Source organism: Tachypleus tridentatus, chromosome 1 (assembly GCF_004210375.1).
Source record: "Tachypleus tridentatus isolate NWPU-2018 chromosome 1, ASM421037v1, whole genome shotgun sequence".
Lineage (NCBI taxonomy): Eukaryota > Metazoa > Arthropoda > Merostomata > Xiphosura > Limulidae > Tachypleus > Tachypleus tridentatus.
In genome coordinates, this window is record NC_134825.1 from 13,199,297 (window position 1) to 13,271,385 (window position 72,089).

General features: G+C 30.9%; 2 protein-coding genes and 1 pseudogene across 2 annotated transcripts in view; 1 reads left to right on the top strand and 2 right to left on the bottom strand.

The window, feature by feature from the left end:
- Positions 1–6,441, bottom strand: part of LOC143241663 (techylectin-5A-like) — an 11,796-nt gene extending 5,355 nt beyond the window's left edge. Inside the window, exons 1-5 of the mRNA XM_076484919.1 lie at positions 6,296–6,441; positions 5,581–5,764; positions 5,068–5,231; positions 1,369–1,474; positions 908–1,072 (exon numbers count right to left, since the gene is read on the bottom strand). Of these exons, the coding sequence (XP_076341034.1) occupies positions 908–1,072; positions 1,369–1,474; positions 5,068–5,231; positions 5,581–5,764 (619 nt within the window). The 5' untranslated portion in view covers positions 6,296–6,441. The remainder of the gene's footprint in view (positions 1–907; positions 1,073–1,368; positions 1,475–5,067; positions 5,232–5,580; positions 5,765–6,295) is intronic.
- A 28,436-nt stretch (positions 6,442–34,877) lies between these two features.
- On the top strand, positions 34,878–36,395 carry LOC143241760 (crustacean hyperglycemic hormone 6-like). Its single transcript, XM_076485016.1, has 3 exons — positions 34,878–34,920; positions 35,192–35,403; positions 36,189–36,395. The coding sequence occupies exons 1-3, from the start codon at positions 34,918–34,920 to the stop codon at positions 36,301–36,303; spliced, it is 330 nt and encodes a 109-aa protein (XP_076341131.1). The 5' UTR covers positions 34,878–34,917; the 3' UTR covers positions 36,304–36,395.
- Positions 36,396–49,906: 13,511 nt separating this feature from the next.
- Positions 49,907–50,566, bottom strand: LOC143225181 (C-reactive protein 1.1 pseudogene; annotated as a pseudogene).
- Positions 50,567–72,089: the final 21,523 nt, after the last annotated feature.

The window sequence follows — 72,089 nt, forward strand, 5'->3', positions numbered from 1 at the left end:
TAACCTTCCACGAAAAGGGACGAAGAGGAACCACTTACGATTACTCTCTCTCTAAACTAAACCCACGTTAATTTGCGTTTGCCACGACTTCTATATTGGAGAAACAAGTAGAAAATGGAAACCAGATTCAAAGAACACAAAAAGTCACCTTCACACGTTTTCAAACACTGCGAATCAAATAAACACAACATAACTATAGAAAACACACAAATACTAAAGAAACAAACAAAAACAAACGCAAAATTAAATAAGTCTTACTTATACAACAACTCAAGCACAAAATAAACCAACACAAAGGAACACCTCGAAACCTGTATTAATAAATATAATCCAACATCTAAGCACGCCCTCTATATTCTTACACTCAGTTACACAACTCCCTTCAAACATGTGGTCAGCTATCGGTCAGTTACCTCTTTCTTTGTGAACCTGACGATGACCGAAGAAGGTCAAATCGTTGTTCTACGTAAAATAATTTCTCAACTTAAACCAGCTGTTTTTACATATATATATTATTTACTACCTTTATCGATTTCTACTATTAAGTAATAACTACTGTTACCATTTACTATATTTGTGGTAGAGTTAAAATTGTTCTAAAGTAAAGTTCATACTTAGTAATAATGAACAGGATTAATATTTTTTTATGGTTTATGATGATGTTACTTATGACAGTTTAACTAGATTAACTATCAGAAAAAATACGATATTCTATATGTGTGATATGTCTGTACATAGATGTTAAGGCAAAAAGTTATTCAGCTTTACCGGTCTAAATAAACACTAAAATATGTTATGAGTAGGTGTACATTGTTAAATAATACAAACAATATATCCAATTCTAATAATGTACTACTAATCATTTATATAAACAATATCATTGATCAATATTGTTATTACACATTACCTGCATCTCCTGTGAAACCTTTAACATGCAGACGATAATACAAATCTTCATTATCTATCCTAAACTCCCGATAGAGGGCGAACCGCTTTTCACCTTCTTTGTCTGTCAGATCAAACCTGATTGAATAAGTTCCTTGGTTCGTTAAAGTAAAAATCCAGTAATTTCCTGAGAAAACAGATACTTTGATTAATTTTTTTATGCAATAATTACTGCAATAAATAAGTCTTTCAATTAATTAACACGAACAATAATAACTGTCATAACGAGATGTAAAAGTAAAATCTGATGATTAGATTTCATAATATTTATGAATAATGTCCATTTCTTTAAAGCAAATTGTAAAAAATAACGTTTTAATATTTATTACATGTAGTATTCTCTATACGGTTTACATAATATATTTCTATTGTAGTTACATACAATTGATATTAAAAACTATTCCTACTACTGTATTATCATACCCAGCCAGAAATCTTTATCGATGTCTCCAAACCCCATTTTGTATTCTTGCCATGATTTGTAGAAGTAATCTGTTGGGTTTCCATAATCTCCCCGTCTTTGAATCACCTACAGAGAACTTTATATAAATCTAACTGATATTATTTTAAAATAAGAACAATTATAAACATGAAATTGAACTATGTTGTACTTGTGTTATTTATATTTTAATTTAGAATGGAAAATTTAATAAAATCAATATTTACATTCTAAGTTTTATCTAGCAACATCAGTCAGTAAACAACAGTTCTAATATTCTCATTATTTTTTCTTGATCATAATTGAAAAATAATATTTAAATTCCAAATCTAGTTTTCTTTATTTTATGGATCAATAAAAAGGGAAGTAATAGTTTACAAACATTTCTCTTATTAAAACTTAATATCTCGTGAAAATAAACTTTTACCTCAAGTTTCTAAAAATTGTGTATAACTATGACAATAGAACTTTGGTGTGGTACTTGAGGTATTTTAACTTTAATTTTACGCTGGTGTTACATTTTACAAAAATGTTAATATTGGTTTCATTATTTCAACAAAAGTAAACCTAGCTTTAAAAATTACATTGTTCTGATATCGCTGCACGATGAGAAGAAATATAATTTTAAATGCATTTCTTTAAAACATTTGTGTTTACCAGGTTAGAAAATTCAAAAATCAGTAATTCCGTAAAAATACTGTTGTTTTCCTACTTATCAGTTATTCAAGATTAAAGGTTTATTAAACAACTAACCAGAACTTCGGTATTGCAAAAAAATTAAATGACATACTGAAATGCGTTTATTTGGCCTAATTATGAACTGTGACATCAATATATGACGGACAATGCAAAATACCAGCATCAGTTATTAACTTACTTTACAAATTTTTTGTTAGTTTTGCATATTATTTTCTGGTTCAATTGGATAAACACATGAGCTTAAACTGATTTTTATCATTGGCCAAATGCACCAAGAGAAACGTTCTTTACTGCAAGACCACAGAATAGAATAAGGTGGTCAAAATTCAGTGGCAAATATCAAACCGCAAGAAAGTTACGTTATGTGCAATAAACAGTGTGAAGCACAAAGAACAGAAATTATTGTCGTCCGAAGGAAGGGTTCATACGGGTGGAAGATTCTGTATCTAATTAGGTTATTAGTTAAACGTAACTCAAGTTCTATAGTATAACCCGCGACACTCAGATTACGAGTCGCACGCCTTAACCCACCTGGCCATGACGGGCCATGGTTAAACGTGACTCAAATTCTATAGTATACTTGTAGAAAATTGTTAAATCCACGACGAGTAAAATAACTATGATATCTGTTGGATATACAAGACAGTTAGGTGTAGGTTTTATTATATAATTTATTTTATAAATTAATATTTAATAATTGCTTAGTTCTTGTAACAACAGAGTTAATTAAAAGTTAATAATTTTAAAACCGATAAATACGATCAGCTAGGTGGTTAGGACGACTTTAAACCTGAGAAACACATATTCTGATCACCCTTCCACTTGACATGTCATCAATTTTAGGAGTGTAAAAAAATGGCCCAAGAATTTGCTGTCGTTGTTGTGCCTTCCCTCTAAACGAGGAACGACTGGAGCAGATAGACGTCGTGTAGCATTTCGCGAATTCAAAATAAAGAAACCACTTACGATAAGTTTAATTACGAAACTCAGTAATAATCGTACATTGTGTTTGCAAATACAATGTTGTCTAGACTTTACTAATGTTGTTGACGTCATATAAGTGAAACCTTCGGTGTATTTCTAATCAGTTTAAATGAGTGTTATTTAATAGGAGCCACTTGCATAGTTTAGAGAACATTCGAAGCCTCAGTTGTTAAGGTATTTATATAAGAATCTCGCGAGTAAATTTTAAGACGAAGTACAAAGTGAAATGGATTCACATGCAGTCTAGATAGAAAAAAACGTGAACTCAGCCGACGTAAGAGTGATTAGCTTTAACGGTCGATATTTAAATTGTGTTTCACAACTTAATAGAAATAAGGAGAATGATTTACCCTGTCAAACGGTGTTCAAAAGTAATTAAAACCGTCTGTGTGGACTTTGAAAAGGAAGACAATTATTTCAAGCTCATGATACAATTATGGGACATAACGGAGTAACTTAGGAGAATTATTCACTGATACTGTTCTGTTGAGAGTAGAGAAAAATTGTTAGTCTTGTAATTTGCATTATAGAGTAATTGAATCAGCTCAAGTGGTTTTTAACTGTAAAACAGAATTATGTATGATCTTAAATAAGTTTATGGTTACCTATAGTGTTTTGAATACATGTATCATTTCAAAAAAAGCAGATTATGTGCTGTACGTTCATTATTTGAATTTATTGCCAACAAGTCACAGACACCTTCCGTTTAATAATCCAAGTATACATTGTTTGTTTTTGAATTTCGCGCAAAGCTACTCGAGGGCTATCTGCGCTAGCCGTCCCTAATTTAGCAGTGTAAGACTAGAGGGAAGGCAGCTAGCCATCACCACCCACCGCCAACTCTTGGGCTACTCTTTCACCAACAAAGAATCGAACGCCTTAACACATGCCGGGCCATGCCGGGGCTCCCATGTATACATAAAACCATGACTTAATCAGCCAAGGGAATATGAGACTCATTGTTGGAATCATGTATCGAATGACAGTTTAGCAAATAATTGAGGACATAAGGAACAAACAAATCCTCGTTGATGAGCATGGTTTACGTAAGCCCGTGGAAATATTTGTTAATTTGAACCTTTGATGAAAGTACTGTTGGTTTGATAAAAAGGAGACTGAATTCCGACACAATATATCCTTTGAAATACCCTGGATTCTCGGCCAATCTCATAATGAAGACTGAAAAATGCAAGTGATATGTAAGAATATGGTCAAACATGTTCAGCAGGATTGTAATCAAACAATGTAAGTGCTGTTTTGTGTCCAAAAGGCTGAATCTTGTGCTTAACATTGTAGCCAGCTGTTATTTATATGTTATCTTTTTTAAGCATCAAAAGTTACATGATCAGCAAAAGTAATCAACTAAAAATGAATGAACCAAAGACAGGAGTAAAATATAGTTACTAGATGATGTTATTCAGTCGCTAGAGGGTAAACGATATGTTGATAAAATCTGTTTTATATGATAAATGTCTTATTTCGCTACAGCTAAATCCTTTTAAAATTTCACCATGACTGTAATGACAACATATAGAAAGGGAATCTGCCAATATTATAGTTTTAATGCAATGGACGTGACAAAAGAGTTGCAGGAATTTCGAGAGTAATTCAAATGTTACCAAAACTTGAGGTATAGACAGTGTTAAGGTACTTAAAGTAGACATTGAAGATGAGTTACAAAACTATAAACAGTCAGCACATCAGGAGAGGCAATAATACAAGGATAACTCATGAAACCACTGTGTCTAGTCTCTCAGACCAACAGTTACCCAAACTTGTTCTTACTCTGCAACATCCTTATATACTGTTGTGTATAGTCACTTAGCTCTACAGTTATCCAAAGGTGTTCTTACTCTACGACATCCTTACATACTGTTTTGTCTAGCCATTTAGCTGTTCAGTTGTCCAAACCTGCTTTTTTACCACAACGTTCGTACATACTCATAAGAAAATGAAGTTAAATTATACATGAAGTTGACCTTATTTCTTTGTACACTTACCGTCCAGCCTCCTCCATCAGTATCCATATCACAGTAAACATCAAAACTTCCTGTAAACATCCATGATTTTGGCCAGATACGGTACACTCCACTAGTATGGTTTCCATTAAGGAAAACATCTGTACAGTCTCTTGGTCCAGAAGAGGCTTGAAGGCATTCCATTTCTTGTGGACACAAAGCATATAAAATTGAATTTACGTAAAATATCAAAGCAATAATAAAATGTTTTCAAACTTTTATTCGTTTAGCACATAGCTGCAAAATGGGCTATCTGTGCTCTATCCACTACGGGTATCGAAACCCGAATTTTAGAGTTGAAATTCTACAAACATACATTCGGTTTTGTATCGAAATAATTCTATATATTTAAACATAAGACAAAATGATGTCTAAAGTGATGAATATTTCTAATAGCAAAGTTCTGATAGAAATTTTGAATTACAAAACATTGTAATACAAACTGTATTCACCGGTTTAGATGTTAACAGATAAGTAATGTGAACGTTAATTTACCATCGCTGTGTATTTTATCTTTAGCTTGTGTAACCAGTACAATGATTGAATCCAGTAGAGTTGATACTGATGTCATTTGACATCGCTTGAGGTTTGTCTCTATCTGACAGCTCTGATGAACCAGAAGAAGAATCATGACAGGTTGGATACTGATCATAATTTGGTTAATTTTAAGTCTCATCATCTGGAAAAAAATGTTATTCACACAATAAGATATGTTGAAATTTGTCATTTATGAATGTATATTGTATTACAAACATATGTATTTATTTATCTATATATTGATTCTAGCTGCTAATAAACTTCACATTTATCCAGAAACTACTAACTTTGGTTTTCACTGTATCGAAGTTTTATCCTAACACAACTAAAAATGATTATCATATTATATCAAAGTTTTAAAAACTCTTATAGTTTCAGTTAACTGTATAATAAAATATTTAGATAAAATCTTATTTGTAACAAGTCGCCTCTTTCAAGAACTATATTTTTGTTTCTTTCTTTTAGTTAACTCAGAAATTTATAACAATATAGAAACAAAATTCATAATAAACAATAATAATCATCTCTACTGTCAAAATAACTCATACTTGATATGTCATAAAACAAAAATTATTAGTACATTTTCTTCCATTTTCGCTTAATTTCTTAAGTTTGCCTTTAAATTTCATTTTCAAACTATTGCGTTCAATATTTTAACATTACTTACACTTACCTTTATTAAACTGTACTGAATAATAGAGGAAGAACCGATACAATGTTGATGTTATTTCACTGTAGTTCAATCTTTATATTTGACACTGGCCAACAGGGAATTTTGTTTACTCTGTGTTTGATCAGATTCTCAGAAGTCTGATTCTACTGAAAGGAACATTATATTTAGCGTTAGTTTTTATCTTTTCTCTCATGTTACACGACTTCGTCAGACACCAGAACGAGGCTACTACTCAAGAGTTTACCAAATATTACCAAGAAGTCAGTTAGTACTGGTTCTGTTTAGTGAACATCAACAAAGTTCTATTAGAGGTTTCTATCTCAGTAAATAACTTAGAAATTGATTGTAACCTTGTACAACCAGGATTAAACTTCTTTAAGTCTGTGTTAGTTACTTCTAACCTTTTCTAATGTAGTTGGACAAATAAAGAAATACTTAAGTAACTCAATAACAGAATTAAGTATACACAAATACTTTGAAATTCAAAAAATATACAAAATGGGACAGAATTGCAATGTTTTAAAATAACATTCCGTCACTGTTAATATGGCCTGATGAAGTTGGTATCACAGGTTGCTTTAACAGCAGTAAAAGACATATTGATTAAAGTGAAAAATGAACACATAACGATATATCTAATAATGCCACGATAACAATGGCGAAAAACTGTTTTTTAAATGTACTTTTATCCCATTTTATCTGTTTTTGAATTTTAATATTTGTAAACTGTGGGATACCTCTAACATTAAATAGAAAGACGTTATATAAGTGCTCTTTTAAGTACATATTATTAGAAATTAAGTGACAGCCCTATGATTTACTACTGGTCTAAAGGAAAATGGTAATTAAAATAGACATCATATCTACATCAGTATCTGATAAGTGCTTAAATCATTTTACGTTATAAACATCAAGCCTTAGATTAAAGTGATATATATTGTTATTAAACTAAAGTATACTCTTATTTTAGACTTCTAGAGAAGGATGAGGTACCAAGGGTTACACTCGTTAGGCTCTGTTATACCTTATTAAAATATTTATTTTATGCGGTGTTATGATAAGCGAAAGAAAACGAACAAAAATAGTTTTAATATAGTTTAAACTGTTTTTTGTTGTGCTAGTTTCTTTATGTTGACTTTAACCAAAATTATAATTTGATTTTATACAGCTAATTATAAATAAGTGGTTAACATTTATTTACTCTAGTTTCAAAAATTTCACATTATCCTGAAGACATATTTGTAAATTTGCTTAATTATCTGTTTAATTTGTTCAGAATATTTGACGAAATAATTCTGTTAACTCATTGCAATAATCAAAACAATTTATTTAAAGCAATATTTATAATATATTTTGAAATTTAGATTGTTCTCTTTAGCCATTCTATTTATTATTCTTCGTTACATTGATAAACTGCCACGCCATTACTCTATTATAATATTGTTATATTAAGATACTTTTACAATCTTAAGGCTCTTGGTTTCACAACATAACCCACAAGTCACCAAGTGTCACCAGTGTTTAACATAAGTTAAGCAGGACTACATGTTACTGTCGTACACGACTTATTCTAACCGATCTCTGACCTCGTCTGTATTTTAAAAATCTCAAATACCGAATTAACAGTCAATGTATGAGGCCTTCGAGGTTAATTTTAGATCACATTTACTGAAGTGGGTCAAAAGAGTGACCTTCAGGTTGCTTCTCAACTGTCTCAACCGCTTATTCTTATTTAAATTAGTTGTTATATATAAGGTTTCACTAAATCCAAATTTTTATTTTGAAAACATTTTCCAGCTTTGTTTTCAAATAATGTAGAATGTATTCACTAAAGTAATAATAACTAAATAAAGTAAAAGTGAAGCTATAATAAAATACCATTAAGCGATATTTAGAATTGTTTCCATTATAAGATGTATTTAGAAATAAATCGTCAATATCTTGTACTGAGAATTGTCCCGTACTATTGTGCATTTAGAATTAATCATCCTTATGTTGTAATTATAATTAATCCACTCTGTTATGAATTTAGAATTAATCTACATTATTATATTTTTAGAACTAATCTACACAATTGTGTATTTAAAACTAACATTATGTATGTTGTGTTCAGAATTAATCCACCCTATTTTGTATTTATAATTAATCCACTATGTTGGGCTCTGAGAACAAATCGGCATTATTCTGTATGTCAAACAATTCTAAAATATTGTTTATTTAAAATTAATCCATCTTATTTTGTATTTACGATTAATCCACTGTATGTTGTATCTGTGGTAAATCCACTCTATGTTGCATTTAGAACTAACCTACCCTATGTTGTATTTAAATTGAATCTATTTTCTTGTTTATTTCTCCAATCTTTAAGATAATCCAAACAACTTTTGTTGAATGGTGATCCTGTTTCTAATTGCTCTATCAGTCTCTTGAGCTTTGAATCAAGACAGAATAAATTTTTAATAGTTTATTTGTGATTAGTATTGGTAATTTAAACAACAAATCTTAATTTTGCATATAATTATATTACAGTTATTTTTCTTGGTGTTAATTAATTGACAAATTTATCTCACAATAATGATTTGACAAACAAAAGTAATTATTATGTTTTATTTTCTTATGAACTTACTTGATTTTTAGTTTAACAAATCAAGAAACTTATTCCATCATGTTCGTTCTAAGATAAAAAGAAGACGAAAAACTGTTCGCTCTCTGTTGGGTGTTTAGGATAGACAATGAAGATCTTTACTGTCGTCTCAATGTTAAAGGTTACTCAGGAAGATCCAGGTAAAATTTTTAACTATATTAATGAATGATATCGTTTAAAAAGATGTTTGCTGGTACATTCTTAGAGTTAGAAATATTGTTTGTATTATTTAACAATATACACCTACTCATACGATATTATAGTGTTAATATAAACCTGTTAACGATGAATACAATATTGTCTTACAAACTACATGCAGACATATCACAGATACAGAATATTACATTTCTATTGATAGTAAGCTCAGTTAAACTACCAGTTAACTCAACTAGCATTGAAGAAAATTTCCGAACATGAATTGTGCTGCCATCTTTTGTCTGTATTGAAAAAGAATTCCTATAAATCAATTTCTACAACTCCTGGTCATGAATCTCTATTTCAACTAAAATTTCAAATCCTAAACGTTTATCACGATTGTATTAAATTTAGTTCAGATCTTATATTGATATATTTAATTAATTTGATATTATTCCAATTAAAATTATGATAACAATGATTGTTAGCTAAATGACCTGCTTATGTTGATAATAGGGTATCAATAATCCCAGGGCTAAGAAACTACACAGAATTACTTTATGTTAATAAATCTTCCATTTTGTATGATAAAAGTAATAATTCAACGTTTTTAATATTATTTTAAGAATCAGTATGTGTGAAAGTCAATTTAATACTTAAGGTAATTCTATATACAAAATTAATAAAAATTATGTTACTGGTAGGTGATCACGTGACAATATAGTGTTACTGTGAGATTAATCTAAAAACAACGAACTAAAAGTTTTAAATAATAATTTATAAATCCAATAATTTATTTGCATATCACGATAATGGTAAGAATAGTTTTGTAGATCACCGTCGTATTTCCCATTGTAAAATAGCATCGAGATTTGTATACTAATTACGTTACTGAAATAATTCTTGAAGAATGGGTACAGTTTTTCCACAAAGAACAACAGTAATGACATTTATGAAACAAGCTGTGTCCATACCTTAAAAGGATCTTGGTAGTACAAGAAATTTCATCGTTCCAACCTTAATGCACTCTATATGAACGGTAAAAACGACAGTTATGCTTATGTGTATATGTAGTAACAATGTGAGTCACATGATGTTGTCTTCAGTAGATGGTTATAGTGAAAGAATAATACCTGATAGCGTGAGTTTGCGAGATGTGTCAAAATATACAAACTATTGTGTTGTCGTTAATAAAACGCACTACATGATACAGGACTAGAGAGACATGATATCATATACAAAATATATATAAACTGTATTGAGCATGTTTCTCCAAGATGTAGGAGAACTGGATATTCAATCATTCTTTTTACGACTTGGTTGTTTTTCTTTGTTAGAAGAAGTTCTGTAGACTTCCATGGATTCTGCCTTGAGTCAAATGGGCGGACAAAGATCAATTGAAGTAATTTCTCGTAACCGTAGGCTGAAAATACCCATTCTGCATTTTGGAGCTAAATAACCTTGACCCGAGCAAGCACCAGAATCCCAAAACGAAGGCTATTACTTGAAGTATCAATTGTGACAGGAAGAGGAAATGCTCACTTGTCAACTCGTTTATCCGCAGAGTGTGAAAGATTCTATAGATGGTATAAAGAGATTCTCACAAAAGCACAGAAAGATCTGTCTGTAGAAGTGATATATGAGATGTATCGGAGATGCAGCAGAGAAAAATAAATTTCCAGCTCCGTTGTACGAAATGGTACTTACAGTTTACAATCACTGTACCTTCTTCTCTAAAGCAAGATGAATGAAAATCATTACAGTTAATGTAGTGAGGGTCCATAGTAGCACTCAAAGATATCATGGTCTTCACAACCACAACGAGTACAGTTCACAGAACTACAACAATATACCTTTTTATGATCAAACTGCTGACACTGATGACATCATAGAATGATAGAAATAGATAGCCATAATTAACAAAGAAGTTATCCTGGAGATGAAAACATCAAAATGAGAACATTGGTAGTTGTAAGGCAGCATAATTCCATCTTTACGAGTTGATATACATCACATTGCAAAAACTACTTGGCAGGAGACACCAGCAAAGCTATCTGAATTATGGTGTTTTTCAAATCCCCTAAACAATAACTTCTCATAAAGAATTCACAGCTGCATGAAAGGTAACTTCAATTGGTATATCCCTCATATATATCCTAGGAATTTGGGATAATTTCAGTGTGTTTTCTTGTAGATGTTTCCACACAAATGCCCATAGAATGTAGCTTTTTAATTGACTTTAAATAGCCATCAAACCATTTCATCTCTTATGAATAAAAAAGGAAGACATATGTCCTAACTTGTTTTCTGACAAAAAATGGAAAATAAGAATATGAAATGCAGAAGCAAGATTTGTTTAATATTGATGCTCAGAGTCTTCAAGACGTTGTTATTTACCAATAAGATAAAATGTACATTATTTTATTTTTGTATACTTGGGTATCCATAATAAAAGGAGAATGATTCGGTGCTCTCTGATTACACCCATCATGAAGTCCTTCGAGGGGACACATATACTATACTCAAACATCAACATCAGACACAATGTCCACAGCACACTTTGAGAAAACCAAACACTGGTACTCAATTGACCCTAGCCCAAAAGAAAAAAGCCGAATGGTTCTAAGGATGACCAACATAACGCCATTCGTTTACATAATTATAGGGCAAAGATGTCTATTATAGTGCCCGTGACACCATCCAACAATAGGATCATTTTACTCCCATTCACAGGTCGTCACGAGTGATAAACACATGGATAGATGTTCAGATCCAAGAGGAGGTAAAGTGAAAGTACAGAACTTTCTCTGGGAGGTCTCCTCACCACATACATGAATTTACCTAGCGGAGTTCATTGATGTCAAAAACAATCAAAACAATAACTGGTTGATATGAAGATACTTAAAAGAACTTGTTTGAACTGTTGACATTTAATACGTGGTTCAAACATTATCCTGGGTATTTATAAACTTGTAGATTGCTACAGTATAATGATATAATTATGAGATTTTAGATGGTTAAATGGAATTTCAGAAATAAACTGAAAAAGTTGAATAAAGAAGAGCCTAACAGAGCAAAATGAGACTTCCAACAATTTACAAAAATTAGCATGGTCAAAGACTCTGTGGTATAGACTAGATGAAGTATACATAGGATTAAATAGGAAAAACCATATATTTATATAGACATACACAGAATGACTATCTGAACAAGAAACTGAACTGTGTGTAACAGTACATAAAACCTCTGTATTGAACAGAAGAACATAAGAATCGAATAGGAAGACTTGAAAAAGAAATCTATCTTAGAAGCTATATTCTGTTTCACAAACTACAACTACTAATAAAACATTTTCGTTTCAATTTGTTGGGATAGAAAAATATCAGAAGCTAGAGAACATTTGGTTGGAGGAAAATCAGCACAATTCATTAGACTGTTTCAGTCGGCTATACGGATCACAGTGACAACCAAAATGGGGAAACTAACTTCTAGTACCGAACCCGCGACCCTCGGATTATGAATCGCACGCCTTACGCGCTTGACCATGCCGGGCCCCTGGGCCCCCGATAGAGAGCAAACAGATTTCATGATCTAAGATCAATCCTAATGTAATGAGTTAATTGATTCATTAAATTAAAATGCAGTAAATTTTAATAAAACCAAAATATTGTAATTAACTTTGGTTTTAAAATTAATGCTAGAAGAAATAAATTTGTCAATTAATTAAAACCAACCAAAAGAACTGATATAATTCTTTACATACTAGAAATTTGGTTAATAGAAATCAAAATATTTATAAATTATTTCTATTTCTCTAAGTGGACAAAGAAAAAATTATTTTAATATTTGTTGCATGGGATATTTTATCTGTATTTTACACATTTTACTTCTATTACATTTACATGATAATAGCAGCTTTCTCTCTACAACTATATCATTATACCTCGCCAGAAATGTTTCTTTATGTCTCCCAAGCCCTTTTTATATTCTTGGCATAACTTGTAGAAGTAATATGTGAAGTTTCAATAATCTTCCATTACTGGATCACCGAAAGAGTCAAGAGATATTGTATATTTTGATTTCAATAAAGTGAATTAAAAATAAGAAAGATGTAAAATTAAATTTGAATTTCCTTGTACTTGTATTTTTACAGCTTTAATGGATAATGGAATACTCAATAGAATCAACAATGTATATTTTAAGTTGTACAGAGAAACCTGTGGTATATAGAGCACAGATAGCTAATTATACACCTTTGTACATAACTTCAAAAAAGGAAAATGTAGAAATCAAGTATAACTTTTATAATATAACTTCTTAATCTTCCTTAGGTTCTTTTGAATTTTTATTTTCCATAGAAAAAAGCTGGTATCATAACTTGACAAAAAGATAACACATTACTTTAACCGTTTCAACAAAAGTAAACCTGGTGTGAAAAACTGATTTGTTCTGACATCACCACAGGATGAGAAGAAACGTAATTTTAAATACACCTGTTTAAATAATGTATTACTTTAAACTACGTTGTATAATTAATTCCATTCATGGCAGGAATTTCTCTACTAGATATATGGGTTAAGTAATGATACCCAGAGGCATTCACATAGGAGGGACTGCAATTATCTTGCTCCAGCTTCAAACCGAGTAAGGAGCGAATAGTTCCCTTGAATAAAGAAAAATATATGTTTACCAGATTAGGAAATTCATTAAATTATAATTCAGAAGAAATACGGTTCTTTTCTTAGTTATCACTTGGAAATATAAATGATTATCTTCTGATGGATGGATGTAAATATACAAAAGTTTCTGATCGTATTAATCTTGTTAGCCAAACGTAACCCAAGTTCAACAACATATTGAAGAAAATTTATAAATCCAGGACAAATGAGAAAACCAAGCTATTTATTAGATATACAAGATTGTTTGGTATTGGTGTTATTACATAATTTATTTTGTGAGTTAATATTTAATAATTGTTCAGATACCATAAAAAGAGAGTTTATACATATTAATTGAAAAGGCGACAGATACGATGAGCTTGGTAATGTAAAACAATAATAATCATACGTTTTGTTTGCGAGTACATTGTTGTCTGGACGTTACTAATATATTTGATGTTACATTACACGAACTATCAGTATTTTTCTCTTCACTTTAACAGAGTATTGTTGAATCTGCGACACTCACGTGGTTTATATAAAATTCGAGGCCTCTGTAGATAAAGTATTTAAATAATAGGTTCGCGAGCGAAATTTAGACAAAGTACAAAATGAAGTGAAGCCACGTGCAGTATAAACAGGAAAAAATGAATTTAGCTTGCATGTGAGTTATTGGCCTTAATTAGTTATTAGCGTTATAATTGTAAACCATTGCAATAATTAAGTTAATAATACATATTTGTTACTTATTCTAAAGATGACACAGTATATACCACGCGGCTGGTACAGCAGGTTTTACCAGAAAATATTACATAGAACAATAAACCCAATTTAATTATTGTTAAAATGTTATGTTAAAATAACTATCATCACTCTTTTCTTACCTGTAAATTATTAGATACACAGACTGTATATTTTATTTATATCATTATTATAATATTTTTATCACAAGAACATTTTTACAATATTTTAGTTTAGTTTTAGCTCATCTATACGAATTAAAATTTAACATTAATTTAATAAACTTACAAAACTAACGCTTAATTTTCAACTATCAATGATAGAATAAAAACGAGAAAAGAAAGAAAACCACCTAATTAATCTTATGTTTATCAAAGAACTTTAAATAATGATTTGTAAAAACGTTCATGGACAGAAATTCCATATTTTAAATAGTACCATCATGGAACAATTATCTCAATTTGTACAACTGTACATCCTTCATACAAACCAAAACCATCATTCAACAAGATACAATAATAACATTGTATTGCTTTCTATTAATCCTATTTTATTATCTTACTGAAAATTATACTGACGGGAAACTTCTGGACAAGATGATTATTGTGACAGATTTGTCATACAGAAGAAAATGTAGAAGGTTCTTTAATTTAATTAGTTGTAACAACACTGTTATAGTTTATCAGTTTCTAAGTCCACCCAAGTGATGTTCTGTTCCTAGTGGTAGGGCAAATACGATTTTAGATTGTATATACAGAAATACAAGTCCAAAGAGATTATAATTTATTTGTAGATGTCACTGGTAAGGCTATTTTTGGAATACTGTGTTCAGTCTTTATCCACTTAACATCATTTTGGTAGAAATGGTCCAGAGAAGGGTTACTAGAATGGTGCTAGGAATGTAGGGGTTGTCATGTGAGGAAAGGATGAAATATCTTAAATTGTTTTATCTTGAAAAAAGAAGAGTTAGGGAGAATTTAACTGAAGTGTTTAAAATTGTACAGGGAGTTAATAGTGTTGATGCATCATCGTTTTTAATACTTGATTTTGGTAAGGTAAGAGTTATTTTGTGATCAGACATTTTATTTTTATAACTAGGTAGTTGGTCTTTGGAATAGATTGACTTTGGATGTTGTAGAGGTATTAGTTTTTAATGGATTTCAGAAAACGCTTGCTGTGTACATCAATGATTAGGGCAAACTTTAGGGATGTTATTACAATTAATTTATCAATACATGTTATTCAGTTTAGAGGCTGGAACAGCCGAGATGGACCATTAAGTTACATCTTGTCCCAAGGCGTTATAATATGTTAACAGTCAGTAATGAAAAGTATTGGCACTTCTAAATAAACTTCATATGAACTTTTACCTTTGGTTTTCAGGCTTTTCTCAGCCAGAGAAACGAAGACCTCAATGGACGCAACTATTTCGATTACACTGCACAATAATTTTTTTTGAAAAGTTTTGCTTCCTGAAAAGTTTTTGCTAATTGTGACAGGTACCTGGTGAGTATGCACAAATATAGTTTTGGTTTTGCTTCATCACGTAGGAACTCTGAGAAATAGACAGTTACTGTTTACCGGAAATAACGTATTTAATTGCGTTTATGTTTCTAATATGCTATTAAGTTCAACATAATTAAAAGTGTTTTATTCCTGATTTTCGTTTGTATTCAATGTCCGGTGCATCACGTTGCAGTGTCCAACAGTATTCAGCAAGCATTGACGAATTCCAGTTGCCCTGATATCGTTTTTCCTTTGTCGCAATATCCTGGTAAAACTGAAGATTTTGATAAAACGTTACGTGATAGGCAAATTTGAAAGTGATTTTCGTAATCAGCAGCCAAAAATCTATAAGGAACACCCAACACTGTTCAAGAAGCAAAAAATTTGTTGTGCAGTGTTATTGACGTCTCTTCATAATGTTTCTGGATGGTATCTGATCCAAAACTTGGACCAACCTAGAAAACAATCCAAATAAAGACGAATGTTATCATTTTAAAGACTTATTTTTCTTGTTGCTGTCAAATAAAGAACATTATATAAATAGTTCTAACAATCAAAATACAGAAAAGTTTACGAAATGTATAAAGTTAATAAACTGGTGATATTATTAGAAAACATAACATTTGTGCTAAGTAACATAAAACAACTACAAAATATGAAGGTCTTACCGATCGTAGCTCTGATATATAGTTGATACAATTAACATTTAATATGGATTTTTAATTTTGTTTTAGATACCTGGAGTTTGTAAGGAGGGTTTTATAAAACGATAACACTGTATATCATTAATGACCTAATTAGGGTTAGATTAATTTAATGTGTAAAAACAAAGGTAAGTCATTTAAATATACAGAAATAACACAACGTGTCTGATCTATGTAGGAAGAAGCAATAACAAGATTAACATTGATATATAGTTATGTGAAAAAGTTACGCAATAACAATGCCCTACCTCGATACATAGTGGTCCGCATAGGAACATTCAATCTTATTGGAAGAAAAAGTAGGTATATCATAAACAGATTGAAACATTAGTTTTTTGTCTTTGCGATATAACATCTTATGCGTATGAGAAAGACATTGGGACAATGATGACAATGATGCCTAAAGTAAATGCAAAAGACTTATTTTCTCTTCAAACATTGTTTTTGTGACTTGGGTAATAAAATTTTCAAATTTACCCATTTTCCAGAACATTCCAGGTAGATTCACTGCTCAGTAGCTGATAGAGAATTTTGTCGAACTGTATGGAATGTTGTAGAACTTACAAGAATTTTCAAGAACCTTTTACAATTTTCTCAAACTTTCTACAGTAATATACACAGGAGCTCACCTCTCACCATTTTAGTTTAGTTCTAGCTGCCTAAGTGAACACATAGACCTATCTGATTTTATCAGAGATGGCATCAAACAGATGAAAGCATTCTCCAGACACATTCTGCTAAGTATGTGACCAAGTTATCAAGACAGGAGCGAAAAAGTACTCTGTGACAGCATTTGCCATGAAGTATGATGAGTATGGCTGGGAGGTTCTCGGAGACTTCAAAATGGTGGCATTCCTGATCGGTCTCCAAGGAGGCTTTACCAAGTTTCCCTGTTATATTTGCATTTGGGATAGTAGGGACACTGCACCGTAGTACAATAGAAAGCATTGGCCCCACGGACCGAGTTCTCTGCGGAGAGGCACAATATCAAGTGTGAGCCACGAGTGGACCTTCAGAAGGTGTTGTTCCCATCATTGCACGTAAAATTGGGTGTTTTAAAAGTCATCTGATACAAAGGGAAACGAGTATGACCTTACTCAGATATATTTAGTAAATATTTTAAAAGTATGGTACAGGCTCTCTATATCTACCTGAACGACTCATCTGATCTAAATATATCTAGTCATAAATGCGCTGATTTCTCTTCTCTCTTTCTACAACATAGGCTTACAACTACTAAAGATGTTTCTTTCCCTGCACGAGAACAGCGAACACAGGTGTGTGTACTTCTACATGAGATCATGTATATGTCTAAATTGACAAATACTTTGTTATAACACCTAAACATTCCTACGATACGGAACTTACAAAATCAGTAATATTATAACCAGATAATGATTGGAGGATAGATATAATTACAGTTTTATTACACCTATGGATCCCCTTGAGAAATATTCCTTCTCACACATTAGGAAGTCCGACAACGGTTTATGTCACGTTTCAGGTAGACGACTGCTTAAAATAACTGGAATCTTAAACTGAGTAAGTTTCAGTTGATCACACACAACAACTACGGGAAGTGAGAAAGATATAATTTTATTGTGATGAATGATCGACTCATTTGAAGACAGAATTATCTGAGCTGAAAAGTGTGACTACAAAATATTTGTAACGTAAAGAGGTTATCTGCACCATCTGCGTGGTAAAGTAGCCTCTGTGATGGTATCATCATATTATGTATGACTTATTATAAGAGAATAAAATGAACTTATTAACCCTCTTTGTGAGCCTTTTTTAAGGTTATAACAACTTTCCCTTTGATTATAAGTGATATTTTAAACTTAATTTCCAGTGACTTCAACGTCATGACAAACCCAAGTGGAACTAAGTACGATTTTCTTGTATCTATTTATTACAAAAAATTCTCTTTCTCTATTGCTGCTTTGAAATGTTTGTTTTTAAAATATATTTTTGATGTTAATAACATGTAATTGAACAATTATCTAATAATTGAAATTGTTTCATATTTTATTTAAAAAATACTGCTATTGTGTAGAAACCAAATATGGAAATATCCTTAAATTAAAATCAATAAAAGTAACAATTTTTGTATTAATATTTAATGGTATAAATCTTGTTTCTCATAAATTGAAAAAAAAAGCATATATTTGCAAATGGTTTGTTCGCAATTATACAATAAAGTATAACATAATTACGTACATATTTTGAATTTTTCTGTTTGTTCATTTCAGTATGTATAAACATGGTAGAGGTATTAAACTTGACGGGATGTAAATTTTTTGTTTGTTTTGAATTTCGCGCAAAAGCTAAAGAGAAAGTTATGTTATTTAATGTAAATAATATATTTTTGTTCTTTCGTAAAGGGACTCATATATGTGAAAGGAAAGATAGAATTGATTTTAAAATATTGTTATAACAAGTTAGAGGAAAAATAACATTAAAAAAAAAACATATTTGTGTGAGCTTCAGTTATAATAATTTATCCGTCTAGTAATATATATATATATATATAATTCGTGTGAATAGCTTACACCAGACACATATCTGTGTTTATTTTATGTACTATCGTAACATACCACTGAACTATTAATAGTAAACACTGTTGTTACATAGAGTATAAAATTACGAAATTAAACAAATCATATTCAGAAAGATCTAAAAAGGGTTGAACACTTGCTACTAAAATTCGCAATCAGAAGAATTAAGTTTTTATAGTAAATGTCTCTGCAAACAGATCCACTCACTTTCATTCTTTAGAATCATATATACATGATACATATAAAACTTTAGGGTTACATTATTCTGTATAGCGCAATTAGAATTCAGACATTTCTTATAAATTGTTAAGTTAGTACAAAGTAAACATCAAATTAAATCCTTCTGAACGTTTGGGTGAAATAAAACCTCGTTTAACAAAGGATAGAAAACTGTGTTTCCATTTATTGTTTTTTTTATTTAACAAACATTAAAATGCAAGTAAATTACATAAAGAGATGTACGGTTTTCAATATGAATTTAGATGAGGATCCAAACTCATGTAGTTTCTTCCAAGTTATAGAAATTGTTCGTAAAATTCTCTCCTACATAATAGAATTCAGTATGTTAACTGAGGCAGAGTATAATTGATCTCTGACAGTTGAAAAAGTAAATTTTTATTTAGTAGAAGAATAATTCTATTTGCTGTTACGTATTTGCAATACATTACATACAATGTGCAGGTTATTCTTTGTTGTTTGTGAGGAAAAAGATAAAACAAGGACTATTACTACAACTGTTAATATGATAGCTCGTGTATCTTATATGATAGTTATTTGTGAGTAAACAAGGTTATTCTAAACACGTTTTTTAAATTTATTAATTTTCATGTTATCCACTTGTGTGTGAGTAAAAACACATAGATATGAAAAAAATATTAATATAACAATATCTGTGAACATAAGAATATATGATAGTTATTTGTGTTTATAAAATAATTGTAAGTGCCAGTTATATATTATTTATTGTCTTTAATAAAACGAACATCATTGCCATTCAAGGGTGACTTGGGTTGTGAGACATTAACATTTTTGATTCTTGAAGTTATATCTTTTTGATATACGATTCCATGAAATATACAAATGGTGTCAATAGTTCTGTTTTTGCTGTAGTGTTTTCAATCGTTTTATAGAATGGGTGACAATAACTATAGAATACAGATATTTTGTTAGCTGCACTCACTTCATTCTAATACAACCTGAATATCTGTTAAATTCGTGCCGACTTGTTGTTTTACTATAATAACATTTTCTGTAAGTTACGATTTTAGTTTTTATGTGTATAAATGTGTATTATCTTAGCAAAGCAAAAAGTGAATATTGTCTTCACATGGTTTTACAATAGTTTTATATGGCATACAGATACATCTATATATCATATAGTAACTGTAATCCTCTTGTATTTCATTTGACTCTGTACTTTAGAAGAAACCTCTAATTTATACTATTTTGAGTAACAATGTTTTAAAATTAACACCTTTATCAAGATTTTATTTTGTCATCAGACCTGATACCTGTATTGAGAGTTGTGTTTAATTTTCTTAAATTCTTCTGTTTTATATGCATCGTATAATTATTAACAATCAGTAATTACTTTTTCCGAAGTTATACATTCAGAACTATTCATTATTTTGTGTTTTATTTAATATAAAAATATAACGAGAAAATGGTTTTGTTTTTTGAGAAAGATTCAACATGTGATGTGCTACATCTTTTTTCGGGTTGTTTTTATTTCCAACTTGATTTTTGTCTTATTTTCCAACATACTATGACTGTTTCATGCAGATTAAACTTCTCTTTTTTTCCTATTTCTTGTCAGCAAGTTCATCATGTTTTAATTGTTCAATTATATATTCCAACTTCTAATTAAGCAGTTGTTAAATACCTGAATTTTTTATTAAATATTTATAAATATATTTCATTTAGAAGTGCTTTGTACATTTTTTACGGTGTACTATTCTGGATTATATCGTGCTTTACAGATAAATTTACAATATTCAATAAATTACCCAATTTTACTTTTTAGATCTTGTTTGGTGGTTGTGATGAATACATTATAAAGCCAAAACATGTGGCTGAAGTCAAGAATAAGCTGAAAGAGACCAAGTAAATGTATAAAATATACGTAATTAATAAAAAAACCCTTCTGAACACAGAGATAACAAGAATAATCGCTATACATCCTTTAAACTCAACATACTTAAAAACCTAATTATGAAAATAAACGTCCTTTTTGGGACAAATTGACTGATATATAGCAACACTGGTTTTACATGTAACCGTATCATTGTTTTTATTCACAAATTGTATTTACTGTGTCTGAGAAACATGAGGTAACTAAACTGAACTTTTTGACTGATTGTTCACTATTTCAAATTTTACATAGTGCCTTGGAATGAAGATAATTTGAATGAAAGCTCATCCAACACTTAAATCCAACACTTAATACACCATCTGTATGTGTGTAACTACGTGATGACGTTTGTGTTTCTTAACATTCAAAGTTTATCGAGCATGATATCATTACTCACACTGTTTGTATCTGTGAAATATTTCCTAGTTGCCAGTAATCTTGATAACAAACGGTCTCAAGGTCTTTTGAAAAATAAATATTAATCTTCAAATGATGTTCTATTAAAAACTTATAAATATAAATTGAATTGTTCATGCATTATATCTTCATGTGCCAAAATTAATTACTACTAAAGTTAAAGTATGAATGACATAAAAACTAAATAACTCGTAAGTTAAAAGAGCATCCTTTCCAGTAACACACCTTGCATCTAACGCCAGCATTTTCTGAAACTATTAATAATTACACCTTCACATGAGATAAACCTTGTAAGTTTCTATATTAAATTTCCAAGTGTGAAGAAGTGTGAAAATGAATTGTTGAAACGATTTTACGTTAACAGTTTTGTTCTAAGTCTGTATACATATCTTCTGAAATTTAGACATATATTCCTTTGCGCATATGATTAAGAACCAATAAGAAAGGTCAACAGAAACACACACACATATATATTGTGATTATCGTATACTTTTAAGATATACTGCTAAAATTCTACACTTCGAAATGTAATCTGAAGTTAAGAAGTAATCTGATGAGTATTTATTACTTTGTACCTGAATAGTTAATATCAAACCATATCTGTTTTTATATTAGAACTGTTAAGAAGAAAAAAAACAACAACTAAATATCAGCCCCTTAACTGAGTGCAGCCAGTCGTAACCTAATGATATGATTAGTGGTTACACATATAAATCTTCCTCGTATGAAGGTGCAAAGTGAGCTCAACATAATCTCGCTATTCAAATCTATTATTTTTTTCTACAGCATCTCAACATGCTATCACTATACCCCTGATATCGCAATCTAAAAAGATTGAGAGAGAAAATGTTTCATTTAATTACATTATCATTTAAGTGTTTCATCTCACAAACTATTCTTAATATTTCTTTCTGTCACTAATGCAACAGACAAATTTCGCTACACAATAAGACAAGAGCAGTCCAAGATTTCAGGATGTTTGTGATAGATTTACTATTAAATATCTATTTTACTGTTTGATGCTTGTTTCATTTAAGTTTGTATTTTGAAATGTACATTACTTATGCTGTTAACTCTGTATTGTGAAATTCCTGTCTATTCATTAAAGCTATAGAAGATGCTCTAGTGTAAAATTCAAGAATATATATATGTACGTAAACACTAGTGTATTGTCAGTGTTGCAGTATGAAGTTTCTAAAACTACCGTCACTTATATAAATGTAACCAACACAACACACCAAGAGACAATATATATTACTGGTTTCCTGTAAGTAGTGTTGAATAAACCTTAGAAACTATAACTCTGATCAACGCTTACTAGTCGGGAACTTAAAATATTTGACCAGAAACGTGTATACATTTCAATCATTACAGACCATTTAACTTTGGTACTTTCACATCGGACATTAACATATTTGTAAAAACATTACATAATTACATTGGTGACATACTCGATAAAGAACGCAGAACTAGTTAGATACCCTTTATGTGATTTGTACCTGTATCAACATGAAATTATTTCACTCATCGTGAACCCTCATTAAGATATCAAGAAGATCCAGACTAGAAAAACGACTGATATTGTTTGTAAGTTTGTCAAACTTTTTACATAGATTATTATTTGTTATAAACCGTTCTTGTAAATTGTGTTATGTTTTATATATTAAAGTAATATTTGTTTCAGAAAAGAAAACTGTGTTTATCAATCATGATAACAAACATCATAAAATGTACACATATCGTCACTTATTTAACTTTTAACTATGAATTATCTTTTATCTGTGTATTAGGAAACTTGACATTATACTTCTTAAGATAATAAACTGGAAGCTTGTCCGGGATAAATTTTAATACGTGGAAACTGTTAACAGTATTGTACTTGGATTATTTAAAAGATTTGTTACATTTTAAACAGTTATTCACCTTTTATTCAATAAATAAAATATTGTTTCTCTCAAATCTACAGATTAAATATTAGTTTTATGGGAATCACATACCGAACGTAATATTTCTCTGTAAATCAGTTCATAACATTTTGTTTTATTCTAAACTACAGTGTAATATATTTCTGTTTCTGTCAACCATAGTTTTATCTGTTATTTTCGTTTCTCATAAACCTAAAATGTTATATATTACTTGTTTTTAAACCACAGCTCATTTAATTTTAGCTACAGAGTATCATATGACTATAATTATGTTTTACGTTTTTGCGTTTTCTTTCGTCTGAAAGGGTCAATATCTCCAGATTGTGTTTTTACATGTTATAAAATACTTATTATGAATCTTTTTATAAGCATTTTGAAAGATCTCTGTTTCATCTCGCCATAATCTGTTTCTGTCTTTCAAATATATAAAAGATATATGTACATTTAATCATCCTAGTATAACTGTATTATATATCAAACTAAATATATTTCTAATATCTAGTTGTTAGAGTTTTAATTTGTTGGTAATATGAAAAACGAATTTGATTTTACACAAATCTTCAGAAAATATCTTTAAATGTTTAATACAGGTTCTCTCTGTCTATCTGAACTACTCAAGCAGTCTAAAGGTATGTAGCTGTGAAGGTGCTGGTCTCTCTCTGTACTTTCTATAACATATGCTGACAGCTACTACGTATGTGCTTTCATCTGTACGAGGCTAGTTACAACAAATGTTTATACTTCTGTGTCAGGCCATGGATAGCGGATAAGTCATAACACCTGTTATACAAATATACCATCTGAATAGTCTAACATTACTTTGAGAGATAGGAAGGACTGTATAAGGCTCCAAGATCGATGATATTCAGTGAAACGCAGTTCCATCTCAATTTCCAAATTTATAAAACTGAAAGACACGAAATACCTGAACATTCCTACCACACGGAACCAACAAAAGGAAGAATCTCATAACCACATAATGATTGGAGGGTCGGTTAAGAGATTATTTTTTACACCTATGAATACCTTTAAAAGAGACTAAAAATATCTCGCCTTTCATATTTTGGGGTTTAGAAAAGAAATTCGAGAAGAGTTTCAGTAGGTTCCACTTTGGAACAGCTGGACTTCTGGCGAGACATTTCAACAACTAGATTCACTTGATCACAAATAACGACTAAGGAAAAATGAAAAAGATATAGTTTAGTTGTAAAGAATAGAATAACAAACTGAGCCGATTTCGAACTCTGAATGCCAGACTCACAAATTGATTGGTAACTTACGAAAAAACAAAACATGGTAGGATTGGAAGGAGTGTAAAGAATTGAAAGGAAGTTATATAAGCTGATCAAGAAATATCAGTCAATAATTAGACAGATGGGAAGTAAATATGGCGACAACGTGTGTTGAAACGAATAAGAAAGAATAAGTTCATAACTTTTGGCGTTGAAGTTAAAGATTTATTTTGATAATTTTCTTATTCAAACCACTAAATAAGATAAACCACTAAGTTATTTGTTGCAGTGATTTTTCTATTATTGTGTCCTGTAAAAAATATACACATGGTACTTCTGAATAGATCTTCCTCATTTTTTAAAATATCTGTGACAAAAAATTGAATTTCATTTTTATTCCTTGTTGATGATAATATAAAGTTGATTTTTTTATAATTTGTGTTTCTGTGTTCTGAAATTTGTTAATATTTTTCAATACATTATATTAGAAAAACTTGAAATTTTTTGTGCTTTTGCATTACAATATATGTAGTAATCTTACAACATTAAGACAAATTGATATAATTTAGTTATATAACACGTAGCCAACAATCCTTAGATATATATCTTTAAATATATTTCCTTTATTTCATGAATTGAACAGAAAATTGGATCAAGTTATAATTTTAACATATTCCATTTTAGCATTAGATTTTACTTCCTTTTTCCAAATAATTCTCCCACCATGCTATTTATTTGTTGTTCGTCAGACTCGAGAAGTAGAACCTTGATACAGTCGGTGAACATGTCGTTCTTGAAGCAGTTCGATCTGAAAAAGAAAGAGTTAATATATTTAACACTTCTATTCTTTTCTCTTCTGTAGAACGTAAATAAATAACAAAAATTGTTTATTGTAGTAGAGAGTATTTTTCTAACATATCTTCTTTAGTATAATTATATATGAAGCATTTTCTTAGTTTTGTTTTAATCTTTGAGAAAACAAGTACAGAAACATTAAATATATGGGAGAAATATATCATTTCAGAAAACAGTGGAAAATGAAAATTGTAAAATGTTAAAGAATAGATTTACAGCAACATAACTTAACCTCCCTTTTCAAATGGAGTTAAGATTGTGGTTCTATTAGAAATTGGGGTATACTGTCTTTACTTACTTTAATGATATCTGTTGATATATTTTTGTTATATGTTCCAATATAATATTATAGGAATAAGAACAACAGATAAATATATAGTTTAATAGTGAATATTGATCAATCATCACATTATTTTTATCGTTACAGGTCACATAAATATACATGGATTTTGTCCATTTTCAACCATTTTTTATCGATTAATACTAACTAATTTGGGGTTGGCAAATACTTTTGTAAGGATAGATATTTTATATCTCATTGGTTAGCCCAGTGGAAAACCATATTGGACGAGCATGGTTGGAACGGGCAATTTCAAATCACAACCTACAGAGTGTATGTCGAAGGCTGTATCCACTAGATCTTTCGAGACTCTGTCAACTTATTAATGTTCTATAATAACCAACTCTTAATAATCACCTGCAGGATTTGTGAATGAGTGGAATCTGGTAAACATTATAACATTCTTCACAGATTCGATTAAGCCGAGCAAGCTTGGTACTGTCGTAAGTTCCCATACATCCTTGGTCAGTAAAACCACGTTTTTCACTTAACTGGGAAGAACATGAGGTAGCTAGAAGCAATGTTACGAATACGGCGGATAGAAGTGATACACACATGGTCATTGTCATCTGCAAACAAGTGAAACATGTTCTGTAAAGTTGCAAAGTTTATAACCTAAGCGTGAGTTATATTATTGTTATTTTAGCTGTTACTTGTAATTATACCAAAATATTAAGCATCGAGTTTGCTATAACGAGAATATAGAATATCAGTAGATATGTCATCAAAGAAGACTCTGGTTTGAAATAAATTCTAAATAATCATAATGTTGTAAAATAACACGGTTAAGAAACTATCGTAACAGCCAAAGAGAGTGACAAACAGACTTACCATACAGATTTCCACTTAAAGAACACTGTAACGTTGGTGAGTGGAAGATGTAGAATGATAAGACAGTTAGATATCCTAAGCTTTTATACCTATCTGCCATCAGATTAACCTGTTATTGCTCAATTCATAAAACCCAAGAGAATCATAGAAATATGGAGAAAAATATTCCGCTGGGGAAAAAATTCTCATAACTGGACATTAAATATGATTATTAATACATTCACGTCTTACTTGAATATCATACTTTCAACTAATTCCCATATGTAATTTAACACCGTAATTATATATCTTCTATCGTTGTGTGAAGAATAAAAGTACTTCTTTTTTCAAACTGCTGTAACAGTGGCCATGTTGCAATATAGAAAAATAACCTTAATCTGTTGAATTGTTTTGCAGGAAGTTTTTATTTGAGAGTTTCGTATTTATGTTTGTCACGATTGGAGTCTCAATCCCTGTTTTTTCAAGGTATTTTTGGAAACAAATAGCATCTAACAAGAACTAGTTCTGGAAGTCTCTGTATATTATTTATGAACTTGTAATTATTAAGAAGGTTGATATGACGTAATTATTGCCGAATCATGAAACTTAACGAACAGGAACGTGTAATTCTCCTGTTTTTATGACTGATTACAGCTCATTTCGAATATCATAAGATAATAATTATATAAAGATCTACAGTGATTTCACGTTTTCTAGAAAATTAAACTAAATTTATCTACAAGGTGATGATATCAAGAATAATGTTTAATTTCTCGTTTCTCCTCTTATAGTTACTAGTATTACAGTAAATGTTAGAATTAAAAGAAATATATCATCCAATTTTAAATTAAAATCACCCATTTCCTAAAAAAGAAAGATAGTTGTATTAAACTTGTGTGAAACAATGTATTTGAAATTTATAATTTTATTTTATAAGTTACTCCTAACAATGACAAGGAAATAATAACACGGTACTTATTATATAATTAGCAATTTGATCCCTTTTGTGTTTATACAGCAAGTCTACATCAGATGATCTGCTGTATGCACCGTCAGGAATCAAAACCCTATTTTAGCATTGTAAATCGATAGAATTACCGTTCTCCCAGCAAGGACAATATTTTAAACTTCCTGACAAACATTATTCTTATGTTAAATATCGAGCATGACGAATGAAATAATTTGAATACTCGGTGAAAAATATGATGCAAATATACTTATTGTAATTATTTAAGTTTTGTTTGTTATTAATAAAATAGGGCCTGGCATGGCCTAGCGCGTTAAGGCGTGCGCTTCGTAATCTGAGAGTCGCGGGTTCACGCCCGAGTCGGGCCAAACACGCTCGCCTTCCCAGCCGTGGGGGCGTTATAATATGACGGTCAATCCCACTATTCGTTGGTAAAAGAGTAGCCCAAGAGTTGGCGGTGGGTAGTGATGACTACCTGCTTTCCCTCTAGTCTTACACTGCTAAATTAGGGACGGCTAGCACAGATAGCTCTCGAGTAGCTTTGTGCGAAATTCTAAAGCAAGCAAACTCATAAAATGGTAATCGATAGTAACCCACTCTACCTTTAAACACTCAGCTCTTTTATTTGCAACAAACCTTTTGCAGAACGAACCCAAAATGTAGTGGTAGTTTTCCTGTACAGTAACATGGAATTTAGATCAATAGTTTATTGGCATAGCCCATTCCAATAACTAAAGCTTCATCTAGCATCATTATCTATGGTTATTGTTTAAACTAATATCACTTGACGTTCTTCAATTAAGGTAATTTCATAAAACATCTAAAAAAATTGTGCTAATCTATAATTGGTGTTAATTAATAATCATTAATAACCGTCCACACGTTTGATTCTTTAGAAAACATTAGCTAGAAACGGATAATTTACATTGATTGGCCTAAACAATATTTGTGTATGAGCAAGTTATTTCACCTTATAAATTTGATGCACTAAATAAGCTATCTATAATTCAAATGAAAAAAACAACAACTATAAATGTCCATGTTTAGTGTTAGATAAAGCTGTAGTGCAAATGTTAGACCGATAGCTCACATGACTTTCTTCATATTTAAGCTTTTGTTATTGAATAACTTTGCACATGTGAATTTTATTTGCACGAAATGGTGTCTTGATTTATCAGAACTTTCAATATATTTTACATATGTTTAAATAGTGTTTCGACAAGGAAAAGGAGAATTACAAATAAAATAAATATTTTAGCTTACATATATGATATATATATGTGTGTGTGTGAAAATACACTGATGATACAATAACATAATGAATGACTTGTTTATCACGCAGGTCTATACGACAAAGAACAAATCGAAAAAAAATATAGATTTTTTTACAGGATATAGTTTAAATATTCGTTATGTATTTCATTGCAATATATCAGGAAATTATAAATAGAAGGTTGTTTGTTTTTAACTTTGTTCAAAGGTACACGCGAGCTATCGGCTCCAGCCATCCGTAAATTAGCAGTGAAAGTGAAAGGTAGCATGTCATCACTGTTCATCGACAGCTCTAGGGTTACTCTTGTACAAAGGAATACTGAGATAGATTGGAACATATAACGTCCTATCGGCTGAAATAAGGAGCAGATCTGGGGGGAAGAAAGATTCGAAGCCGCCATGTTTAGATTAAGAGTAGAGTACCTTACCCACCTGCCATGCTAGGTCCAAAACGGTAGGAAACATAACATACATTTGGCCGATTAGATGAAAGTAACAGAAAAATATTAAATTTATTGAAACTAAAGTAGTGAAGGCAAATAATATTAACATTAAAACAGAGGCAAATGAGTTTGAAATGTGGCTCACAAAATAAAACCCATGTAAACTAAAGGAAGAGATGAAAACTGAGCTGATATTCAATTACCATCGTGCCTGCAGCACAGCGTTATGTTTGAGAAATTATTCTGTTAGAAACCTGGCTTCAATACCTTTATGTAGCTTGGTGTTTAATAATAAACACATAAAATATCAACATCAAACTTGAGACAACATAAAATCCATTTTAATAATTCTTTTACATATTAATACATATTTTATAATTGAAAATACATACGTGTGTACGTATAAAGAGTTGTTGTTGTTTTGAATTAAGCACAAACATATACAATGGGCTATCTCTGCTCTGCCCAACCACGGTTATCGAAACCCGGTTTTTTAGCGTTGTAAGTCAGCAGACATACCGTTGAGACACTAGAGGAGCGCGTATAAACAGAAACAACGGAATAATCAATATATCCCTTTGGAATACTTAATTATGTTCAGTATTATGCAGTTACGATTCACTTTCCATCTCTCTTTTCCTGACTTTGTTTTTTGAAAATGAACGAGTACATTAACGGTTTCTATATGCACATATTCTGAGCTAGCCAGTATATATCAAAGCTGATGATAGTTACTGCCTTTCCAAGATTAGTCGACAATAAGAAATAAGAAATATTTTACCTTTCATTATGTTAAAAATCATCGGTTTTAACCTTACAAATTACTTCTTTGCTTCCGCTCAAAGAACGATTCAAGTCTCAGCTTTTAGAAAATCTATTATTTCAAATACAGTTTCTTATAATAGTATGTTGTTCCCAATTTATGACTTTTTCCCACCAGTCCTAGGTTTTTTAGTCCACAGGTATTTTTAAGTGGCCGTGGAGGGTGATGCACCATTAAATTTTGAAAAAACAAAAACATTTAAATCAAAACGTAAATATGAGTTTCACAAGTCTAATTCCTAATGCAGGTTACTGTATAATACATAAAATATTTTAGTGTGTTATTCCTATATATACTGTTTGTTTTACTATAACAAAAAGATGAAGTAGAACAGTAATTATAACCACATTTCAGTGGTATCTTTTGAAATCTAAAACAAACACGAAACTTCTGTGATGTAAGTATTAAAAGAATGTTTAGGGATTTTAAATAATCCATAACAGTAGAATTTTAGCAATAAAAGACGACTAGAACAGGACTATTTATAAGCATAATAATGACAGTTTTATTCGATCTTTCTAATTTGTTTGTAGTTACTACAGTATCTAAAGGAACGTCCAAGTAAAATCATAGAAACAAATGCTAATATATTACGTCTAAGTGAAAGGATATTGTTTGAATAGTTATATTCACTTTAACTTATAAGTATTTGAAAGTTTTACGTGAACAACATCGTATGTACAATTTCACAATAAAATCTGTTTTGAACGTGTAAATATGATAATAAATATTCAAATAAGTCACAATAAATATCTTAAACATCTTTAAACTTCTACTTATTAAAGGATTAAAGTCTTAAAACATCATATAGTAACTACTTGTTTTAGTTTCTTATGATACATGGAATAAAATTGATAGAATTCAATTATCAGTTTGAAATAAACTGTTTGATTTTACTGTTAACATTTATTTATTTCTCTTTGGAAATGGTTGTTTTTTAACATTAAATTGGTATAATATTTTAATAAAATAAGCTCAACAAAGAGTCACGAATAAATAAATTGTTTTCTGGTTGACATCACTTCTTCAAATGTTTGTGAAATATGCAAAAGGAATAAAAATAATTGGTTTGATATTCTATAAGTTTGAAAACCAGTATAGATTTTTAGGTAATCCAAGTTTATTTAAAATCAAATTTATTCATAATAAACTATAAAGAGATTAGAGATACATATGTTACTGTTGAAAACAATTTGAGCTACATAACATCAAACTATCAATACTTATTAGTTCATTGATTTCTCACAGATGATACACCTTCCCTAAGACTGTTGATGTGGGGATCTAGTCGTTTCTAAAATACATATAGAGAAAAAATATTTATACTTGACCACTAAATACAAATAACTGTCAGTAATAAAATTCGTCAAGGAAAAAACACTTCAATAGATTGGCGTTGGTTTCTTAATACTAAGATAATCTAAAAACAATTCTGAAAAAAAAAATGAGTTGCTATAGAATGACACGTCATCACATAATGATATAAAATACTAATTATTATTTCCATAAACACTTGGGAGTACATCTGAATTACTATTGTGAATTACGACTTGAATATACTAGTAATCATAACATTTACTGTCTCGAGAGGCGGAAATATACATACTAAGGTTGATTTTTCCAGTTTATTTTGTGAGATCGTTTCAATGGAATGATAGGTGGTTAATTTCATGACTTCCACACACAAAAGTTGATATTCCCCAATTGGAAATCACTATGCTAAATCATGTATATAAAATATAGGATTACTTTTAAGCATGCTGTTACGTATTTTACATTTAGTACGTATCGACATTCAATTACCTTCTAAATTCAACTTTCAGGCTGTTTCAAATGGTAATACGTAACATATTAAATCACAGACTCGTCCAAAGTCAATTATAAAAAGTAATTAGAGCTATAAATAAATAAATAAACAGATTTGTAAATTTATAACAATGAAATACCTGAACAAATTTTAGAAGTAATTCAACAAACTTAAGTTTTATTTTCTTAAACATTTTCTTTGTTACATGTCTCCTGTCGTACTGGGTTTAAAGAACTCTTTATCGTAAAAAGAAATACTGTAAATCGTATACTTTTAGTGACGTCAGTAAAAATTATATCAAATCTGTCTGATGTATATGATACAATCTAATTTAGATTAATTAGAAACTGATTTTCTCAAGTATTTATATTGGAACTATGTTCAATAAAGATGAGATTTTCTCTTCCCCCGAAGGAACAGTGGTACATCTGAGGACTTATACTTCTAAAAACCGGATCTCCATACCCGAGGTTGGCAGAACACAGATAGTTCTTTGTGTAGTTTGTGCATAACAAAAAACACACAAAACGTTCTTTCATTCTCAAATACAACTGACAAAATATTGTTTTATTAAAATCAAACAGAACTTAAATAATTACGATAAGTATCTTTACGTTGTATTCAAATTATTTCATTCATTCGATTTTGATATTTAATAACAATCATGTTTATTAGGTCGTTTAAAATATTAACACTACTGGGACAGCGGTTAGTCTACGAAATTACACCGCCAAAATCAGGTTTTTATTCTCATCAGACAGCAGATTAACCGATGTAGATTTGCTGCAAAAGCATAAATATTTAAATTATTTAGTTTCAGTTTACATCGTATCAGTTTTTCAGTTCACATATTTAATATATTTTATTAATTTCCGTGTATATATATGTCTGAATATTCCATATTGACAGTTTTTATACATATAAAACGTTTTGACCAAATATATATCTTTTCTTAGACTAGCTCAGATATCTGTGGTGTAGCTTTACACTAAATTTAAACAAACAAACAAACCCTTAATTCTGATATTCATTCACCAAATTGTAAGCTATAAACTAATCATTTTTTTATTAGCAGTTAAAAGTAATTAACCTAAAAATTATTTAAAATACACAAAGTTAAACGAAATTATTAAAATGCATCCCCATAAGTGTGGTGTGCTATTTCAGATTACTGTCGACAAACGTAAATATTATTTTTAGTGTGGTCCTTCTAATAATTTTATGTTTTAACTGGAACAAATGGAGAAGAAGAACAAAATTTGTAACAATTCTTCCAGAAATTATTTCTATTAATTTAAAACAATCATAAAGCTACTATTGTATGTTCGTTCTAACAATGTTGGCCCGGCATGGCCAGGCGTCTTAAGGCGGGCAACTCGTAAACTGAGGGTCGCGGGTTCGACTCCCCGGTGGCTCCAAATATCCCCGCCCTTTTAGCCGTAGGGGCATTATAATGTTACGGTCAATCTCACTATTCGTTAGTAAAAGAGTAGCCCAAGAGTTGGCGGTGGGTGGTGATGACTGGTTGCCTTCCCTCTAGTCTTACACTGATAAATTAGAAACGGATAGCACAGATAGCCCTCGAGTAGCTTTGTGCGAAAAACAATCTAACAATGTTTGGGTTGTTTTTTTTAATTAATATTAACGCCATTTCAGAATTTAAAACGGATGAAATGCTGATTACATAAAAAGTGATGCTCTTAAGTGGATATCATACAATAAATAAAACATAAATAACATACTTTATAAAATAAACTTTTAAATATATTATTGGATTCAAGTTTAATACGACTAAATGGCTGCTTTTTAGCTTAAAATGGGAAATATTGTTTTTAATTCTAATGTCTACTGTAGTACTAGTAACTGTAACAGAAATAACGAAAATCTAAACATTATTCTTGATATCATCACCTTATAGATAAATTCGGCGACTAAACAAAAGTAATGAGAAAAATCAATTTAATATTCTGTAAGTCATAAAAGAACTGTACATCTTCATGTAATTAGAATCTAATGGTATTTAGCTATAATCAATTGTAAAAATAGAAGAAATACACATGTTACTATTGAATAAGCTTCGTGATTCTCCGGTAATAATATAATATCAAACTCTTTATAATAAGAGGTAAATAAATAATACACAGAGACTCCCAGAGGTAGTTCTTGTTCGATGCTATTCGTTTCTAAAAATGGGATAGAAGAAAATAGAGATTTACACTCAAATCGTGACAAACAACTATAAGAAACTCTCAAATAAAAATTTTCTGGTAAAACAGTTCTACATATTAAGGTTGTCTTTCTTTATTGCTACTTAGCCACTCTTACAGCAGTTTCCAAGTAAGAAGTACTTCAATTCTTCACACAACGATACGAGAAATGTAATTATGGTATTTCAAACATATGGGAATTAGTGGGAAGTATGGTATTGAACTAGGACGTGAATGAATTAATAATGACATTTAGAGACCAGAGAAGAGAAACTTTCTTCTCGGGTGACATTTTCTTCCATTTCTTTATAATTCTCTTGGGTCTTTTGAATTGAGCAATAACAGGTTAATCCGATGACAGATACGTATAAAAGCTTAGGATATCTGTCTTCTCATTCAGAATCTTCCACTCACCAACATCACAGTGTTCTTTAACTAGAAATCTGTATGGTAAGCCTATTTCTCACTCTCGTGGGTTGATATGATGGTATTATAAGCGTGTTATTTTACATTATAATTATTCAGAATTTATTAGAAACCAATTTGATATAAACTCTTTGGTGACATATCTACTGATATTCTATATTCTCGTTACAGTAACCTTAACGCTTATTTTTTTTTTTTGCAGAATCACTAATAACAGTTTAATAAACAATAACATAACTCACGCTTAGGTTTTAGGCTTTCAAACTCAACAAAACATTATTTCGTTTCTTTGCAGATGCCAATGACCATGTTTTTATCACTTCCATCTGCTATCTTATTAACGTTCCTTCTAACAACTTCATGTTCTTCCCAGTTAAGTGAAAAACGTGGTTTTACTGACCAAGGATGTATGGGAACTTACGACAGTACCAAGCTTGCTCGGTTGAATCGAATCTGTGAAGAATGTTATAATGTTTACCAGGTTCCACTCATTCACAAATCCTGCAGGTAATTTTTAAGAACTGGTTATTATAGAACTTTAATAGCTAGACAGAGTCTCAAAAAGGCAGTGGATACAGCCCTCGACTTTCACTCTGTGGGTTGTGATTTGGAATTGCCCTTACCTAACATATTCGTCCTATATTGTTTTCCAATGGGCTAGCCACCGAGGTATAAAATATCTATCCTTACAAATATATTGGTCAACACCAAATTATTTAGGACTAAAGTATAAAGAGATAAAAACTGGGTGGAAATAGATGAAATCCGTGTACGTGTGTGAGTTGTAATGATAAAAATAATGTGAAAATTGATCAGTATTTGCTCTTAAATTTTATACTAATCTTGTGTTCTTGATTTTCTAATATTACATAGACACATATAATAAAACTATATCAAAATATATCATTAAGTAAGTAAAGATAGTTTTATCAAGATGATGTCAGGTTCCAGAAACCTCTACACCTCCAATTTCAAATAGAACCATAGCCTTAGGCTCCACCGGTAAAGGGCGGTAAAGTTACGTTGATATAAATCTATTGTTTCACATTTTACAATTTTCTGTGGTTCTCATAAATAACACATTTCTGTTATTTCCTTGAAGATTCTGTACTTGATTCTTGAAAGATTAAAATAAAATAAAAAAAATGTTTCGTATATAATTATACTAAAGAAGATATGTTAGAAATATACCCTATTCTGTTACTATAATTAATTTTGTTATTAATTTATGTTTCTCAGAAGAGAAAAGAGTAAAGATATAAGTGTTAAATATCTTAAATCTATTTGTTCAGATCGAACTGCTTCAAGAACGAAATGTTCACCGACTGTATCAAGGTTCTACTTCTTGAGTCTGACGAACAACAATTAAATAGTATGGTGGGAGAATTATTTGGAAAAAGGAAGTAATATCTTCTGCTGAAATGGAATATGTTAGCTTGATAACTTGATCCAATCTTCTGTTCAATTCATGAAATAAAGGCAGCATATTTAAAGATATATTTCTAAGGATTGTTGGCTATGTTTTATAAAAGTAAATTACAGTCAATTTCTCTTTATATTGTGAGATTACCACCTATCATGCGATGAAAGCAAAGTACCAAAAAATTGAAATTTTTTGCAATGTAATATATTGAAAAATATTAATAAATTCACAGAACATAGAAACACAGATTTTAAAAAAATAAACAACTTTAGATTATCATCAACAAGGAATAAAAAGATAAAGTTCAAATTTATGAGCACAGATATTTTAGAAGTTAAAAAACATTCAGAAGTACTTTGTATATATATTTTTACAGGTTACACAATATCAAATAAATTATTTATTTTTTCTTTTGATGTCGTATTTTGTGGATACTATGAGTGAATTATATACATATATCTCTAACTTTAACTCTAACACAAAAATTTATGAACTTATCGTTTCATATGCGTTTCAACATACGTCGTCACCATATTTCCTCTCCATCTGTCTGAATATTGACTGATATTTCTTGATCAGCTTATATAACTTCATTTCAATGCTTTACACTCCTTCCAATCCTACCGAGATTCGTTTGTTAAGTTACATTTTGTTGTGTTTCTTTCCTGTTACAAAAACAGTATATAAAAAAACAATATACACGTAACAAACGTTAATCTGTCATTATTAACTAGCTACTATCTAGCCACGTGGAAAAAAGCAATAATCACTGTAATATCTATAAAACAAATAAACAGATTAAATCCAGGAAATTTTAGCTCCATTAGTTTGTTACGTTATCTTTGTAATCTTATGGAAAAAATAACATCAATCAATGTTACACTGTATTAACTATGTAAATAATTTAATAATAATCAAGCCACATTAGATGTATTTTTAGATGTTAAAAAGGATTTGATAGGGACTGATATAATGCCATAAAATATAAATTAAAATAGGAAAATATTAATGAAACTATAAACACATGGATATAGAACTTTTTTAACCGATAAAACTGACAATATTAAATGTTTTTATAACGATACCCTATCAAAAACATTTAATATTAGTGTAGAAGTTAAATAACTTTAACACGTCAGAATATAACCTTATAACACCACAAATACAACGAAACAGAGAAATACGTTTAGCCCCGAGGCTTCAAAAATTTACTCCTGTAAATTGCATACATAAATTTAGCAACCTATTCCTTTGAAATGAATTACCTTTCAAATATGAAAATATCAAAAATGGTGATAAATACACTGTCATTATCATATGCAAATAAACGAAATAACATTTATATAAAGTTTAGAGCTCTAGAATGAGAGCATAATATACTTTGGGTTTCTTTAAACCTGTAACGTGCAATTCTGCCAAAATATTAAAAATTGACTCACTAAAATTTGATTATAGAATATTGCTGGATTGTGAACCAGAATATTAAAATAGTTAGATATCGTTGGGGTTTTATACTTTTCTGTCATCAAATCATTCATCTATTACTTAACTCACAGGGCCTGATAGAAATGTAAAAATATGGAAAAAAATTACTCCTGTTTGATGTTTTACCGACTTGAAGCTGTGATTTTGTGGTTATTATTATATTCACATCCTACTTTAATACGTACTTGAGACAACTTCTGTCATAAATGTTGTTTATTTCTTATTTTTATGTATAAAACAGAATTATTTCTTCAAGCAGGTCAGCTTTAAAAGTGGATCAGCAGCAATAAAGAACAATTTTATTTTTGAATGCTTGTTGTACTTGTTTTTCACACCGTGAATTTATATCTTTATTTTTCTGTACAAGTTTTGGAACTATTAGAATCGAATAAAATATCTTTAGATAATTTTTTCTTCTGTAAGTTATTTATGAACATAGGATGTTTATCTTCCTTATTAGTTATATTTAGATGAAAACCTGTCTACAAAGTAAGAATGTCGACAATAATATTATATTTTTTGTCATCTTTCATCCTATTCCTTGTACAAAAGTAAAGGGTAAATTTTAAGAAAACTAGATGTAACAAGTTAAGAACCAGGAGTCACCTGAGAAAAACTAATTCATTTCTAAAGATGAATCAAACAGTGAATTTGAAACTGATAAATATTTTTATTTATTATATTACCAACCTGGTATTAAATGTATCATAACAATTTAATAAAATCTATTTGTAAACGTGGCATTATATGTTTAATCCTTAAGAAGTGGAGTGCAGATGAAATTTAATAGATTCATGGAAACGTATTTGAACATTTCCTATCATGCGTAAAATTTAGAAACAACTTTTAATCTCTAAATTAAATATCATTTGTTATGCACTTTAAACTTTCACATATTTGTTAGTTGAATGAATAGAACAACATAAACAAAACCCACCGTTAATATACTAGTGTTGTTTGTTATATATTAACCTGATGTTTATTACAGGTAATGTAGTTGCTATGTGCAAGATAAATAGAAAGAATAACACTGTTGTTACTAAATAATGACCGTCTGAACACTTTAAATTTCTAAAATGTCCTTATTATTATTCTTTCAACAGAGCTAAACATTCTTGGAAAGAATATATGACAACAGCGTCATTTAAATTAGCACAATGGAGAAAATAGATCTAAAACGTTTAGATAAAGAAGGAACTAAAAATATGATAATCAGCAACTTTAGTATTTTTTATTTTCTAAAAATCTGTTCTCATAAACTTGAACTTATTTCACTTTATCTTTTATTCCTCGTTGATGACAATCTAAAGTTGTTTAAATGTTCTTTTATATCTGTGTTTCTATGTTCTGTGAAATTGTTAACGTTTTTATAAGACAGTATAATACAAAAATATTTGTTTTTGATACTTTATTTTCATAATAATATAAGTTGTAACTTTATAACATAAAAATCATATGATTTTATTATATAAAACACGGCCAACATTTGTTGGAAGTGTATCTTCATTTATATTTCATTTATTTTATGAATTCAACAGAAGCTTGGATCAAGTTACAAGTTATCTTATAATGTATTCCATTTCAGGAGAAGATACTAGTTCCTTTTTCCAAATAATTCTCTCACCAAGCTATTTAGTTGTTGTTCCTCAGACTCCAGAAGTGGAACCTTGATGCAGTCGGTGAACATGTCGTTCTTAAAGCAGTTCGATCTGAATAAAAATATCAAGAATATCTAGCTATTATATCCTATTCTTTTCGCTTCTGTAAAACGTAAATAAATAACAAAAAATATTTTTTGTAAGAGAATAAGAATAGTGTACATTTTTCAAATATATTTTTAAGAGTAATTATATGTGAACATTTTCACGATATTATTGTGGAATCCTCAAATAAATAATAACATATATCATTAAAGAGAACAGCGGAAAATGAAAATTGTAAATTGTGAAAGAATAGATTTATAGCAAAATAACCGTCCTTTCCAGATGGAGTTAGCGCTGTACTTGTCAGACTCAAGAAGTAGAACCTTGATGCAGTCGGTGAACATTGTCGTTCTTGAAGCAGTTCGATCTGAATAAAAAGATTGAATATAATCAACACTTATATTCTATTCTTTTCTCTTCTGTAGAACATCAATAAATAATAAAAATATTTATTATAACAGTATAAGAATGGGGTACATTTCTCAAATATTTTCTTTATTATTATTATATATGAAACATTTTCTCAATTTTATTTTAATATTTCACGAAAGAAGTATAGAATCTCCGAAAAAATAATAGAAATGTATTATTTATGAGAAGAATGGAAAATTGTCTTACATTATCTCCACAAAACTAACTTTACTGGTATCTGTTGATATAGTTCTGTTTCATGCTCCAATACAATATTATAACAATAAGCACAAATGATTAGTGTAGAATTTAATAGTATTGTTCGTCAATCTTCACATTATTTTTACCTTTACGGGTTACACAAACACACATTGATTTCATCCATTTTCAACCCATTTTTATCTATTACGATTTTAGTCCTAACTAATTAGGGGTTGGCCAATAATTTTGTAAGGATAGATATTTTATCATCGGTGGCTAGCCCTTTGGAAAATGATGTAGGACGAGGATGTTAGTTTAGGGCAATTTCAAATCACAACCAACAGACTGCAAGTTGAGGTCTGTATCCACTATAAATTTATATGCAAAAACGGCTCGTTTGGGTTGAGAAAATATTTTACAGAGAAGAGCGAAGAACGTTTCGACCTTCTTCGGTCATCGTGAGGTTCTTTGTGAACTGGTTTCTAATAAATTCTGAATAATTATAATTTTGTAAAATAACACGCTTACTAAATTATCATAACAACCAACGAGAGTGAGAAATAAGCTTACCATACAGGTTTCTACTTAACAAACTCTGTACCTTGGTGAGTGGAAGATGCTGAATGAGAAGACAGTTAGATATCCTACGGTTTTATACCTATCTCATCAAATTAACTTCTTATTGGCCAATTCAGAAGGCCCAAGAGAATGATAAAAAATGACTGTTTTACATTAATAGATAAAAGTAGTGAAAGAAGTGTTAAAATTTTGTTCTTCTGCATCTTCTTCTAGTAAAAACATAGAATACTAAGAAGAACCCCACTAAAAATAATATTTATGTTGGTAGACAGTAATCTGAAACAACACACCACACTTATGGGATATATTTTAATGGTTTGGTTTAAATGTTCTTCACTGCTACTAAGAAAAATAATTTAGTTAATTTAGAACTTACAATTAGGTAAATGAACATCAAAATGAAAGGCTTTCCTTCTTTTGATTTCGCGTAAAGAAACAGGAGGGCTATTTGCGCTAGCCGTTTCCAATTTAGCAGAGTAAGACTAGTCGTCACTAACAACCACTAACTCTTCGGCTACTCTTTTACAAACGAATAGTGGAATTGATTGTACAGTATAACGCCTACATGGCTGAAATTGTGAGCATGTCGGGGATTCGAACTCGCAACTGTTATATTATGATTCAAGTGCCTAAACCATCAGATCGTGGCAGGCCTCAGAATCAAGGGAGTGGCATACAGATATAAAACACCGTACCTGTCTTCGTACATTTCTGTGATAGCTTTTACCTAAATCCCTATTTGGGTGGATCTAAAGTAGAAAATGTGGAAAGAAGAATGAGATTTTCGTATTTTGTGTCATAATGTGTCATTAAAGTTGATATTTACCTCTAGTGGCTATGGATGAAACACTAGATTCAACGAAATATTATTATTAATAAACATTAAAATAATAATCAATAACAAAAGATATATATATATATATAATCAAAGAGTTTTATATGTGTAAAAACTGTGAAGATTAACTATTCAGCCATATAGACAAGTCAATGAAGAAATTATATTAAATATATGATTTGAAAAACTGTGAAGATGTAACATTATCATGGGTGGTCATCAAATCTCTTTCCTTTCAACTTAATTTTTATTTCTAGAAAAAAAAAAATCGCACTTGGCAAGATCTGGAGAATACGAAAGGTATCATAGAAAGTTTTTTTTCTGCCAAAAATCCTTGAACAGTCACAGCAGTTTTTGAAGAACAGTTATCATGATTAAAAAACAAGTGACCATACTCCCACAGCTCGTGATGGTTTCCTCTGACTTTCTCCCTGAAGCGAATAAAAGACCACTTCATAAAATACCTAGTTAACTGCCTAGCCATGTGGTACGAACTCTTAAAGAACATAAAAGAAAACACGTGAACATTGTCTTCAAAATTCATGGAGACTGTCGTGCCTTTTTCGGATGTCATGATGATGAAGACATCCACTGAAATAACTGAATTTTCGTTTCAGGGTCATAACTGTGTATCCTTAACTAAGGACTAGTAATAATGATGTTGATAAAGTTAGGATCAATTTATAACCTTATTTTTAGATCCTTGCACACTTGTCGACGGTGAAACATTTGGTCATTCGTCAAAAGCTTTGAAACAAATTTTGCAGACACTCGACGCATGCAGAGTTTTTCAGTTAAAATCACTGGAAACGAACCAAATGAAATGTTCAGTTCATTATAAATTCGTCGATCACTTCAGATTGTTACTTTCACCTTTGTGACAGATTCATCAGTCGACGATATCGACGGTTGCCCAGAACGTGGGTCATCTTTGGCTGATTACCGACCGTCTTGGAAGCATTTTATCTACTGATAAACGTAAGCCTTACTTAAGCAGTCATCACCAAAGACATTTCTTAACATTTTGAGAGTATCTGTTCCTTTTTTACCATTTTTCACACAAAACGTGATGTAAACACGTTGCTCTTCTTTTCTGTCCATTTTGTTACAACATGGGCAAGATATAAGTCGGTTTATGAACATGTTTCTTGTAACACGGGTATAAGACCCAGAGAAATGGCTTATTTGTGAGGTAGATCTCTATTTGTATTTTGTACACACCTCATAGAAGTCCACTGCCTCTGTTCTGGCAACTGTAATAGAATAAGACTCAGAACGTTTTGATCAGACTTTACTCGCTCATCGTGAACTCTCCTTGAGATATCAACGAAATCCAGACTAGATAAACGACTGATATTGTTTGTAAGTTTGTCAGTCTTTTCTACATAGATCATCGTTTTGTTGTAATCGTTCTTGTAAATTGTGTTATGGTTTGTATATTAAAGTATATTTGTTTCAAGAAAGAAAACCGTGTTTATCAATCATGTTAGGAAACATCATAATATATTCAAATATCGACATTTATTTAACTTTTAACTTTAAATTATCATTTTACTGAGTTTTAGGATGCTTGTTATTGTACTTCTTAAAATAATAAACGGGAGGCTTGTTTTACGTTTTTGCGTTTTTTTTCGTCTGAAAGGGTTAATATTTCCAGATTATGTTTTAACAGATTATGAAATAGTTATTGTGACTCTTTTTTACAATCATTTGATAGTCCTCTGCTTCATCTCACCATAATCTGTTTCAGTCTTTCAAATATATAAAAGATATATGTACATTTAATCATCCTATTATAACTGTATTATACTTTAAACTAAACATATTTATAATATCTAGTTGTTAGAGTTTTAATTTGTTGGTAACATGAAAAACGAATTTCATTTTACACAAATCTTCAGAAAATATCTTTAAATATTTAATACAGGTTCTCTCTGTCTATCTGAACGACTCAAGTGATCTAAAGGTATGTAGCTGTAAATGTGCTGGTCTCTCTCCGTACTTTCTATAACATATGCTGACAGCTACTACGTGTGAGCCTTCAAGTGTACTAGGCTAGTTACAACAAATGTTTATACTTCTGTATGAGGCCATGGATAGCGGATAAGTCATAACACATGCTATACCGCTGTATCATCTGAATAAGCGACAACACTTTGAGAGAGAGATATGTTCCAAGATCAATGCTGTCATGAGAAACACAGTTCCATCTCTATTTCCAAATTTACAAAGCTGAAAAACACGAAATACCTAAAAAATTCCGATCATACGGAACCAACAAAAGCAAGAATCTTATAACCACATAATGATTGAAGGGTCGATTTAGAGACAGTTTTATTACACCTTTGAATACCTTTAAAATAGGATACAAATAACCCGTCTTTTATATTTTGGACTGCAGTATGGAACAACTGGACTTCTGGCGAGACAATTCAGCACCCAACACTGGACTCACTCGATCACAAGTAACGACTACGAGAAAGTTAAGGAGATATAATTTAGTTGTCCTGAATGTTCACCTCAGTGGAGAATAGAATAATAAACTGAGTCGAGTATAAAAGCTGAATGCAAGACTCACAGATAGATTGGTAGCTTGTGTATAAGTATTGCACCATCTGCATGTTAAAGCTAACCTGTGATGGTCTCTGAAGATTATGACGACATCATCATTGACAGATTTGTGGAAGGTCTTCCTGGTGAGATGATTTGACATAATCAGGGATTGAGAGATATTTTTTTTCCGTTATTGAGACAATCTCTATCGTTATGAGATTCCAAGTAGCAGCTTTTAATTATTCACTAGAAGGAAAGAAGTCCGAGGAAGTGGCCATTTGAATCCCCAGTTCTAGCCAATATTTTTATGACACAAGTTGAAACACAAGCAATTAACACAGCATTACATCCACCACTATACTGGTATAGATATGTAAATGACACGGTTGCGGGATTCAAATCTACAGAACACATACTTAATTTTTTCAATCACATTAACTCTATACATCCCAACATCAACTTCACATGTGAACAGGAAGAAAACAATCAAATATCTTTTCTTAACCTCAAAATTACAAGAACTGATACACAATTTCAAACAGAAATCCACCGAAAAATCACCCATACTGGACTATACATTCCTTGGGACTCAGCACATGAAACAAAACAAAAACTCAACATACTAAGAAACCAAATAAACACAGCCATAAAACTATGCTCACCAGATAAAATTAAAGATGAATTAGACAAAATAAAACAATACTTCACCAACATCAATAAGTTTCCTCCACAAACCGTAGAAAACATTACACGCACACACCTAGACAGAAAGAAAAATCAACCAACTAAAGTAAATACAGCTCACGAATCAAAAAACCATGAAACCATATACTGCTGTATACCATATATTCCCGACATCAGCAAACAAATAACCAACATTTGGCAAAAATTAGTAACAAAATATGACATTCCAATTAATACCAAATTTATTCAAAACCCGGCACAAAACTGAGGTCTATACTATGTAAAACTACACTGACAAACACCACACCAACATTATTTATAAAATACAATGTGATAACTGCCACGACTTCTATATTGAGAAACAAGTAGAAAATGGAAACCAGATTCAAAGAACATAAAAGTCACCTTCACACGTTTTCGAACACTGCAAGTCAAATAAACACAACATAACCATAAAAAACACTCAAATACTAAATAAAGAAACAAACATAAACAAACGTAAAATTAAAGAAGCCTTACTTATACAACAACTTAAACCCAAAATAAACCAATATAAAGGAACGCCTTTATACCTATATTAATATAATAAATAAAATTATATATTCAAACATCTAATACCGCCCTCTACATTTCGACACACAGTTACACAACCCCTTTCAAACATGTGGTCAGCTTCCGGTCAGTTACCTCTTTCTTTGTGAACATGACGATGACCGAAGAAGGTCGAAACGTTGTTCGCTCTTCTATGTAAAGTGTTTTCTCAGCCCAAACGAGCCGTTTTTGCATATAAATTTCTCAACAAGTGGGTTTCTCGTCATCACTGATTATTTATAATAAAGTTTCAAGTTGTACTTGTAAAGTTGACCGACAGATGACACTGGTGATGTTTCTGAGTTGTATATTTCTGTCGTTTTTAATTCTGAATTTCTTTCTGAGCATATTGGTTGTTTGTTGCAGATTATGGAAATATTATTTTATTTAGATTGTGATGAAATTCAATAAAACGTATGTTTAGTATCGCAAGTAAATAAAGAATTTTAATTCGATATCAACGTTTACGAGATATTTCCCTTCATGATTATTTGTTTGAATTAGCCCAAAGCTACACAATGGACTATCTATGCTCTGCCCAGCACGGGCATCGAACCTCGATTTTTAGTGTTGTAAGTCCGCAGCCGTACCGCTGAGTCAATGGGTGGCATTAAGTTTGTGAAATATACTATGGTTAATATTATCGTCTCCCAGTTAATGTTAATGTGAATAGCAAAGTAACTTATACATAAATGTTTTAATTCTTAATAATAAAATAACTTAATTTTTCATATCAATTTCACATCCGCTTCATGTAGTATGCAGATTCAAAATACGTCCAGTTGTAAAAATATATAATTTACGGAAACAAGGCTTCACCTGTATTTGCAAAAATTTTTTTATCGTAAAATTTCGTTAATGTGTTTGTACTCTCACTTATCACACAGATCTGCGTGGTAGTACCACTGCCATTACAGTGTGTTATTTTAAGACTATAATAATAGTATATTGTACCATAATTCTCTCTATAGGCTATTGTGAAACCACAGTTACTATTTTTTATAGTAGGTTCACTATGATTAAAGAAAGTGGAAAATTCTGATGAATTTCCAGTACGTGATAAACTGATATACTAGAACAAACTTAAAGAAAGTAAGCTAGAAGTTGTATGTAATTACTTCTAGATCCAGTTACCAATGAAGGTATCTATGTTCAAATTTGAGCGACTGCAGATTTGAAACATTTGCAAATTTTTTCCACCCAAGCATTCTGTTCAGAGCTATTACTTCAAACTTATAAAACGCGTCTGTATAAACTATGTAATGCAACAAAATTTTATACAGGAGAACTTCAATAATCTTACCAGCAGAGAAACCTTTCGGATCTGCAAGTATAATATTCTATTGAAATCTTCAGAATGTTTAAGTGCAATATTCTATTGAAACATTCAGCATGTGCAAGTAAACTATTCTAAAGAAGTCTTCAGAATCTGCATGTACACTAGTGCATACTAATTCTTTTATTACATAAACAACATCATAATTTATATCAGTAACACGTAATAAGATTTTAAATTCTGTGTCTTATATAATTTTGCTTCAATGTATTGTGTCTGTTTGTTTTTACTTTCGCACAAAAATAATAAAGGCTATGTGTTCAAGGTATCTCTAATTAAGGAGTGTAAGACTAGAGCGAAAACAGATGGTCATCATAACCCACCTCTAACCCTTGTGCTACTCTTTTCTCAATGAATAATGAACTGACAGTTACTTTGTAACGTCTCCAACAGCTAATAGGGTGAGCATGTTTAACCATCGAAGTACGAATCAAATGCTCTGACCAACGGGTCATGCCAGGCCTCAGTTGCCCTTAATTAAAGAGCAGAGTCCGAAAACTTTTCCCATGTATTACTTCCCTGAAAAATACTTTTAATATAAACAAATAATTATTATCAAAATCGTCACTCATATGGAAGCCTATCTATTACCTCCAAAAGTTATCAAAGACTTTATAGAGAGAAAATATAAAAACCGTTTTGACAATAATTCAATGCAAATTAACATTTAAAGACAAAGTAGTAAAAAAACACAAAGCGTTTATTTTGCAACTGTTGAACACGTTTATATTTTACATTATTTGGAGAAATCATGATTTTTAGTCTTTATACATATTTATTTTAAACACATAAATATCACTTCTTTAATTCTATATATTTAATTTCAAATAATTTATTTTTAGATATAATGTTTTTGTAATTTTATAAATACAGTTCTTGAAATATTTAGCTCTGTATAAACATCTTTAAACTTATAACCATGCAATACATAATAATTTATTGTTTCTTCTTCTGGTTCTAAGATTATACGTGTTTCTACATTTTAAAAAGGTATGCAAGGCATGCGGTGTTTTATCCTTATACTTGAGCTAAAATAAGTCTTAGAGTTCGAACGGCGGGCCTGGCCTCACAGGAGCAAACCTTAGATTTGAACCGTAATGCTGCTGAACATATTCCACCCTTTCAGCTGTGATTGCATAATATGATTGACATTAGATACCGTTTTTACTTTCGAGGGGAATGAAAAAGCTTCTTATAGGCATGTTATTGGTGGGTTGATTCTTAGTATTTGCAAATATAGATTTTACTACCTCAATAGGCCAGGTAGGGCCAGTTGGATTAATCTGAGGGTCGGGGTTCGAATCACCGTTGCACCAAATATCCTCGCCCTTTCAGCTGTAAGAGTGTTATAATGTGACGGTCAACCACACTATTCGTTGGTAAAATAGTAGCCCAAAAGTTGGCGGTGGGTGGTGATGACTAGCTGCCTTACACCTCGTCTTACATTGCTAAATTAGCGACGGCTAACTCAGATAGCATTCGTGTAGCTTTGCGTGAAGTTAAAAAAAACGAAAAAACTTCCTTAATAAGAAAACAGCTTCACAGTTTAAAATATAAGTAAGAAACGTTTAGATTATCCGTAAGTGAAGCTAAGAAAAATATCCGAGTTGTTATTATTTAGGAATTGGGCATGGCACAGAGAGGATATATTAATTAAAACTTTGGACATCAGACAAAATATAACACACCATGCAACAACTTAACAAAGGTAATTCCCTATGATTCATTAACAGTGCAAACAAAATAATAATTCCAAGAAGGAACAGGTTAACACTCAACCTCACCCTACCTGGTTCAAAACATGGACCGGATTCCGATGAACAAAAACATCAAATAATAATTGTGACCACAGTTTATGACTGTCGTATGAAAGGATGTGTTTTAAATTTATGAAGAAGCTTTATTTGAAAAACAATGTAAAACTGATAGAAGTTTGTAGTATTTGACTGTCAGATTTAGTAATTCTGTCATTTACTGCATGCACCCCTCTAAACAATAAATATTTCACCATCCAGAGGTCGTAGCTGCAGAATACACCATCTTCTGGTAATTCATAATAAAGAAATGATACTTGTGTGAATGTGTGTTAATTGAAAAATATTCTGATTTAAAAAAAAGATCAGTATAATAAAATGTGTCAAGTTTCTTTTCAGCTATCAATGCATAGAAATGGAATCTACTTTTAATTATAAATGATCAGAATATTAAGGTAGTCATGAGTCAACTAGAAGAAGTTACCGTCTGATAAAATTGTTATGCATTTTTTATTCTTTCCATACAAAGGTAATCTTCATATATAATTTATTTTGAAGTTGCTCATCAGTGTTACAGCGGCATGTCTGCAGACTTACAACGCTAGAAATCAGGTTTGTATACCCGTGATGGACAGACCACAGATAGCCCATTACGTGACTGTGTACCTTATTATAGAGAAACTTCTGCGTATATGTTTCTGTATTTTTTGTGTGTGAAAATTTCACACCATGAAATGCTACCTTAATAGTGGTTTGCTATATAGGCATCTGTATATATGTAAGTTACGAAAACCGATATATCACAGTTCAGTTACACTCAATATCAAAACATTAAAACATTAAACCTTCACTGAGTGTTACTGATTACAAACAAATTTATTAATGTATATTACTTTCTCTATTCTTTTATTACACACTTTTATATAAAATTTGGTTAAAATATGTCGAAAGTTCTCGATAGATTGTTAAGGTTTTCTGAAGTTGAAACTAAGACATTAGTAAATTTTGACACTTCTTATTGGGTATATTGATTTATAAAAGATAAATTTATTTATTTTTTTGGTAAAGAGATTGGTTTTAACATTCACGTACGAAACATCCGAGTCAATAAAATAGTTTTATATTTAGAACTTGACAATTACATGGAGGTCAAATACTAAATCAAAAATACAGGTGATGGTACTGTTAGAAAACTCAACATGGTCACTGCAACTCTCTATAGTGAAGGTTTATCTAAACAACTATGAAATAGGCCAAATATGAGCTAAGTCTTGCTCTTGTAGTAAAACGTTTTAATGGCTCGTCTATAAAGGCATATACAATTTGCAATGTTAAAACACACACCATAAAACATACATAATCAGAACATTGAAGATTACGATGAAAAAGTGCAAGCGAGTAACAAAGTTATGGTAAGCTTAACTTTAAAAAAGTTTTGCATATAACATATAGTTCTTACAAACTTGTGGTTCTACACAAATATAAACGTATTGTTACATAATGTCTAAGCACAAATTTCATTATGAAAACAGCAACCCCGTCATTAAACATAAAATGTCTCTTCACCCTGAATTATGTTTTTGTACAGATATCTCTCATCAGCACATTTACTTGGGTGTAATGTTTGCTTTCTGCCTCGTGCTGAATTCCACATATTCAGTTCACTCAGCTCTTCTTCCATATTTTGAGAACCATCAAATTCACCAACAACTGTACCCTGATCTTCTCCAAAAACAACTGTATCTCCTTCTTGAACTGTTTTACCCTTAGTTACCTCAGTATATTGCCATAGCAACGATAACCATTGATCATCAGAGATGAGCTTCTTTCCCAGGAAGACTACACGTAGCGAACGTGATGCCATTTTCCAACCTCTAAGTCAGAGGGACACTCAATATTTATCTGTGTTTTACCACTGATAATTAAACTTATAATATTCCTTGTTTCCTGATTAGTTAGATTCTCATTATTCGTTGCATCTAGGGCATATGAAAATACATGGAGTCTTCTATCTAAACGATGAACTTTGAACCAAGAAAAGAAGGCTAATTCCTGAGGACTTGTTAAAGTACCATCCATCACCAAACGAGGGAAATAACTGGCTGAAGAAGGAATAAATTACTGCTAGTTTCTCCTTCTTCCAAAGCATACGACAAACTCAACGAGTTATAGGACTGAATAGTTGCACGATTTCTATAATAAAATGATAAATGAATAAGAAAACAACCAAACACAGACTTCTAAATTCATTGCTGTTCTGTTTTTATCCATCAAAAAAACTTTTATTACTGTTTTTAGAGTATAGAGCAGCAATATGATTCTTTTGAATTCTTATCTAGTGTAGTAATTCAAAAGGAAAAAAAATAACGCAATAAAACTGACAAGACAGGCATTTATCTTCAGTGATGAATCTTGAATTATTGAATGTTGTATTGATGAAGCGGAACTTTCAATATATTTTATACGTGATTGAATAGTGTTTTTGGTTAAGAGTAGAGTACTTTATCCACCTTTGATGCTAGACCCAAAAACGGAAGGAAACATAACATACATATTGCCCGATGAGCTTCAAGTAACATACAAATATAAATTGAATAAAACTAAAAATAGGAAGGCAAGTCATACTAACATCATAACAAGAACAAATGAGTTTAACAAATCTGCCCCACAAGATAAAACCCTTCTAAACCAAAGGAACAGATGAAAACTGAAGTGGTAGTCAGTTATCATCGTCCCGGTGTTACAGCGTTAAATTTGTGAAATTATACTGTTAGAAACCTAGCATCGGTAGCTTTGTGTTTAATAATGAACATGAAACTTCAACCAACATAAAGTACATTTTAATATTTTTATATATATTAATACGTATTTTATATTTAAAAATATGTGTGTGTGTACGTACATATGTCTGAATATTTAATCTTGACCGTTTTTATACATATAAAACGCTTTGAGTGAAGATATCTTTTTTGTTATTGGTTATTATTTTAAAGTTTATTAACAATAAAATATTTCATTAAATATGGGATTCCATCAAGAGCCATCAGTAGAAAGTATCAGTTTTATTGACACATTCTCATACAAAGCTCGAATATCTCATTGTTGTTTTCATACTTCCTTCATTGGATCCACTCAAGTAGGAATTTAGGCCCCAGCTGTCACAAGAATGTATTAAGACAGATACCGTGTTTTGAAACTCTTCGCCACTCCTATGATACTGAGTCCCGGTATGATGAGGTGGTTTAGGTACTTGATTCGTAATTCGAGGGTCGCGGGTTCGATTTGCCTTTGCAAACATGCTCGTCCTTTCAGCCTTGGGGGCGTTAATATGTGACTGTCAGTACAACTATTAGTTGATAAAAGAGTAGCCGAAGAGTTGCCTATGAGTGGTGATGACTAGTCTTACTTGGTAGATTCGGGAGATAGCCCGATGTGGCTTTGAATAAGAAAAACACACACTAATCTACACTGCTAAATTAAAGACGTCTAGAGCAGTTATCCCTCGTGTAGTTTTGGATTAAATTAAAAAAAGAAACAAATAAACCATTAATTCTGATATTCATTCACCTAATTGTAATTTCTAAATTAAACATTTTTTATTAGCAGTGAATAGTAATTAACCAATAAAATTATTATAAAAAAAAGATACATTTAAACAAAATTATAAAAATGCATTCCCTCGAGTGTGGTGTTTCATTTCACATTACTGTCTACCAACGTAAATATTATTTTTCGAGTGGTCCTTCTAGTTTTTCTACGTTTTCACTTTAACAAAATGGAGAAGAGGAAGAAAAATTTTAAAACTTCTTTGAGTACTTATTTCTATTAATTTGATTTGTTTGTTTGTTTTTCGTATAGCAAGGCCACATCGAGCTATCTGCTCAGCCCACCGAGGGGGAATTGAACCCCTGATTTTAGCGTTGTAAATCCGGGGTGTTGTTAGTTTGAAACAATCCTGAAGCTGTTGTTATATATTCGTTCTAACAATGTTGGGGTGTTGTTTTTTTAATTTAATATTAACGGTATTACGGAATGTAAAAAAGAGATGAAATGCTGATTACATAATAACGGCAGTATTATTATTTCCTTGTAATTGTGGCACGACATGGCTAGGTGGATTAATGTGTTCGACTCGTAATCTGAGGGTGGTGGGTTTGAATCTCCGTCGCACCGAACATGCTCGTGGAAGCGTTATACTGTGACGATGAATTCCTCTATTTGTTGATAAAAGAGTAGCCCAAGAGTTCCTGGTGGGTGGTGATGACTAGCTGTCTTTCCTCAAGTCTTACACTGCGAACTTAGGGACGGCTAATGCAGGTAGCCCTTGTGCGCGAAATTAAAAAAAAAAGAAACAAACAATCTTTATCACAGTTCGAGGAATGAACTACAGCTAAAAAAATGTGAAATTGAAATCCAGCAAAGAACGCAGAACACATCATATACAATTTCAAAATAAAATAATTTTCTATTTTTTTAAATATAACAGAAAATAATCATATACATCTTAACAAATGTATCAGTTTTTATCCACCACTTGCTAAATGATGTTTGAATACATAATACCACGTTTCGTAAGAGATGTTATTAAGTCGTTATGATACAAAAAATGAAACACAGATAACATAACATACAAAATATAATTATAAATTTCTAATATATTGTTTGATCCACGTGTAATACGACTATCTTTATCACTGCAAATGGCTGATTTTTAATTTAAAATGGAAGATATATTTTTAAATTCTAACGTTTACTGTAGTACTGGTAACTGTAATAGAAATAACGAGAAATGAAACATTATTCTCGATATCATCACCTTGTAGATAAATTTGTCGACTAAACAAAAGTAATAAGAGAAATTAGTTTAATATTCTATAAGTCATAAAACAACTATAGATCTTTATGTAATTAGAGTCTAATGGTATTCTAATTTAGCTATCAATTGTAAAATATAGAAGGAATAAACATGTTACTATTGGTTAAGCTTCGTGCTCGGCGGTAAATATGTAATATCAAACTCTTAATAATTAGAAGTTAATGAATAATATACAGAGATTCCTAGAGGTAGTTTTTGTTCGATGCTATTTGTTTCTAAAAATGGGATAGAAGAAAATAGAGATTCATACTCAAATGGTGACAAACAACTATAAGAAACCTTCAAATAAACATTTTCTGGTGAAACAGTTCAACATATTAGGGATGTCTTTCTTTACTGCTACTTAGCCACTCTTACAGCCGTTTCCAAGAAAGAATAATACAGAGCACAGAATGGTCAAAGAGGAGTGAATCCAGTGAATTTGTGTTACATCTAGAGATCTCGATAATTAAAGTTTGGTAGAACTTCTGAATCAAAAATAAACTAGACATTACAGAAAATGTCACATAATGAAATATGCACAGATTACACTGGTAGTACCATTATATTAACTTTATTATATTTTCTCATTATTGCAGAAATATCATCTCTTGTGACCTAGACCTCGAAGGTAGTGTCAATATCATCTTTTTATCTAATTAAAGCATCTCATACGTTTGTGAATTTTTTTTATACGTATAAAAATGCTGCACTGGTTTGTGTGGCAGTTACTAAAAATCAGCTAGAAGTGGTATTTTTGCTTATATAAAAGAATCTATATATACCAAAAGTTATGCTTATATTCCTGGGTGATCCACATTAAACTAGTGTTAGTCACATGTAAGAGAACTACAAATGTATAATAAAAATGTAAATGTTTCTTTTTCCGCATTTTCTACTTTTATTTTATTTTTTATTTTCTTTAAGCACTTGCAAATTATTTCTAGAATGTAAAATAGATGTACTGTGTCAACCTCAATTTTACGAAATCCATTTCTTTAGTCAACTGTTCTCGCATTTCTGTGTAGCTGTTCAGCTATATTCAGGCTTAGTTCTTAGATAGCAGTTTCTAAAAATTAAAAATCACCTTGACAATTAAACTAGAATATTACCACTTTAATGAATATTGAGAAGGCTCATCATCTCACCTTAAGATATTAAACTTCCATTACGAAGTTTAAACTCGTATAAGCCCAGTAATGGTTAAGGATCAGTGTATTTATTTAAATGCCAATTTTACAGAAATTTGTTTAGCAGAAATATTTCTAATTGAGTAATTTTATTTTCCAATTTCAAAACAAAATCAATAAAAATGGTTATTTTATTTTGGTTCAAGTGACTCAACCAATATTTTTAGTCTTCGAGAAGAAGGTAAATTTACACAAGATTAGAAACAACCATGTCAAAGTTCGTAAAGAATGTTGCTATTAAAAACGGATGTTTTTTGTTTCAAAACAAAACTATCTCAGACTATCAATTGTGTCTACTTTGAAGAATCGAACTTTCTATTTGAGCGTTGTGTGTTCGTAGACTCAATACTGTTCTACAAAAAATGAAGTAAGCAAGAAACCAGCGAAAGTAATATTACATCAAATAAAGTTAACATTATTATAGCTAAAAAAGTAAAGATTTAACTCTCAACCAGTGTTATTTCTCCTTGTCTAATTGTTTTACTTAAATCTACGAAAACATCATTCTGGAGGTTTGGGTTAAGTTATTCTTATATAAACAGCTTGTGATTCTCTTTTGTATTCTATACTTATAATAACGAATTGTATATACTGCAACATAGAATGTATCAACTTTGAAGCAATTAAACTGTACTTTGATTTTAACAAATGGTTGTGAAAATAATATTCTGCTGAATTTTGTTTAATAATATAAATGTCTTTTTTAACAATTGTTCCATTTCAGTAAATTTTAACTGATGTGTTGTCGGACAGTTTGAAGAGTTGTGTAATGAATTCTCAACGAACTTTGCCGAAGCAATAAAATAAGTTAACCAATCAGATAAATTAAATAAAATCATTCTTGGTGATTATCAGATCAGTTTTGTTTCTTTCAGAATTTCATACACGTTCCCTCTAGAGTTAAAGCAGCTAGCCAATTGTATTTGTTGAACTCTTAAATTACTGTTGTTTAACCAAATAGGATTTGACCATTAATCTTATAGCACATCCATAAACTCAAAGATAGTCAAGTGGTTGTGTGGTAAAGAGACTCGTACAATCAATCCTCCGATGCACAGTTTGTGTACACTAACCACTAGACCACACGCGATCCTTGAAATGATACCTGTATAATATACTCTTAGATTTTCTACAAGATTTAAGTAACACTATTTACAGGAGACTAAGTAACATAACTTTTCACATCTGTTGAACAGTATGTTTGTTCCCATGTAGCGAAACTCGTAGTTCCATATCACAGAGTGCTTAGTCCAATGCCGTAGATTGCTGTGAACTGTATAATCTCATATCACAGAATATGCAGTTTCATAAAGATGATAATATTTAGCAGAATAATATTTCATAAAGAACGATGTTTTGTTAATAAAAACTTCTTTAGAGATATTTAGCCATTTGAGATGTAAATGTGTTTTTTCTTTAAGGAATCGTTTTAGAGTGTTTATCTCTCAAATATTGATTTTTGCCAGTAAAAATGTTTAATCCACTGCATTCATTATATTCTTAAAAAAAGTGGAAAAGTCAACTGTCTTATCTCGGAAGTATAGCCAGAATGATGAAAGAGAACTGTATGGTATCTAAGCGAAAGGAAATAAAAATTTAAAAGTGCAAATCCTTGGAAACGTGTTCAACATTCCTTGGTTCAATATGGGATAAGTATATGTGTACGCGACTGTCAACTATCAGGATAAATTCTGTCAAGTTCATATCACACAAGTAAATATTATCACAGTAGCGTGTATAAAAGTAGATGTTATGTGTTACTGTATGAACACCACTGTAATATAGTTGACCTGATCAAAGACGTGCAACGTGAAAGAAATTATTTTCAACTTCATTGGGTGGAAATTATTTGCTGATCGGTTATAAAGTATGAAAAAACAGACAGATGGCAGCAAAAGAAATACGAGAGTGTTTTCACTGTTATAGCTTTTTTTTTTTGTTGTTTATTTGAATTTCGCGCAAAGTTACTCGAGAGCTATCTGCTCTCGCCGTCCCTAATTTAACAGTGTAAGACTAGAGGGAAGGTAGCTAGTCATCACCACCCATCGCCAACTCTTGAGCTACTCTTTTACCAACGAATTGTGGGATTGACCGTCACTTTATAATGCCCCACGGCTGAAAGAGAAGCATGTTTAGTGCGACCGGGATCACTGCTATAGCCAAGATCAATTACCAAGTAAAACATCAAGATCCAAATGTGTTGTTTGTAAATTGGATAATTTAATATAAAGTAAGAATATACTGCTCTGCCTTGAGTAACATCATGGATTATGTCAATTCTATAAACTTTGAAAATCAAAATTATCACATAAGATGGAATTCAAATAAATTTTGGTTTGGTTTGATTTTCGCGCAAAGCTACACGAGGGCTATCTGCGTTAGCCCTTCCTAATTATAATGGTGCAGTCAATTCCACTATTTATCTGTAAAAACAATAGACCAAAACTTGGTGGAGGTGACTATCTGCCTTCCATTTATTTTTGGTTACATATTATGTTTTATTCGGAAGAGTTTACGACTTATGATTAATTCAGGTTAATTTATTACTATTCAAAATAATCGGAAATTTGAATTTATAAGTTAATTAAATGTGGATATGTATCCAATTTATGGTATTTAAATACAAGATTATATACAATAATTTTAACGAACTTACAAAAATGCTTGGTTTCATATCCGGTCCAGAACCGAATATCGACGGTCTAGGTTCACTTCGAGCAAATTAATTCTCAGTGCATATTGTCACATTTCGCTTAAACTAACACATTATTTTCTTGGCTAGTCTCACTCGTTTACAAGCTCACTTCTTACTGAAGAATACATTTATTGTCGTTTTAGAAATAATAAAGTTCGAAATAATGCACTAAAGTTGAAATTTTTCATATGCATGGATAAACAGCTACTGTGTTCAAAAGTATGTTGTATATAGCAGGTTTATGAAAATCATTCAAAGAAAGAGACAGAAAAAAACGAATCTAAAAAACTTGAATTAAAACTATTTGTTGAATAAAATTAAGTTTGAAAAATTGCAAGGCACCAATAAACATAAAAAAAACTAGTGGATTGGGATAGCTACAAAAATAAATAATATAATAGAGACACTGGACTGGTATATTGACACATAGGCAAGTCATAGGGAAACTTAAGAACCAAAAACGGTACGTGGAAATTTTATGTTAGGGTGTTTCATATATTATCATATACTTATGATGACATCTAGCCAGGCCGTATTCTTATGTTCGAATTTGGCTATGATATCATTGTTATAGTTACAGCTACCTACCATTTCGGATGCTAGTTTTGATTTCATTCCTTTATGTTACCGTTCAACTGCACCAACAAACTGCAGAAAGTCATAAATAGATAATAGATAAATACCTTTTATTTACAAAACGAGGCAAAAGTGTGGTGGTAGTTTTACTGTACAGAAACAACATGGAATTTATATTAACAGTTGGTTGGCATAGCACCTTTCAGCCCCGGTATTGCCAGGTGGGTTAAAGCGTTTGAGCCGTAACCTGAAGGCCGCGGGTTCAAATCCCTGTCACAAGAAATATCCTCACCTTTTCTCTCGTGGGGGCGTTATAATGTAAGAGTAAATCCCACTATTCGTTGGTAAAAGAGTAGCTCAAGATCTGGTGGTGGGTGATGATGACTACCTGCCTTCTTTCTTGTTTTACACTGCTAAATTAGGAACGGCAGGTGCAGGTAGCCCGTGTGTTGCTTTACGCAAAATTCAAACCAATCAAACAAAGCACCTTCCAATCGGTAAAGTTCCATCGAGCATTATCAACTATTGTTATTGTATAAACTAATATCACGTGACGATTTATAATAAAGGTAAGTTCATAATATCTAGATAATGTGCGTTATTTAACAATCAACAATTACCGTCGAACCGTATAATTCTTTAGAAAACTTTAGCTACAAACGGATAATCTTCTTTGGTGGCCTAACCAATGTTTAAGTATCAGCACGTTATTTCACCTTATAAATTTGATGCTCTGAATAAACCATCCTTAATCCAATTGAAAAAAAACAAACTCTAAAAGTATCATCTTTTAGTCTTAGATGAAGCTATACAACAAATATAATAGCGACAGCTCACATGACTTTCTTCATGTTTAAGTTTTTGTTGTTGAATAATTTTGCACGTGTGACTTTTGTTTGCACGAAAATTTGTATTTATTTACCAAAACTCCTAATATAATTTACACATGTTTAAACAATGCTTTTATGCGAAAAAATATTTACACGTAAAAATGTATTTTATCTCATATGAAAGTATGTGTTTTCTTGTTGCAAAGCCACACTGAGCTATTTGCTGAGCCCACCGAGTGAAATCGTACCCCTGATTGTTGCGTTGTAAATCCGTAGACGTATCGCTGTACTACCGGAGTACCTATGTGTGCAGGCTCATAACCTAATAAAATAATGAATAACCTGTGAATGAAATAATAATCAATGATATTGAGAAACCCACTTGTTGAGAAAATTATATGCAAAAACGGCTCGATTGGGATGAGAAAATATTTTAAATAGAAGAGCGAACAACGTTTCGACCTTCTTCGGTCATCGTCAGGTTCACAAAGAAAGAGGTAACTGACCGGAAGCTGACCACATGTTTGAAAGGGGTTGTGTAATTGAGTGTCGGAATGTAGACGGCGGTATTAGATGTTTGAATATATAATTTTATTTATTTTATTATATTAATATAGGTATAAAGGCGTTCCTTTATATTGGTTTATTTTGGGTTTATGTTGTTGTATAAGTAAGGCTTCTTTAATTTTGCGTTTGTTTATGTTTGTTTCTTTATTTAGTATTTGAGTGTTTTCTATGGTTATGTTGTGTTTATTTGACTTGCAGTGTTCGAAAACGTGTGAAGGTGACTTTTTATGTTCTTTGAATCTGGTTTCCATTTTTCTACTTGTTTCTCAATATAGAAGTCGTGGCAGTTGTCACATTGTATTTTATAAATAATGTTGGTGTGGTGTTTGTCAGTGCAGTTTTTACATAGTATAGACCTCAGTTTTGTGCCTGGTTTTTGAATATATTTCGTATTAACTGGAATGTCATATTTTGTTACTAGTTTTTGCCAAATGTTGGTTATTTGTTTGCTGATGTCAGGTATATATGGTATACAGCAGTATATGGTTTCGTGATTTTTTGATTCGTGAGATATATTTACTTTAGTTGGTTGATTTTGCTTTCTGTCTAGGTGTGTGCGTATAATGTTTTCTACGGTTTGTGGAGGAAACTTATTGATGTTGATGAAGTATTGTTTTATTTTGTCTAATTCATCGTTAATTTTATCTGGTGAGCATAGTTTTATGGTTGTGTTTATTTGGTTGTTTAGTATGTTGAGTTTTGTTTTGTTTCATGTGCTGAGTCCCAAGGAATGTATAGTCCAGTATGGGTGATTTTTCGGTAGATTTCTGTTTTGAATTGTGTGTCGGTTCTTGTAATTTTGAGGTTAAGAAATGATATTTGATTGCTTTCTTCCTGTTCACATGTGAAGTTAATGTTGGGATGTATAGAGTTAATGTGATTGAAAAAATTAAGTATGTGTTCTGTAGATTTGAATCCCGCAACCGTGTCATCTACATATCTGTACCAGCACAGTGGTGGATGTAATGCTGTGTTAATTGCTTGTGTTTCAACTTGTGTCATAAAAATATTGGCTAAAACTGGTGATACTGGGTTGCCCATGCTTCGGTCATTTGTTTGTATATAGTTTTGGTTGTTGAACATGAAGTTTGTCTTTATCGTGGTGAATTCTATTAGGGTTGCTAACTGGTTACTGGGAATGTCTATAGTTGGGTTAGGGTCTCGGGTATAGAGTTCTAAGGCTATCTTGCAGGCTTCAGTGGTTGGAACTTCTGTGAAGAGGGATATAACATCAAAACTGGCCATTAAGGCTTTATGATTAAGTTGATTTAGATTAGACTTGAAATTAAAAGAGTCTTTGATGAATGAGCTGGCTGATGTTACATATTTGGAGAATGCCCATGCTATGTATTTACCAAGATTGTAATTAAACGATTCATATGTGGACATTATTGGTCGTAATGGACAATCTGGTTTATGAGGTTTGGGGGTTGCCGTATATTTGCGGTGTGCGTGAGTCGGTTTTACGTAGGTAGAAATAAAGTGTTTGTGAAATTGTGTTGGCTTTTTTCATTTGTAGTAGCAATTTGTTCAGTTGCGTCTCGTGTGTCTTTGTTGGATTTGTGTGTATTGGTTTAAATTTGTTCGTGTCTGATAGGATGTTATTCATTTTTTGGGTGTATTCTATCATGTTCATTATGACTATAGCTTTACCTTTATCTGCTTTTAGAATTTTTATGTTTTTGTCTTGTTTTAGGTTTTTAACGGAATTAATGTCTCTTTTTGTAAGGTTGTTTTTTAGTTTAGTTTTCTCACAAAACCATCAACATAATTTCACAAAACAGAAAACAAAAAAACAACCTTACAAAAAGAGACATTAATTCCATTAAAAACCTAAAACAAGACAAAACATAAAAATTCTAAAAGCAGATTCTATATCATAATGAACACGAATGAATACACCCAAAAATGAATAACATCCTATCAACCAAATTTAAACCAAAACATAGATTTCTTGAAGAATATAGTTTAGATATTCGATATGTATTTCATAGCAATATATCAGGAAACTCAGAATTGAAGAGTTGTTTGTTTTGAATTTCGTACAAAGGTACTCGCTAGCTATCGAGGCTAGCCGTCCCGAAATTAGCAGTGAGAGCGTAGAGGGAAAACAGCTAGTCATCACCGTTTACCACCACTTCTTGGGTTACTCTTGAACAAACAAATAGTGGGATTGACTGTTACGTATAACATCCCATCGGCTGAAAGGACGAGCAAGTTTGGTGGGACGAGGATTCTAATCCGCCACACTTAGATTAGGAGTTGAGTACCATTCCCACAAGCCATACTAGGCCCAAAACGGAAGGAGACATGTAACATACATATTGGCCGCTGAGCCACAAGTATTATAAAAAACATAAATTGTTTTCAATTTGTTTCAAAAAATACCTTGGAGAAAACAGAGATTGAGAATTCAATCGTGAGAAACATGAATAAGAAACTCTGAAATAAAAACTTCCTGCAAAACAATTCAACAAGCTAAGGTTATTTTTCTAGATTGCTACATGGCCACTGTTACAGCAGTTTGAAAAATGAAGTATTTTATTCTTCACACAACGATACGAGATATATAATTACGGTGTTAAATAACATATGGGAATTAGTTGAAAGTATGGTATTGAAGTAACACGTGAATGTATTAATAATCACATCTAATGTCCAGTGATGAGAATTTTTCTTCCAACGGGATATTTTTTCCACATTTATATGATTCTCTCGGGTCTTATGAATTGAGCAATAGCAGGTGATGACAGATAAGTATAAAAGCTTAGGATATCTAACTGTCTTCTCATTCTACATCTTTCACTCACCAACGTTACAGTGTTCTTTAAGTGGAAATCTGTATGGTAAGTCTGTTTGTCACTCTCTAGTATCTTAACCGTGTTATTTTACAACATTATAGTTATTTAGAATTTCTTTGGTGACACATCTACTGATATTCTATATTCTCCTTTTAGCAAACTCAACGCTTAATATTTTGGTAGAATTACAAGTTACAGCTTAAATAACAATAATATAACCCACGTTTAGGTTATAGACTTTCCAACTCTACAGAACATGCTTTCGTTTGTTTGCAGATGACAATGACCATGTGTTTATCACTTCTATCCGCCGTATTAGTAACATTGCTTCTAGCTACCTCATGTTCTTCTCAGTTAAGTGAAAAACGTGGTTTCACTGACCAAGGATGTATGGGAACTTACGACAGTACCAAGCTTGCTCGGCTTAATCGAATATGTGAAGAATGTTATAATGTTTACCAGGTTCCGCTCATTCACAAATCCTGCAGGTGATTATTAAGAACTGGTTGTTATTGAACATTATTAAGTTGACAGAGTCTCAAAAAGTCTAATGGATACAGTCCTCGACTTTCACTCTGCGGGTTATGATTTCAAATTGCCCTTACCAAACATGCTCTTCCTATTTGGTTTTCCACTGGGGTAACCAACGAGATATAAAATATCTACTCTTACAAAAGTATTACAACCCAAATTAGTTAGAACTAATTGATATAAATTGGTTGAAAATGGATAAAATCCATGTATGTTTATGTCACCTGTAACGATAAAAATAATGTGATTATTGTTCAATACTCACTATTAAACTATATATTTATCTGGTGTTTTTATTCTTATAATATTATATTGGAACATATAACAAAAATATATGAACATATATCATTAAAGTAAGTAAAGACAGTTTTATTGAGATTATGTTAGGTTGCACAAACCTCTGCACCCCGATTTCAAATAGAACCACAACCTTAACTCCATTTGAAAAGGTAGGTTAAGTTATGTTGCTGTAAATCTATTTTTTAACATTTTACAATTTTCCTTTTTCACTGTTTTCTTAAGCGATATATTTCTCTTATTTATTTAATGTTTCTGTACTTGTTTACTAAAAGATTAAAACAAAATAAAGAAAATGCTTCATAAATAATTATACTAAAGAAGATATGTTAGTTAAATACCCTCTATTACAATAAATAATTTTTGTTATTTATTTACGTTCTGCAAAAGAGAAAAGAATAGAATAGAAGTGTTAAATATATTAAATTTTTTTACTCAGATCGCACTGCTTCAAGAACGACATGTTTACCGACTGTATAAAGGTTCTACTTCTCGAGTCTGACGAACAACAAATAAATAGCATGGTGGGAGAATTATTTGGGAAAAGGAAGTAAAATCTAATTTTGAAATGGAATTATAACTTGATCCAATTTTCTGTTGAATTCACGAAATAAAGGAAATATATTTAAGATATATTTATAAGGATTATTGACTACGTTTTATATAAAATTATATCAATTTGTGTCAATGTTGTAAGATTACAACATATATTGCGACGCAAAAGTACAAAAAAATTCTAGTTTTTCTAATATAATGTATTGAAATATATTAACAAATTCCAGAGCAAAGAAACACAAATAAAAACAAATCAACTTTATATTATCATCAACAAGTGATAAAAAGCAAATTCAAATTTATGTCACAGATATTTTAGAAAATGAAAAAAATCTATTCAGAAGTACCATGTATATATTTGTTACAGGACACAATACTGGAGTATGTCATCCCTAATAGAAAAATCACTACATCAAATAACAATGTATCAAAATAAATCTTTAACTTCAACGCCAAAAAATTATGAACTTATCCTTTCATATTCGTTTCAAGACACGTTGTCGCCATATTTTCTGGCCAGTTATTTACAGCTACATACCTTTAGACCACTTGAGTCATTCAGATAAACAGAGAGAACCTGTATTAAACATTTAAAGATATTTTCTGAAGATTTGTGTGAAATCAAATTCGTTTTACATATTACCAACAAATTAAAACTCTAACAACTAGATATAAGAAATATATTTAGTTTGAAGTATAATTAGTCATGAAAGGATGATTATATCCTTCATATATTTGAAAATGATTATCGCTACATCAAACAGAGGATTCAAAATGCATATAGAAAGAGTCAGAAGTAGTATTTCATAACCTGTAAAGCCACAATCTGGAAAAATTGACACGTTCAGAGGAAAGAAAACGAAAACTAAAAACTTAAATATACTCAGATGATACTCTGTAGCTAAAATAAAATGAACTGTGGTTTAAAAAAACAATATATAACAATCTAGGTTTATGAGAAACAGAAAAACAGTATCAACTATGGTTGACAGAAGCAAAAATATATTATACTGTAGTTTAACATAAAAGAAAATGTTATACAGTGATTTATAGAGAAAAGTTATGTTAGGTATATGATACACATAAAACTAATTTCTAACTTTGTTGGTTTTATATAAACAATATTTTACCTATCGAATCACAGGTGAATAATTCTTTAAGTTGTGACCAATGTTTTAAATAATCCAACTACAGTACTGTTAACAGTTGTCACGTATTAAAATTTATTCCGACAAGCCTCCAGTTTATAATCTTAAGAAGTACAATGTCAAGTATCCTAAAACGCAGTTAAATGATAATTTAAAGTTAAAAGTTAAATAAATGGCGATATGCATACATATTATGATGTTAGCTAACATGATTGATAAACACAGTTCTCTTTTCTGTAACAAGTATACTTTAATATACAAACCATAAAACAATTTACAAGAACTGTTATTACAAACAACCTCCTATCCAGAAAAGACCGACAAACTTTCAAACAATATCAGTCGCTTTCCTGGTCTGGAATTTCCTTGAAGTCTTAAGGAGGGTTCACGATGAGCGAATTAATTTCATGTCGATAGAGCAACAATTCACTTAAAGGGTATCTAACAGTCTTTGTCGAGTTTGTCACAGAAGGAATTTTATGCTTTTAGAAAAAAAATCATGTCCAATGAGAATATGTCAAAGTTAAATGGCCTGTAATGTTCGAAATTTACACACATTCGTGGTCAAATATCTTACGTTCCCGACTGGTAAGCATTAATCAGAGTTGCAGTTTTTCAGGTTTATTCAATACCAATTGCAGCAAACCGATAATATATATTGTCACTTGTCGCGTTACGTAGTTTTCATTTATATGATTAACGGTAGTTTTGGAAACTTCATCCTGCACAACAATACTCACAATATAGTAGTGTTTACCTTCATATATATATTGTTGAATTTTACACTTGAGAATCATTTGTAGTTTTAGCGGATAGGCAGAAATTTCACTATACAAATTTAATAGCATAAGTGATGAACATTTCTAAATATAAACTTTACTGAAACAAACATCAATATTAGTATTGGTATGTAATAGTAAATCCATGACAAACATCCTCCTCTTGAACTCCTAGACTATTGTATTATCACTGCATAGCGAAATGTGTCTATTGTATTAAGTAACAGGTGACAGAAAGAAGTATTAAGAATGGTTGATGAGATGAAACACTTAAATAATAATGTAATTAAATGAAACATTTTCTCTCTCAAAGTTTTTCGATTGTTATGATATGTGTACAGTGGTAGCATCCTGAGACGCTGTAAAAAGAAATAGATTCGAATAGCGAGATTAGGTTGAGCTCACTTTGCACCTTCGTACGAGGAAGAGTTATTTGTGTAACCATTAATCATATTATTGGGTTACGAGTGGCCGCACTCAGTTCAAGGGCTGATATTTAGTTGTCCTTTTCTTCTTCTTTGCAGTTCTAACTTTAGGACAGATATGTTTTAATATTAACTATTCAGGTGCTAAGTAACAAATGTTCTTCAGACTACTTCTTTACTTGATAGTACATTTCAAAATGGTCAATTTTAGAAGTATATTTTAAATGTATATGATAATCACTATATATGGGTGTGTATGTGTTTCTATTGACTTTTTGTATTGGGTCTTACTCAGAAAGCACGATTCAATTACGAGCAAATAACTAAAGGTGTTTCTATAATTTGTACTATTCTTTTATATATATCTGCTTAAATGACTACAATAAACTAAAATAAAATTTAATGAGGATACGGAACCCTCAGATACGATTTACACACATTTGTGGTGACCATATTTTTCATAAAATATTAATTTAACAAAAGAACATACTTGTTTGTATCAAATCATCTACATTCAGTCTGTTATGTACAATCGCCTATATTTCTATTAACGAAGTACTCCCAACAAAATGTACGTCTTATGATTTTAGTCCGTTAAATATTTCACTGTCTGTCGCATTAAGCTTCTAAAAATATTAAAGAGTAAATCTCATGTGTTTACTTTGTGTTGTGATGCATGTCTTCTGATTCAATTATTTAAAGCATATGATGAAGTTTCATACAATCATGTTGGTATTTAATTTAATCTTGTCATAATAAGTTAACTAAACTAATCTTTTTATTTGAATATAGATGAAAAATATAGCAACAGGATTTTAAACATCTTATTCTAAATATATATTTTAAAAAAATAAAATAAATAAATTTGTCTACAAAACACTGATCGCTAAAGTAAACGTTGGATAGAAACATACCACCACTCCATACCTAATTCTTATAATTGATTTTGTGGAAGACGTTTTTTCATCATTCACTTCAGTCCATAGCCTTCACATATTAAAACTTTACCAGTTTGTTGTTGTCACGGAATAGTGGGAATACCATTTAATCCTAAAGCTATTGTGGGTCTGTTAATGTTGAACAAGAATCACGTCTGGAAATATTATTTTAGTGAATTAAGATAAATAACCGTTTTTAAACTATTTCTTTCAAACGTCTTTCAGATGTGCAAAACACATGGTTTCTTCATTTTTTCTCAAATAGAACAAAGTCCAGCCAGAGTGATTAATAATATAGTTTTACAGATATATTTTATATAGCAATAAGAAAAAATGTCGAGGAAACACCATTTGATTTGATATTGAGAAAGTAAACTGCAGACTTTCCAAACCAGATTGAAATTGACAAAACCATATGAATAACACCAGGATACTTTTTTTTTTGTTATATCCTAGGAAACTAAGGAGTAACTTGTAATAAATTAGAATGTTTAGAGGAAATATGCAATCATTAATTCAACCAGAAAAAGAAAAATCACCTCTATAATTTTCAGATAAAAACACTTCTAAATCTGAGAAAATAATTAGGATAATCCAAATGACAATGGACACTTCCAAATTTTATATAGAAGCTTAACAGGTTTATGTGATGTGAAGGTGTAATTATTAATAGTTTCAGAAAATGCTGGAGTGAGATGAAAGTTGTGTTGCTGAAAAAGATGCTTATTTAACTTACGATCTATTTAGTTTTTATGATAATTCTGCATGCCATTCATAGTTTACTTTCAAGAGTGATAATTTTACCCCAGTAAGATATTATACACAATCAATCCTATTTTATTCATAAATTTTCTATGGAACATCATTTGAAGATAACTATTTTTTCAGAAGATCTTGAGATTGTTTGTTATCAAGATTACTGGATGTTAGGAAATACTTTACAGATACGAACAGTGTGAGTAGTGATATCATGCTCTATAAACTTTGAATGTTAGGAAATTAAAACGTTTTTACTTTGTTACACACATACAGACAGTGTAGTAAATGTTGGATAAGCTTTCATACAAATTATCTTCATTCCAAAGTACTAAGTAGAATTTAAAATAGTGAAGAAGCAGTCAAAAGTTCAGTTCGGTAACCTCATGTTATAATTTTTTTAGACACATAATATACAATTAGTGAATAAAAACAATGTTACTTTACATAAGATAATTTGTGTCCAACGAACCTTTATTTCCATATTTAGTTTTGTAAATCAATTAAATTTAAAGAATGTACAGCGATTATTCTTGTTATCTCTGTGTTTAGAAGGGCTGTCTTACTAATTGTATATAATTCATACATTTACTTGGCCTCTCTCAGCTTATTCTTGACTTCAGTCACATGTTTTGATATTCAATACAACAAATCAGTTCGAAATACTTTAGTTTTAGAAAATATTCAAAGCATGACCGCAAGTTTACAAACGCTGTTCACCATTTGTATTCACTGAAACAGATAATGCTTTACTTTGACTGTAAGATACTCAATCTTGATATGGGAGAAAAATATTGAAACAGAAGCTTAACAAGTAAATTAATACCCAGAAACGCAAATTTAATTTAAGGAGGTGAGACTTTCTTCATGTACAACATATATTAGTGTTAAAACTACTTAAAATATTTCTTACTGGTTCATTGAAATTAGGTTTCTCAATAATATTTGCTTAATTTAAAGGATTTAATTGATAAGAATGTTTTCATTATGAGAAAAATAATGTTGTATACTCTGCTTGGGAATCTTTCGAACATTTGATTTGTATTTCGTGCAACGTACAGAGGAATAATTTGCGCTTGTGTCACTAATTTAACAATAAAAGACTCGGAAGAAAGCAGCTAATGATAACCGCCCATCTTTTGGAATACTTTTTTTAACAAATAATGAGACTGACCGTCAGATTATAACACTTCGACGGCATAAAACGTGAACATATTTGATGTGAGACGAGCAACTTAACTACTTGTTCATTCCAGTCTGTCTCTGAAGAAACAAAGGGGATAAATGATAAGTTCTGCTACTGAAACAGAATCCAATATCAAAGACGATAAAATATAATCCATAAAATACGAACATATAAAGTGATCAGACACAGGAATTTAAGAAAACTGTAAGTACCACAGTAACCATCGATAGTCACTTGATACATTGCAAGTAAAATGCATAGTAAGAAATACTGTATTAAAATTTTACTTATTTTACAAAATGTATACAGTGTGACTCATAATTAAAGTATTCATGTTTAGAACAAGCTTAATGAATAAATAAATATGTAGCCTCGTATCATAGCTTAGAAAAAACATTCGTTTTGTTTTTCTTTTGTGGAACCTAAGTTATGCTCACATAATATGGACTACACACTGGTATGAGATGTATACATATATTGGTATTAAAAGCAGACAAACAATGCACAGTTAAGAGTCCCAGTGTAACTATAGACGATATAGAGAAGACTGTGAGTACACCATTTTATGTTTTGAATGAGACCCATGCCACATGACGACAGTCTTCCAATTCCGAAAGCACCAGAGGAATGAACCTTAGACAAACCAGATGAAGAAACTGCAATGCAGGGAACTGGCAGTGTTCCGGATTTTGAACCGTGCTTCTCAGACGATCCACATCTCATAACACAGTCAAAATTAAACGATCTGGTCAGAGATTTGGGTCTGTCAAAAGCAAAAGCCGAATTGCTGGGGTCGAGATTGCAGGTATTGGTGATTGCTGTCACCAGGTACGAAATTTTTGGTTTTCGAAACAGCCGAGATGATATAACCAAATTCTTTGCACAAGTTGACAATCTCTGTTTCTGTGTTGACATCGAAGTATTATTTTCTGATTTGGGTTGTGACCATGACCCGCAAGAATGGCGTCTCTTTATTGATTCATCAACGTTAAGCCTCAAAGCTGTTCTGTTACACAATGACAACGTTCACCCTTCAATACCTGTTGGCTATGCGGCACACATGAAAGAAACCTACGAGAAAATGGAAATGTTGCTTAAGTACATTCAGTACAGCAAGTACAACTGGAATATATGTGAAGGTCTGAAAGTCGTTGCTCTGTTACTGGGACTACAGCTCGACTATAAAAAGTACTGTTGTTTCAATTGTGAATGGGACAGTCGTGCCAAAGAGACACATTATTTTAGACAGAGCTGGCTACCCCGTAAAAAGTTAGTTGCAGGACAAAAAATGTGACGTATGGACATCTTGTCGAATCGGAAAAGATATTATTGCCTCCTTTTTACATAAAATTGGGACTTATGAAGAATTTTGTGAAAGCAATGAACAAAGAAGGCGAAGGTTTTCGTTATTTAAGACAGTTGTTCCCAAGAATAACTAAGGCCAAAATCAAAGAGGTCATTTTTGTTGACCCTTAGATCAGACATGTTATGAGTGACAAGCGGTTCGAAGATTTCTTAGTTGGGCCGGAAAAGATTGCTGGAAAGTCTTTAAAGACGTTGTTTACAATTTTCTTGGCAAGTATAGAGCCCCACATGACATTCAGCTGGTAGACAAACTTCTCAAAGCATACAGAACAATGAAGTGCAACATGTCACTCAAGATTCATTTACTCCACTAACACTTGGGCTTCTTTCCCGCAAATCTCGGTGCTGTCAGTGATGAACACAGTGAAAGGTTTCACCAGGATATTGTTACAATGGAAAAACGATATCAGGGCTACTAGAATCCGTCAATGCTTTTTGACTTCTGTTGGACACTGCAACGTGATGCACCGGACATTGAATACAAACAAAATCAGGAGCAAAACAGTTCTCATTATGTTGAACTTAATAGCGTATTAGAAACAGAAACGCAATTAAATAAGTTATTGCCGGTAAAACGTTAACTGTATATTTCCCATAGTTCCTACGTGATGAAACAAAACCAAAACTATATTTGTGCATACCCACCAGGTACCTGTCACAATCAGCAAAAACTTTTGAGGAAGCAAAACTTTTCAAAAAAATATTTTGCAGTGTTATTAACACCAACACTCGGTTGGAAAATAAAACAAAAGTCTAGTTGGAAGAAATAACTGAGAAAGATGAAGCACATCGCGTGGAAGTGTTGAATTTTTTAAAAGATGTGATGTATTTGAAACAGAAGAAATGCAGGAAGTTAAACTGGACTCTTCAAGGTATTAGTTTTGACGACAATATAAAATCTATATAAAGGTTATACGTAAACACAATAAATTACAATTTAATATAAAATCGTTCTTAGTCAAAACAGTATAAATTAAAGGTTTCTTTCAAAGTACAGAGGCAATTGAAATACAAAGGATGACAGTTACCACATGATATATAGATATATGTGTATGCCTTATAAAGCAGCCATAAAATTATTTTGAAACTATATGAAGAAAATATTCACGTTTTGCTTAGATAAGATAAAACACATTTATATACACAAAATCTAAAATCGTAACACGCAGAAAATGTTATTATAATAAAACTATAAGTCAGTAAAATTTAACAGATATTAATGTTGTATTAGAATAAAGTGAGTGCAAATAACAAAAATATCTGTATCCTATAGTTATTGTACCCATTCTATAAAATAAAAATGATTCAAAACACTTCTTCAAAAAACAAAACTATTTATGTATTTCATGGAAACATATATCAAAAAGATGTAACTTCATGAATTTAAAATACATCATTCAGTATATTCTTATGCAAGTAACAAATATAATCAACTAAAATGTATAAATGTTGATGTCTCACTACTCAAGTGACCCTTGAATTGTAATAATGTTCATTTTATTCAAGATTCTAACTGACATATAATTGGAACTTACAATTAATTTATCAACACAAATAACTATCACATGTTCTTATATATATGGATATAGTTATATTAATATTTTTTTATCTCTGTGTTTTTAATAACATACAAGTGAATAACATGAAAATTTAAAAATTCAAAAACTGCCTTTAGAAACCTTGTTTATCCACAAATAGCTATCATATAAGTGTCCTTTGTATGAAGTTATTTTAATGTTTACTGATTTTATAACATACAGCATACTACTGTACACTGGTTCGAGCTGTTTAAACAGGTTTTAGGGAAATGATATATTTCATAAATGTGAAACACTGCAGTATCTTACGATGGTTTCGTAAGCTTGTTATTTTAGAATATTACAACTACAGAGAATTTATTTGAAACGTTATGATTTAAACTCTTTATTGACATATCTACTGATATACTATATTCTCGTAATAACAAACTTCACGTTTAACAACTTCGTAGAATTACAAGTAACAGTTTAAATACCTCAAGCTTAGTTCATAGACTTTGAAACTCTACAAAAGATACTTTTGTTTGCAGATGACAAAGACCATGTGTTTATTACTTCTGTCTCCTGTATTAATAACATTGCTTTTAACAACCTAATGTTCTTCCC

Bases quoted from the DNA above. Each gene is read 5' to 3' on its own strand.
- LOC143241760 (XM_076485016.1), top strand. The intron at 35,404-36,188 runs GTAATTTTTAAG...CTATTTGTTCAG, and splicing joins CTCATTCACAAATCCTGCAG to ATCGAACTGCTTCAAGAACG.